This window comes from Mobula hypostoma, chromosome 28 (assembly GCF_963921235.1).
Source record: "Mobula hypostoma chromosome 28, sMobHyp1.1, whole genome shotgun sequence".
NCBI lineage: Eukaryota > Metazoa > Chordata > Chondrichthyes > Myliobatiformes > Myliobatidae > Mobula > Mobula hypostoma.
In genome coordinates, this window is record NC_086124.1 from 35545619 (window position 1) to 35617028 (window position 71410).

General features: G+C 51.6%; 2 protein-coding genes across 3 annotated transcripts in view; one reads left to right on the top strand and one right to left on the bottom strand.

Moving 5' to 3' along the window:
* The first annotated feature begins 11904 nt into the window (after positions 1-11904).
* LOC134338825 (sphingosine kinase 2-like) lies at positions 11905-35161 on the top strand. The gene is made up of 5 exons (XM_063034912.1): positions 11905-12672; positions 13037-13186; positions 29044-29138; positions 30323-30438; positions 33125-35161. The coding sequence occupies exons 1-5, from the start codon at positions 12126-12128 to the stop codon at positions 34443-34445; spliced, it is 2229 nt and encodes a 742-aa protein (XP_062890982.1). The 5' UTR covers positions 11905-12125; the 3' UTR covers positions 34446-35161.
* Positions 35162-42659: 7498 nt separating this feature from the next.
* The window catches only part of LOC134338890 (putative RNA-binding protein Luc7-like 1), a 33691-nt gene continuing 4940 nt past the window's right edge, over positions 42660-71410 (bottom strand). The window contains exons 2-9 of one of the 2 annotated variants that reach the window (XM_063035057.1): positions 57276-57370; positions 50036-50134; positions 49678-49788; positions 49275-49418; positions 47498-47674; positions 47218-47333; positions 43453-43680; positions 42660-42917 (exon numbers count right to left, since the gene is read on the bottom strand). In XM_063035057.1, the coding sequence (XP_062891127.1) occupies positions 42827-42917; positions 43453-43680; positions 47218-47333; positions 47498-47674; positions 49275-49418; positions 49678-49788; positions 50036-50134; positions 57276-57370 (1061 nt within the window). In that variant the 3' untranslated portion in view covers positions 42660-42826. Of the gene's footprint in view, positions 42918-43452; positions 43681-47217; positions 47334-47497; positions 47675-49274; positions 49419-49677; positions 49789-50035; positions 50190-57275; positions 57371-71410 lie in introns of both variants that reach the window. The other variant, XM_063035058.1, reaches the window with a different exon arrangement.

Here is a 71410-nt window from a genome sequence, read left to right on the forward strand (position 1 = left end):
CCCCAGTGTCCCCCCCCCAGTACAGTGTACCCCCCCCAGTGCCCCCCCCAGTACAGTGTACCCCCCCAGTGCCCATCCCCCACCGGTACAGTGTACCCTCAGTGCCCATCCCCCCCCATGGTACAGCGTACCCCAGTGCCCATCCCCCACCGGTACAGTGTACCCCGTGCCCATCCCCCACAATACAGTGTACCCCATTGACCATCCCCCCACAGTACAGTGTACCCCAGAGCCCATTCCTCAATGGTACAGTGTACCCCAGCCCCCCCCCCACAGTACAGTGTACCCCAGCCCCCCCCCCACTGGTACAGTGTACCCCAGTGCCCACCCACCCCAACTGTACAGCGTACCCCAGTGCCCATCCCCCCACCGGTACAGTGTACCCCAGTGTTCACCCCCCAAAGTACAGTGTACCCCCCCCGTGCCCATCCCCCACCGGTACAGTGTACCCCCAGTGCCCCCCCCCATGGTACAGCATACCCCAGTGCCCACCCCCCACCGGTACAGTGTACCCCCAGTGCCCATCCCCCACAATACAGTGTACCCCATTGACAATCCCCCAACAGTACAGTGTACCCCAGAGCCCATTCCCCAATGGTACAGTGTACCCCACCTCCCCCCCACAGTACAGTGTACCCCAGCCCCCCACTGGTACAGTGTACCCCAGTGCCCACCCCCAACTGTACAGTGTACCCCCGAGCCCATCCCCCCATGGTACAGCGTACCCCAGTGCCCACCCCCACCGGTACAGTGTACCCCCAGTGCCCACCCCCCACAATACAGTGTACCCCAGCCCCCCCCGGCACAGTGTACCCTAGTGCCCATCCCCCAACTGTACAGTGTACTCAGCCCCCCCCCCTGTACAGTACCCCCAATGCCCATCCCCCCCACCGGTACAGTGTACCCCAGTGCCAATTTCCCAACAGTACAGTGTGCCCCAGTGCCCATCCCCAATGGTACAGTGAACCCCCAGTGCCCATTCCCCAACAGTACAGTGTGCCCCAGTGCCCATCCCCAGTGGTACAGTGAACCCCAGTGCCCACCCCTCAATGGTACAGAGTCCGCCCCCCCCCCAGTGCCCATCCCCAACATCAGGTTGAGAACCCTGATGATCCAAGCCAGCCCTTGACCTTGATTACGACTATTCATAAGCCCTTCACTCCCAGGGAGAAACAGAGCATCTTGTCTGAGTTGCCCTCACTTAATGTCACCTGTGGGAATTCAGAATTCTGGTGCAAGCTCGAGGAAGTGGTTGAAATTCACCAGATGCACCCTAAAGATGTACACGTGTTGGTAAAAGCGAAGTGCCCAAGGAGTATGTGGGACAGGATGGCCCAGGGGGTGAGGGATGGTACATGGGCAACTACCGGGAGCGCCAGTAATGAGGAAAGATATCGCTCTTTTAAAGGCAGCGGCTGGGGGGAGGCGAGAGTAGCTGGGGAACGATAATGGCAGTGATTCAAAAAGCTGACGAGAGATCCATGGATTATGCAGAACACAAATACTGAGTGTATGAGGAGTATTCAGGGTTGGATAATCCAGAGAGGGACGACCCAGTCTTCCTAAAAATGCTGAAGGAAGGCCTGAGCTCAGCCCACCGGCAAGTTTTAGATTTAGGCATAACGGTAGGGTCCAACTACTCTGCGATAGTTTCATGGGCCAGTGAGATAGACCAAAGGCAAGAGAAATCGTAAAGTGGGTTTAGTGGATGCAGCTGCTGTGATGTCCCGGAGGGATTGTTTTGCTTGCCGGCAGCCAGGGCACATAGCAAAGCACTGCCGGACCAGGTATAAGACAGTGAAGGAGTTGATATGCTACAGCTGTGGCCTATCGGGACGTGTCTGGAGACAGAGTCCAAAAGGGAGGGGAAAACCCAGGTGAAGGTCACGGCAGACGCCCAGTCACTCACCCCATCAGCAGCCAGTCTGACTGTCGATGGATCAAAGAGCTAGTGACGGCGCCTCTTAGGGCAGGAAAGGATGTGGCAGCGGACTGCCCTGCCAGCGCTGGTGACCCGCGGGTGTACACGACGGCATTGTGAGGGGTTGGCAATGCAATATGTTCGTGGACACAGGGGCATCGGTATCGATAACAGGCTTACCCTTACCAGCAACCGGACGGGCCAGTTATATCAGGGTGTCGGAGGGAAAACAGTAAAAGCAGAAAGAAGCAAATCGCAAATACTAGAAATCGGGGGAGTGCAGCTTCCAGCGTATTTCTGGATATGTCCAAATAAAGAGGGCACGATCCTTGGAATAGACATCCTAAGGGAAGCAGGAGCTGTTTAGATTCAGGAAAAGGAGAAATAAAATGGACGTGTCAGGGGCAGTGAATGCGCACGACCAACAGAATACACGGCCTGGTTAGCATAGGCACAGCTGCCCCGATCATCAGAGACTGGAGCCCGGATGGGGCCTATGGGTTACCTTGTCAGCAGTTCCCAGCAGTGTGGGCTACACACAAGCAAGATTGTGGTCGAACAAAGATAAACCCAGTTAAAATAGAGGAGGGTCTGTATAAACCCCCTAAGCAGGACCCTATACAGACTGACACACTGACCGCTGTTCAGGGTGAAACGAAGGAACAAAAACACCAGGGATACTCAGAGAGACTGCGGACACTCCAGAACATAAAGTTTTCCCAGATCCTCCGAGGGCAGACATTACTGCGAATAAAACAGCAGGGGAACAAGAGGCAATTGAAATTGCCAGTGTGCAGGAGGAAACGACAGAAGCCAGCTTAGTAAAATTATATGAAGAGGTAGAGACAGAAGAGAAGGAGAAATGGAGGAGAAAAGGAGGAAAGGAGGGACAGACGGGTGCTGGACACACGGGGAGGAAAGAGTCGTGATGGCCCCACCCTGTATTAGACAGATAGGACTGAAGTTATATCATGATGCATGAGGGAAGGCAGAGCACGATCACAACCCTCCGGCAGGACTGGTGGGGGCCAGGGATGGGCGGGGATGTTGAGAAATTCTGCTGTTGTTGTATCATTTGTGCCCAGCATAACCCTGGTGAGGGCAGAAAGCTACAGCTGGCAAATCAGCCTCGGCCGAGGGGACCCTGGGAAAACATCCAGATAGACTTCACAGGGCCCCTGCCAAAAAGCAGGGGGAAAAGCTACTGTCTAGTAATCCTGGATCTCTTCACTCGGTGGGTAGAGGCTTTCCCAACAAGGGACCGCACCACCCACACCACTGCATGGATCCTAGTTCAGGAAATCCTCCCAAGGTGGGGGACCCCAGTTCAGGTGGATTCAGATCAGGGAGCACATTTCACGGGGAAAGTGATGAAGGAAATGTGCCAACTACTGGGGATTCGACAGCAGTTCCACGTACCCTACCACCCCCAGAGTTCAGGGATGGTAGAAAGGATGAACTGAACAATCAAGAATGCGTTAGCCAAAGCTATAGCTGAGACAGGAAAGGCATGGGTTGATGTATTACCAGAAATCCTGATGAGATTGCGCGCAACCCGGAACCGCAAGTTGGGCCTCAGCCCCTATGAATTATTGATGGGGCGAGCAATGCAACTCCCTTAAGGGGTAATTACGGGTTGCGGGGAGCCTGGGGCTTACAGGGATAGAATGACACAATATGTTAAAGACCTTTGTAACCAACTTAAAGTGTTAAAGGACCGAGCAAAACAACAGCACTGAATCGCTGATCAGAGAGAGCCAGAGGGAAAGGGGATAGTCCTTCCACAGCCCGGAGACCAAGTAATGGTGAGGGTACTGCCGGAAAGGCCGGGGTTTGCCCCCAGGTGGACAGGACCACAGACGGTACTCTTAACGAAAGATACGTGTGTCTGTGTACAGACTCGGCGAGACAGCCAGTGGAAACACTGGACTCAGGTTAAAGCATAAAACTCACCCTCTTGTTGCTCCCACAGACAGAGCGGGGAACCAAGTGTACCCAGTAACCATGTAATTACAGAGAACCTGAGAGAGGAACACCAGCCGGCCATGCCAGACCTGACCACAGCTGATGAAAACATTACTCGGAGAAAACGCAAAGGCAGAAAACACAGACAGTGTGGCAGAAGACACTGAGAGCGTGTTGGAAAACCATGAATAGCCTGCTAAAGTGTGATGATGATGGTACTCTGTAGAGAAGGCTGGTCGCTGAGGGTAGATGATTAATTTTATAGCATAGTATAGAAAATTATTGGGAAATAGATGGGGAGGGATTCTTGAGTTAAAGCAGAGACGGCGAGTTCCACCACTTTGATGGCATTTCAGACTGCACACGGCATCTGAAAGCAGTCACCCCAGGTCTGAGGAGCTGGGCCCTTTCAGCAGCTGGGCCAGTGATCAACGGAACAGTTCGGAAGGGGGCGCCACCGGGGAGAGGTCCTTGCAGACATTTACCTAGAGGCCACCCCAACCCCTTCCTGGACATCGATGAGAGGGCCTGTGGGCGCTCCTGGAAGGAGAGTTTCAGCGACCAGAGGATGAAGGGCTGAAGACAAAGGAATGTGATTAAGCAGCAGTCAGCCTGCAGGGAAACAGCCGACAGGCACACGGAAGGAGCCGCATTCCTAAAGACTTGGAACAGCTGATCTGCTTAACATTTGGTAGGTAGCGATTAGGGAATGCTAGGATAGATATCGAGGCATACAAAATTGGGGGAGAATTTCGAGGCAGGGCGTTTTTGCTGCCCTATTTGAGCAGATCCTCCTAGGTTGGCCTTTCCTGGTACAAATTTAATTTTTGTGCAGGAGGGCCAAGAGGAGGGACTGTTAGAGTGAGTTTGGGCAGATGATTAATTTACACTTAAATGACTTTGGCCTCCGGTCTTCTGTTTGTCAAAGTACTGTGGATTGAGTTCATAATAATGCATTTCCTTAGAGCTGTGAATACCAGGTGTAGTTTGACCAGATGCTGTAGTTTCAAAGACAGTTTTATCTACAATTTATAAATATGAATTGTCATCTATGTGAGCATGTAAAGTACCAAATAAATGTATTGTGGATTTAACTTGCATTCCTAAAGGCTGCCAGTACTAACCCAGACATGTTGGCATCAGGTGGAAAGGATGAAGTCAGAAGGTGTGATGTTTTGTATGTAGCTTCAAAAGGAAGCATTGTCTGTAACTTTGTAAGTAGCGATTGCCTTTTGTGTTTAGCATATAAATATCGAGCCCACGTTGGGCTAGCAGACCTTTCTACCGAAAGTGTCTCTGTCTGTATGATGCCTGTTGTACATTGTTGTGTCAAATAAAGAAGCTGTTTTGTATCTACCAGTAACTCCGTCTCTCTGGTGATTTCATCCACGCCACAACAGTTACCAGGAAAGTGGATGAAGGGAAGGCAGTGGATGTTGTCTACGTGGACTTCAGTAAGACCTTTGACAAGGTCCCACATGGGAGGTTAGTTTGGAAGATTCAGTCGCTAGGTATACATGGAGAGGTGGTAAATTGGATTAGACATTGGCTCAATGGAAGAAGCCAGAGAGTGGTAGTGGAAAATGGCAGATGGAGTTTAATACAGACAAGTGTGAGGTATTGCACTTTGGAAGGACAAACCAAGGTAAAGCATACAGGGTTAATGGTAAGGCACTGAGGAGTGCAGTGGAACAGAGGGATCTGGGAATACAGATACAAAATTCCCTAAAAGTGGCGTCACTGGTAGATAGGGTCGTAAAGAGAGCTTTTGGTACGTTGGCCTTTATAAATCAAAGTTTTGAGTATAAGAGTTGGAATGTTATGGTGAGGTTGTATAAGGCATTGGTGAGGCCGAATTTTATATGTACTTACTGTAATTTATAGTTTTTAATACCAAGTATTGCAATGGAATTCAGCCACAAAACAACAATTTCGAACATATGCTGGTGATATTAAATCCGATTCTGACTTTTCAACCTAATCTAAGATCAATCTAATCCTTTCCTCTTACATAGCCCTCCTTTCTTCAATCTTCCATGTGTCTCTCTAAAACTTTCTTAATGATCCCTAAAGTGTCAGCCTCTGCTACCATCGCCAGCAGCACATTCCACACACCCACCATGGTTGTATATTTAAAAAATCTACCTATTCTGTCCTCCAAACACCATAAAATTTTGCCCCCTTGTATTAGCCATTCCACTCTGGGAAAAAGTCTCTGGCTGTCCACTCTGTCTCTGCCTCTTATCATCTTGTACACACCTCTGTCAAGTCACCTCTCATCCCCCTTCACCCCAGAGAAAAAACCCCAGCTCACTCAAATATTCCTCATAAAACACAATCTCTAATCCGGGCAGTATCTTAGTAAATCTCCTCTGCACTCTCTCTAAAGCTCCCACATCCTCCCTGTGAGGAAGTGACCAGAACTGAGCACAATACTCCAAGTGTTTTCTAGCCAGAGTTTTGTCGAGCTGCAACATCATCTCTTGGACTCAGCCCCTGACTAATGAAGGCCAACACACCAAATGCCTTCTTAGCCACCCCATCATCTCGCACTGCGATTTTCAGGGTTCTACGCATGAGGAGCCCAAGATCCCTCTGTTCCTTCACGCTGCTAAGAGTCCTGCCATGTATTCTGCCTTCAGATTTGACCTTCCAAGGTGAATCACTTCACACTTTTCTGGGTTGAAATCCATCTGCCATTTCTCAGCACAGCTCTGCATCCTGTCAATGTCCTGTTGTAATCCATGACAACCTTCTACACTAACCACAGCTCCACCAAATCTCTGTGAACCTCACAGCTGATCACACCACACAATCTCAGTAAGCTTGCGGATAACGTGAAATGAGGTGTCATTGGTGGTGAAGAAAAATATTATGGATGACTGGGGAGCTGTATAATTCAGGGAGGGGCAAATGGATCTCAGCCCACTGACCCCTGAGGTCCTACGTCTAACACCTCTCCTGTACTGACCTCTGAGGTCCTACAGCTAACACCTCTCCTGTACTGACCTCTGAGGTCCTAGGTCTAACACCTCTCCTGTACTGACCCCTGAGTTTCTACGTCTAACACCTCTCCTTTACTGACCCCTGAGGTCCTAGGTCTAACAGCTGTCCTGCACCAATCCTTGAGGTCCTAAGTCTAACACCTCTCCTGTACTGACCCCTGAGGTCCTATGTGTCACACCTCTCCTGTACTGACCCCTGAGGTCCTAGGTCTAACACCTCTCCTGTACTGACCCCTGAGGTCCTAGGTCTAACACCTCTCCTGTACTGACCCCTGAGGTCCTAGGTCTAACACCTCTCCTGTACTGACCCCTGAGGTCCTAGGTCTAACAGCTGTCCTGCACTAATCCTTGAGGTCCTAAGTCTAACACCTCTCCTGTACTGACCCCTGAGGTCCTATGTCTCACACCTCTCCTGTACTGACCCCTGAGGTCCTAGGTCTAACACCTCTCCTGTACTGACCGGTGAACACAGCAATCTGCAACCCCCCCCAAACCCCTTGACGTACAAGTGGCATCAGTACAGCAGTGCCTCTATTTCCTGCAGAGACGTGGCACGGCATCTAAACTTTGACAACGTTTTACAGATGTGTGGGGGAAAGTGTGATGACTGGCTGCGTTGGGCCTGGTATGGAAACACCAATGTCTTTGAGTGGAAAATCCTACAAAAGGTAGTGGATTTGGCCCAGTACATCACAGGTAAAACCCTCCCAACCATTGAGCATATCTACAGGGAATATTGCCGTAGGAAAGCAGCATCCATCATCAGAGATCCCCACCCCCCAGGCCAGGCTCTCTTCTCACTGCCGCCATCAGGTAGAAGGTGCAGGAGCCTCAGGACTCGCACCACCAGGTTCAAGAACAGTTACCACCCCTCAACCATCAGGCTCCTGAACAAAAGGGGACAACTACACTCATGAAAGGTTTCAGTTATCGTGTAATTTCATGCTCGCTATTTATCTATACCTGTATTTGCACAGTTTGTTCACAGTTTCTGTTCTATTGATTGGCTAAGTAAGCCCACAGGAAAAGATTATTGGGGCTGTATGTGGTGACAGGTAGATACGCTGAAAATAAATTTGACTTTGAACCTTGAAAAAACAATTGAGAATGAATAATTAATAGAGATAAGACCTTCTGCATCTTCTGTTGGCAGACAAGATAACGTTCGGAGAGTGGGAATCGGGTGTACTCTGCCCCGTGCACTGCAGCTCCCTGTATCAGCATCTGTATTCATTCACTCGGTTCTGACCCGAAGTCTCGAAAACTTCTGCTCTGTTTCATCCGTCAACTTTATCAGCTCTCCCACATATCCGTGTAGTCTTGTTTGTGGAAAATGATCTGATCATATTGTTCCTCAGATGTGCTGGTAGTTCCAGTTCTGCGTGAGAGTCTGCACTCCCTTGGCACCCGCGACCACCGTGACACACTCTGCCGTCCCTCCACACCCACCGTGACAGAGTCTGTGTCGCTCGTCACCCACCGTGACAGAGTCTGTGTCTCCCCACACCCACCGTGACAGAGTCTGTGTCTCCCCACACCCACCGTGCCAGAGTCTGTGTCTCTCGTCACCCACCGTGACAGAGTCTGTGGCTCTCCACACCCACCGTGACAGAGTCTGTGTCTCCCCACACCCACCGTGACAGAGTCTGTGTCGCTCGTCACCCACCGTGACAGAGTCTGTGTCCCTCGTCACCCACCGTGACAGAGTCTGTGTCTCCCCACACCCACCGTGACAGAGTCTGTGTCGCTCGTCACCCACCGTGACAGAGTCTGTGTCTCTCCACACCCACCGTGACAGAGTCTGTGTCCCTCGTCACCCACCGTGACACACTCTGCCGTCCCTCCACACCCACCGTGACAGAGTCTGTGTCTCCCCACACCCACCGTGACAGAGTCTGTGTCTCTCGTCACCCACCGTGACAGAGTCTGTGTCTCCCCACACCCACCGTGACAGAGTCTGTGTCCCTCGTCACCCACCGTGACAGAGTCTGTGTCTCTCCACACCCACCGTGACAGAGTCTGTGTCGCTCGTCACCCACCGTGACAGAGTCTGTGTCTCCCCACACCCACCGTGACAGAGTCTGTGTCTCTCGTCACCCACCGTGACAGAGTCTGTGTCTCTCGTCTCTTCACACCCACCGTGACGGAGTCTGTGTCTCTGCACACCCACCGTGACAGAGTCTGTGTCTCCCCACACCCACCGTGACAGAGTCTGTGTCTCTCGTCACCCACCGTGACGGAGTCTGTGTCTCTCGTCTCTCCACACCCACCGTGACAGAGTCTGTGTCCCTCCACACCCACCGTGACAGAGTCTGTGTCTCTCCACACCCACCGTGACGGAGTCTGTGTCTCTCGTCTCTCCACACCCACCGTGACAGAGTCTGTGTCTCTCCACACCCACCGTGACAGAGTCTTTGTCTCTCGTCACCCACCGTGACAGAGTCTGTGTCTCCCCACACCCACCGTGACAGAGTTTGTGTCTCTCCACACCCACCGTGACAGAGTCTGTGTCTCTCGTCTCTCCACACCCACCGTGACGGAGTCTTTGTCTCTCGTCACCCACCGTGACAGAGTCTGTGTCTCTCCACACCCACCGTGATGGAGTCTGTGTCTCTCGTCACCCACCGTGACAGAGTCTGTGTCTCTCCACACCCACCGTGATGGAGTCTGTGTCTCTCGTCACCCACCGTGACAGAGTCTGTGTCTCCCCACACCCACCGTGACAGAGTCTGTGTTTCTTGTCACCCACCGTGACGGAGTCTGTGTTTCTCGTCACCCACCGTGACAGAGTTTGTGTCTCTCCACACCCACCGTGACAGAGTCTGTGTCTCTCGTCTCTCCACACCCACCGTGACGGAGTCTTTGTCTCTCGTCACCCACCGTGACAGAGTCTGTGTCTCTCCACACCCACCGTGATGTAGTCTGTGTCTCTCGTCACCCACCGTGACAGAGTCTGTGTCTCTCGTCACCCACTGTGACAGAGTCTGTGTCTCTCCACACCCACCGTGATGGAGTCTGTGTCTCTCGTCACCCACCGTGACAGAGTCTGTGGCTCTCCACACCCACCGTGACAGAGTCTGTGTCTCTCGTCACCCACCGTGACGGAGTCTCTCTAATTTTTACCCAAGACCCAGGACTGCACCATCCCCTGCCTGCTTCCAGCAACAGGAATAGAGAGAGAATCAGGTTTAATACTGCCAGCATATGTCATAGAATTTACTCTTTGATCCAGCAAGGCAATGCAATACATAACATCAGAAAAAACATTAATTGCTGTAAGTAAATCTGTGCAATACATATTAAATTATGAAACTAAATCAGTGGAAAAATAAAGAAATGATGAGGTAGTGTTCGTGGGTTGAATGCCCATTTCGGTATCAGATGGCTTTTTCGGGAAGCTGAAGGTTGAGCCCAGTCGGGAATCAGCTGTTCTGGATTGTGTTTTGTGCAATGCACCGGAACTGACTGGACAGCTTCAGGTACTACTGCTACTACATCGACTCAGGCCTAGGGGGCCGGCGTCGGGCACGATGACGGACTCTCCACTTCTCCCTCTCCCTCATCAGTGTGTTCCATTCATCTACATTAGCCGCGCCACTGTCTTCTAGGAGCGTGTTGACCATAGTCTTGGGAGGGCGCCCACGGATCATCCTCCCGTGCTTGGGCTTCCATATGATGACTAGGCTGGCAGGTAGCTCGGGGTGGCGTAGACAGTGCCCCGCTAGTTGCAGTCTTCTCACCTCGATTTTAGTGGAGAGCATCGGTAGGTTGTTATAGAGCTCAACGTTCGTCATGTTCTGTTGCCAACTGACGACAAGAGCCATCCGGAGCATTCGTGTATAGCAACCGCCTAGAGACTTTCGCATCGTCTTGGTGAGTGTCCACGTCTCACATCCGTACGTGAGAATGGACTCTATGACTGCTATGAAAATCCTCTTTTTAAGCCCTCTGGTCAGGTTCGATTCCAGATTTCTTCCATGTCGTTCATAGCCCTCCACGCCAGCGCCTTCCGTATCTTTATGTCCTTCTCCGAACTCATCATTGTTACAGTTGTACAAGGTGTTGGTGAGGCCGCACTTGGAGTATTGTGTTCAGTTCTGGTTGCCCCGCTGTAGGAAAGAAGCCATTGAGCTGGAAAGGGTGCAGAGGAGATTTATGAGGATATTACTGGGCCTCAGTGACCGATGGAGAGAGGTTATGGAGACAGGGGCAACTTTTTCACCCAGTGTCTGGCCAGAGTTAGAATTGAGGTGGGTTCATTGAAGACTTTTACTGTTTTACAGATACTGTCCCTTGTGTAACTGAAATTAATAAATGTACAGAATTGATGCTGGAAGATTTTAAAATAATTTCTGTGTATTTAAACTAAATGTATTTTAGTTACAAACGTGGTGCCTGACCCTTTAAGTATGGCAGCCTGTCGCCCTCGACAAAGATGGCGGCCCCAAAGATCTCAGAGCTGCCCGAATCAAAGATGGCGGCGCCACGTGTGTCCCCGCCCACCTGTGCGTGGCTTTTTCCCGTTCGGCCATATCCATGCCAACGGGCGGTTCAGTGTAAGGTTTACATCCAGTGGTGCTGCTCACTGTAGTGGGGCCAGCAGCCGGGGCGCTGTGGGAATGGAGGAGCAAACAGAAGGAAATTAACTCAGTATAAAGCAGGTGGAAGTGTTCAGTCCCGTCCCGGCTCCTCCCTTTTCCAGGACTGTGATTGGCCAGGGGCGGGACTTTGGAAGAGTGAGAGGGCGCTGATTGGTCGAAGCCACAAGGACTGAGGGGAAGAACTGAGGGAAGGGTGGACGGGCGTTCACTGGCAGGAGTGGAAGCGCCGAACGCTGATTGCGTAACTTGGCTGCCAGTCAGAAAATGGACAGCGAGCTCGAACCATACACTGTCATTGATTGGTCAATGGCGGCAGTCCATCAAAAGGAGAAGGAGGGACGAAGGGCCGGACCAATGCAATTGGTCCGTCGGAAATAGTTAGGGGCGGGGCGGGGCCGAGCCGCCGGCGCCGCACTTCCGCCTTTGCCGAGTTTGGGGTCATAGTGACGGGGGATCGGAGACGGGGATGGGGTCGGGGACCGGGACTGAGATCGAGAGCCTGCAAGCCGGCTGTTCACCTTGGGATGGGCCCTTGAGGGGGGCAGCTGCCCCTTAATCCCCCTCCCAGCACTCGATTTCTCCCCAAGACCCAAACCAGCGACCCTTTGCCTCGCTACCGTGGCTGCTCGGCCCATGGAGGCAGGACCCCGGGATCTCATCCACCGGGAGACCGGGACGAACGCCCGGGGAGGCGGCGTTGACAACCGGTACACGGGCTCCCTGACCTGGCCTCTGCCCCACGGGGAGTCCAGTACCGGGAGCCGGATCTGGGGCGAGGCCCGATACTCCCAGTCCCCGACCCGGGCCCTGCTCCATGGGGAAGTGGGCAGCGGAGCCAGCAGCAGCTCGGAGGCCCGGTACGCCCTGACCCTGACCCGGGAGGCTCTCCATGTCCAGCGGCTCGGTCCCCGGGCCGAGCAGGAGCGGCGGCTGGTGCTGCCGCTCCGCCACGTCCTGGGCTGCCGCCGGAGGGACGGGGACAGTGAGGCGGCCCACTTCACCCTCTCCTGCTACCTGCCCCGGAGAGGGCTGGTGGGCGCCGGCCGGGGTTGCCGCCGGGTGGTGAAGACGTTCCGGGTGGACGGCGGCGCCGGGGCAGCGGAGAATCGGGCCCGGGCCGAACGCTGGGTAGCTGCCATCAGGTGCCTGTTGCTGGGGATCGACGTGCCGGCCGAGGAGGGTGAGGAGGGTCGAGGGGGATCGCTGGAGGGGTAGGGAGGGAGGGGTGGGACCGCTGGAGGGGTAGGGAGGGAGGGGTGGGACCGCTGGAGCGGTAGGGAAGGAGGGGTGGGACCGCTGGAGCGGTAGGGAGGGGGACAGGATCGGCTGGAGGGGGCGGGAAGGGGTAGGGGGACTACGGCTGTAGGTGTGAGGAGGAGAGGGAGGAGGCGACGGGATGGGTGCAGGAGGGAGATATGTGGGTGATGCCATGGGGGATGGGAGATAGAAGTGGTGGTGAGGGGAGAGTGCAGATGTCTGGGTTTGTAGGATGGAGGAGGTTACCTCTGCTATTCCTGACCTCTCACCTCATTTCCCCACCACAGAGATCACCCTGAGCCTCCTGCCTCGCCCTCGGCGCCTCCTCCTCCTGGTGAACCCTCGCAGTGGGCAGTCCCTCGGCATGCAGTACTGTCACCAGTACATTCTGCCCATGATCTCCGAGGCAGACGTCAGCTACAACCTCATCCGCACAGGTACAGCCCCTGGGTGCTGCTCTGGTATTCGGGGGCAAATGACAAGTTGACGGCTATGAGCAGTCGGTTCACTATTCATGCGCTGATCTGTAATTCTTGAGAGTGGCATCATTGGTTGCAAGAAGAACTTTTTGGCATAATCAAAGTACTGAGTACAGGAGATGGGATGTTATGTTGAAGGTGTATGAGACGTTGGAGAGGTCTAATTTGGAGTATTGTGTGCAGTGTTTGGTCACCTACCTACAGGAAAGGTGTAAATAAGATTGAAAGAGTGCAGAGAAAATTTACAAGGGTGTTGCCAGGTCTAGAAGAAAGATCAGTAAGGTTTGAATAGGTTCAGACCTCAGTCAATTCAATTCGAGATCAGGGTATATGGTACACGTATGTCAGCATATAGTGACTGCCCTGGGCTTCACTTTCTTATGGACTTTCACAGTAAATGTAAAGAAACTGAAAATAACTAACCAAATAATAATAAATAAATCGTCAATAATATTGAGGACATGAGACGAAAAGTCCATAGGTTGTGGGAATAGTTCGGAGTTGAGGTGAGTGAAGTTACCCCCGTCTTGATTCGAGGGCCTGAAGGTTGAGGGGTAATAACCGTTCCTGAGCCTGGTGGTGCGAGTCCTGAGGCTCCTGCACCTCCTTCCTGATGGCAGCAATGAGAAGAGAGCGTGGTCTGGGTTGTGGGGATCCCTGACGATGGATGCTGCTTTCCTGTGATAACGCTCTGTGTAGATGTACTCAATGGTCAGGAGGGCTTGACTGGGCTGTATCCATTACTTTTGTAGTATTTTCCATTCAGGGCATTGAACATAATTAAACATATCCAGTTCCTACAAGAGGGCACGGTCAGAGCAAAAAAGTGTCCAGTCCAGAGCAAACTGGGCTGGTGTTCCTACATGAGGTAGTGATTAGGGTCAGGCCGGTTTGGTCCAATGAGAGACTGGTTGAAGGAACTCACTGTCCCTGAACCCGGTGACATGGGACCTCCTGCCCGACGGGAGCTGGGAGACGACACGACTCGTCCTGGCTGCTGGGTGTTGTCTTTCTGAGGCAGCGCCTCCTGTCGATACTCCTGATGGTGGGAAGGGATGTCCACCACTCTGCAGCCTGCGTCCCCGTGCCGGACCGTGACGCAGCCAGTCAGCATACTCCCAGCAGGGCATCTGTAGAGGTTTGTGAGGTGAGAGGTTTAATAGGGATCTGAGGGGGCATCTTTCTCACTCAGAGGGGGTCTATCTACGGAACACGCTGCCAGAGGAAGTGGTTGAGGCAGGGACAGTGATAACATTTAAAAGGCACCCGGACAGAGGCCGAACCTGGGCAGGTAGGAACAGTTGGGCCGGAGGGCCTGTTTCTGTTCCGCGGTTGACATTCCTGGAGTAAGAGTCTGGGAGGCAGTCCTTCAGCCCGTCTGGTCAGTGCTGACCACGGAGGTCCCGTCTGGTCAGTGTTGACCACGGAGGTTCCATCTGCCCGTTTTTGCCCCATATCCCTCTCAACCAGGGGTTCCCGGCCTGTTTTTAATGCCATGGACCTAGACAATGAAGCAGGAGGTCTGTGGACCCCCAGGTTGGAATTACCTGTTCTAAACTTTTCCTGTCCCTCAATCTGTCCATGTGCCTTTCAAATGTCATTAATGTACCTCCCTCAACCACTTCCCCTGGACCACCCGCCGGGTGAAGACGTTTTACCTCAGATCTCTCTTAAATCTCCCCCCAGCTCTGGGGGAAAGATCAGGTTGGGAAGTGAGTACACCCACCCCAGACAATGAAGGGTCTTTGCCTGTAACGTAGGCATTTACTCATGGCCTGCTGAGTTCCTCCAGCCTCTCGTGTTTGTCACTGTGAGACGATTGTTCACTGGCTATGCTCCATCTTCAATACTGCAATTCATCACCAGAGTCCTGACCTTTGTGTCTGTCTGCTGCTGGATCCTCGACATCGGTACAGATGAGCAGAAACAGCGCCACACTGACTCCCTGCCAGGCTGTGTCCTCAGCTCCTACTCTCCCACTGTAGACTCATGACTGGCCAGATCTGGCTCAAACTCTACAGGCTTGCAGATGACACAGCCGTGGTAGGCCATATCTCAGTAACCATAAGGTATCGGAGCAGAATTAGGTCATTCGGCCCATCGAGTCTGTTCTGTTTCACCATGGCTGATCCACTTCCCCCCCCCCCGCCAAGTGCCCATCTCCCGCCTACTCCCTGTATCCTGACTAATCAAAAATCTATCAACCTCTGCTTCAAATTTACCCAATAACTTGGCCCCCACAGACACATGGCAATGAATTCCACGGATTCACCACTCTGGCTAAAGAAATTCCTCCTCATCTCATTCTCAGGGATGCCCCTTGATTCTGAGGTTGTTCTCTACTCTGACTCCCCCACCATTGGAAGCATCCACTCCATCGAAGCCTCTCAACATCCGTGCTCGGGATCTTTTCAACGATTTCAGGTTCTCTAGCCCCCAACTTATTTTCACTATGGATGTCCAGTCCCTCTATACCTCCATCTCCCACCAAGAAGGCCTCAACGCCCTCTGTTTCTTTCCAGACACCAGACCCAACCAGTTTTCTGCCTAGTGGAACTTGTCCTCGTTCTTAATAATTTGTCCTTTGGCTTCAAACAAAAGGTGTAGCCATGGGCACTCACGTGGGTCCCAGCTATGCCTGCCTGTTTGTCAGCTATGTGGAACAGTCTATGTTCCCAGCCTACACTGGTGACCGTCCCACACTTTTCCTACGCTACATCGACATCTGCATTGGCGCTGCTTCCTGCACCAATGCCAAACTCATCAACTTCATCCACTTTGCCTCCAACATCCGCCCTGCCCTCAAATTTACCTGGTCCATTTCCAACATCTCCCTCCCGTTCCTCGATCTCTCTGTCTCAGTCTCTGGAGACAGCTTATCTACTGATGTCTATTATCAACCCACAGACTCTCACAGCTACCTCCTCCCACCCTGTTACTTGTAAAACATCATCCCCTTCTCTCAATTCCTCCGTCTCCGCCGCATCTGCTCTCAGGATGTGGCTTTTCATTCTAGAACGAAGAGGCTTCCCTTCCTCCACAATCAACGCTACCCTCAATTTCATCTCTTCCTTTTCACGCATGTCTGCTCGCACCCCATCCTCCCACTACCCTTGCAGGGGTTGGGTTCCTCTTGTCTACACCTATCGCTCCACCAACCTGTAAGTAATTCTCTGGAACTTTCACCACCTTCTACGGGGTCCCACCACCAAACACATCTTTCTCTTCCCTCACCCCCCACCAACTTTCTGCTTTCCACAGGATCGTTCTCTCTGCGACTCTCCTGTCCATTCGTCTCTCTGCTGATCTCCCTCCTGCACTTACCCTTACAAGCAGAACAAGTGCTACACCTGCCCCGACACCACCTCCCTGACTACCATTCAGGGCCCTGAACTCTCCTTCCCGGGGAGGTGAGGCCTCACCTGTGAGTCTGTACTGCGTTCGGTGCTCTCGGTGTCGCCTCCTGTATTTCGGTGAGATCCGACATCGATTGGGAGAGGGCTTCGCCGAGCATCTACACTCCGTCCGCCAGATAGAGTGAGATCTCCCAGTGGCCACCCTTTTAGTTCCACTTCCCTTTCCCATTCCTGTGTCGATCCATGGCCTCCTCTACTGATACATTTAGACTGGAGGAGCAGCACCCTTGTATTCTGTCTGCTTCGCCTTCAACCTGATCGCATGAACATTGATTTCTCAAACTTCCAGTAATGACCCCCATTCCCCACCCCCTTTCCCTCTCACCTTATCTCCTTGCCTGCCCATCCCCTCCCTCTGGTGCTCTCTTTCCCACTTTCTTCCCCCCACTTTCTTCCATGGCCTTCTGTCCTCTCCTATCAGACTCCCCCCTTCTCCAGCCCTGTATCTCCTTCACCAACCAACTTCTCAGCTCTTCACTTCATCCTTCCCCCTCCTGATTTCACCTATCATCTGGTGTTTCTCTCTCGCCTTTCCCCACATTTCAAATCTACTCTTAATTTTTTTTCTCCAGTCCTGCCAAAGGGTTTCAGCCCGAACGTTGACTGTACTTTTTGTCCATAGGTGCTGCCTGGCTTGCTGAGTTCCTCCAGCATTTTTTGTGTGTTGCTCAGATTTCCAGCATCTGAACACTTTCACCATTCAATATGTTTCAATGAGATCCCCACCCCACCCCACCCATTCTTCTGAATTCCAGCGAATACAGACCCGGAGCCATCAAATACTCTTCATATGACAAGCTGTTCAATCCTGGAATCATTTTCATGAACTTCCTTTCAACTTTTTCCAGTTTCAGCACATCCTTTGTAAGATAAGGGGCCCAAAACTGCTCACAATACTCCAAGTGAGGCCTCACCATTTAATTCTTGCTTTTATGTTCTTGTCCTCTTCAAATGAATGCTAACATTGCATTTGCCTTCCTCACCACCGACTCAACCTGCAAAATAACCTTTAGGGAATTGTACACAGGGACTCCCAAGTTCCTTGTGTCTGTTTTTTGTATTTTCTCACCTTTTAGAAAATGGTCAACCCTTTCATTTCTTCTGCTAAAGTCTATGACCATTAACTTCCCAACACTGCATTCAATCTGCCATTTCTTTGCCTGATCTCCTAATGGGTCTAAGTCCTCCTGTAGTCTGTGCACTTCCTCAAAACTACCTGCCTCTCCACCTGTCTTCTTGTCTGTAAACTTTACAGCAGGTCCTTGTGCAAGATGCCCTAAAGGTTAACCTCCAGGTTGAGTCGGTTGTGAAGAAGGCGAATGCAATGTTGGCATTCATTTCTAGGGGTATAGAATATAAGAGCAGGGGTGCGATGTTGAGGCTCGATAAGGCACTTGTGAGACCACACTTGGAGTATTGTGTGAAGTTTTGGGCTCCTTATTTTAGAAAGGATATACTGACATTGGAGAGGGTTCAGAGAAGATTCACGAGAACGATTCCAGGAATGAAAGGGTTACCGTATGAGGAATGTCTGGCAGCTCTTGGGCTGTATTCCCTGGAGTTCAGGAGAATGAGGGGGGATCTCATAGATACATTCCAAATGTTAAAAGGCCTGAACAGATTAGGTATGGCAAAGTTATTTCCCATGGTAGGGGATTCGAAGACTTCAGGATTGAAGGACGTCCATTTAGAACAGAGATGCAGAGAAATAACTTTAGTCAGAGGGTGGTAAATCTGTGGAATTTGTTGCCCTGAGCGGTTGTGGAGGCCAAGTCATTGGGTGCATTTAAAACAGAGATAGATAGGTTCTTGATTAGCCAGGGCATCAAAAGGTATTGGGTGAAAGCAGGGGAGTGGGGATGACTGGAAGAATTGGATCAGCCATGATTGAATGGCAGAGCAGACTCGATGGGCCGAATGGCCTACTTCTGATCCGATATCTTATGGTCTCATTTCACCATCCAAATGATTGATTTGGTCAGAGTACAGAAAGGAGATGGAGAGCATGGTGACACGGTGTCGTAACAGCAAACTTTCCCCTAATGTCAACAAAATCAGAGGTCATGACTTCAGCAAGGGGAGCAGTACACACTCCTGTCTACACCACCAATACTGAAATCAACAGGGGTGTCAGACCTTCAGATTCCTCAGTGTGGACATCTCCAACTGTCCGTCCAGGTCCAATTACATTGACTTCCCGCCCAGGAAAGCCCACCATCACCTCTACTTTCCTCAGCATGTCCCCGTTGACCCTCACCAATTTTCACCGATGCACCACAGAAAGCATCTGATCCGGATGCATCTCGGCTCGGTACGGCAACTGCTCCGCCCGGGACCGCAGGAAACCGCAGAGAGTTGTGGACACAACTCAGCACATCACGGAAACCAGCCTCCCCTCCATGGACTCTGTCTACACTTCCCACTGTCTCAGTAAAACAGACAGTGTGATCAAATACCCCCACCCACACCGGACATTCTCTCCCCCCCCCCCACCCCCACCCCCATCGGGCAGAAGATACAAAAGCCTGAGAGCACGTCCCACCAGGCTCGAGGACAGCTTCTACCCCGCTGTTATCAGACTATTGAACGGTCCTCCAGTACGAGGACAGCTTCTACCCCGCTGTTATCAGACTATTGAACGGTCCCCCAGTACGATAAGATGGCAGGCGGTGACTAGTGGGGTACCGCAAGGCTCAGTGCTGGGACCCCAGTTGTTTACAATATATATTAATGACTTGGATGAGGGAATTAAATGCAGCATCTCCAAGTTTGCGGATGACACGAAGCTGGGTGGCAGTGTTAGCAGTGAGGAGGATGCTAAGAGGATGCAGGGTGACTTGGATAGGTTGGGTGAGTGGGCAAATTCATGGCAGATGCAATTTAATGTGGATAAATGTGAAGTTATCCACTTTGGTGGCAAAAATAGGAAAACAGATTATTATCTGAATGGTGGCCGATTAGGAAAAGGGGAGGTGCAACGAGACCTGGGTGTCATTATACACCAGTCATTGAAAGTGGGCATGCAGTTACAGCAGGCGGTGAAAAAGGCGAATGGTATGCTGGCATTCATAGCGAGGGGATTCAAGTACAGGAGCAGGGAGGTACTACTGCAGTTGTACAAGGCCTTGGTGAGACCACACCTGGAGTATTGTGTGCAGTTTTGGTCCCCTAATCTGAGGAAAGACATCTTTGCCATAGAGGGAGTACAAAGAGGGTTCACTAGATTGATTCCTGGGATGGCAGGACTTTCATATGAAGAAAGACTGGATGAACTGGGCTTGTACTCATTGGAATTTAGAAGATTGAGGGGGGATCTGATTGAAACGTATAAGATCCTAAAGGGATTGGACAGGCTAGATGCAGGAAGATTGTTCCCGATGTTGGGGAAGTCCAGAACGAGGGGTCACAGTTTGAGGATAAAGGGGAAGCCTTTTAGGACCGAGATTAGGAAAAACTTCTTCACACGGAGAGTGGTGAATCTGTGGAATTCTCTGCCACAGGAAACAGTTGAGGCCAGTTCATTGGCTATATTTAAGAGGGAGTTAAATATGGCCATTGTGGCTACGGGGGTCAGGGGGTATGGAGGGAAGGCTGGGTTCTGAGTTGGATGATCAGCCATGATCATAATAAATGGCGGTGCAGGCTCGAAGGGCCGAATGGCCTACTCCTGCACCTATGTTTCTATGTTTCTATGACTCTTGACCTCACAATCTACCTCGTCGTGACCCTTGCAGCTTATTGTCTGCCTGCACTGCCCTTTCTCTGTAACTGTAACACTTTATTCTGCACTCTGTTATTGTTTTCCCTTGTTCTACCTCGATGCAATGATCTGTATGCAAGACAAGATTTCTGCCGTATCTCAGTACATGTGCCAATAGTAAACCAATTCCATAAGCCTTGTGATTTTACAAACTTGTATAAAAGGTGTGGCGAGATTTAGCTCAGACTCATCTTTGCCTCCACCTTGGTGGGTCATGGTAACGATTCAGAGTCCAGGAAGGAGATGGAAATTTGGGTGACAACAACCGTTTCCATGATGATCATAAAGATCACCCATTGCTCTCCTACACCAGGGGATGTAGATCCAGTGTGAGCAGCCTCTCCCTCGGCAACAAGCAAAGATCCTGGTCTGCGTGGTGAGGGTCTCTGATGATGGACGATGTTTTCCTGCCGCAGCGTTTCATATAGATCTGCACAAATGGGATGTGGGAGGGTTTTACCGCTGATGGGCTGAATCCACTACCTTTTGTTGGATTTTCTGCTCAAAGGCTTTGGTGTTCCCATACCAGGCCGTAACACACACTCTCCACCACACTTGGATAGTTTGCCAAGGTTTTCACTGACATGATGAGCCCCACAGACTCCTGAGGAATTCGAGGTGCTGTTGTGCTTCCTTCACAATAATATTTATATGCTGGGTCCAGGACAAGTCCCTGAAATGGTGACACCCAGGAACCTAAAGTTACTGACCTCTCCACCCCTGCTCCTGTAATGAATACTGGCTCATGGCCTCTGGTTTCCCTCTCCTGAGGTCTACAATCAGTTCCTAAAACTACACGATACTCCAAATCGGTCTCACCAACACCCTGTACAACTGCAAAATAACAGTCGGTGAACTGGATGCCCTGACTGACGAAGACCAACGTGCCAAACTTGTCGAATGGTGCAGTCACTTTCAGTGAGCTGTGGGCTTGTACTCCCAGTCCCTCTGTGTCACAACGCTCGTCAGTGCCCTGCCATTCACTGTCCAAAATGCATCACCTCCCACGTATCTAAATTGAAGTCCATTTGCTGGCCCTCAGTCCCCCTCCCAAACTGATGACGGCCTCTGTCTGCCCAAGTTTGCTGACGACACCACTGTGGGCTGTATCAAAGGGAGATTGAAAACTTGTCTGAGTGGTATCATAACTACAACTTCTCACTCAAAGCCAGCAAGACCAAGGAACTGATTGTAGTCTCCAGGAGAGGGAAACCAGAGGTCCCTGAGCCAGTAATCATCGGAGGTGGAGAGGGTCAGTAACTTTAAATTCCTGGGTGTCACTATCTCAGAGGACCTGTCCTGGACCCAGCACATTACTGGAATTGTGAAGAACGCATGGCTCCAACCATACTTCCTCAGGAGTTTGGCGTGACGTCTGAAACTTTTACAGATGTGTCGTGGAACATATACTGACTGGCTGCATCATGGTATTTGAGTGGAAAATCCCATAAAAAAAGCGAGTGGATTCAGCCCAGTACATCACGGGCAAAACCCTCCCAACTATTGAGCACATCTGCATGAGACACTGTCATGGGAAAGCAGCGTCCAACGTCAGAGATCCCCACCACCCAGGCATGCTGCTGTCATCAAGTAGAAGGTACTGGGGCCTCGACTCCCACCACCAGGTTCGGGAACAGTTACTACCCCTCGACCATCAGGCTCCTGAACAAAAGGGGATGGCTACACTCACTCACCCATCCATTGAGATGTTCCCACAACCAATGATCACACTTTAAGGTCTCATTATCTCATATTCTCACTATTTATTGCTAATTATTTATATTTGCATGTGTATATGTGTCTTCTGCTCTCTGGTTGATCTTTCACTGATCCTGTTATAGTTACTATTCTATAGATTTGCTGACTAAAAAAATGATTCTCAGAGTTGTAAATACTCTAATTTACTTTGAGCTTTGAATTTATTGTACCCTGCTCCAGTGTCAATGAAAATTTGCTGACTGTGCAAGGATCTTTCACTACCTTCCCATGACGGGCCAAAACCGAGCGTGTCAGGTTAATTGGTCAGTGTGAATTGTCTGTGATTAGCCTGGGGTTAAATGAGTGGGTTGCTGAGTACTGGAGCTTGTTCTGTCCTCACTCTGTCTGTGGTAAAACCGTGGTCTCAATGGTCACTGAGTCGAGTCTGCGGCCTGTTCTCACTCTGTCTGTGGTAAAACCGTGGTCTCAATGGTCACTGAGTCGAGTCTGCGGCCTGTTCTCACTCTGTCTGTGGTAAAACCGTGGTCTCAATGGTCACTGAGTCGAGTCTGCGGCCTGTTCTCACTCTGTCTGTGGTAAAACCGTGGTCTCAATGGTCACTGGGCCCTGCACTGCCGAGTCTGCGGCCTGTTCTCACTCTGTGGTAAAACCGTGGTCTCAGTGGTCACTGAGTCGAGACTGCGGCCTGTTCTCACTCTGTGGTAAAACCGTGGTCTCAGTGGTCACTGAGTCTAGTCTGCGGCCTGTTCTCACTCTGTGGTAAAACCGTGGTCTCAGTGGTCACTGAGTCGAGACTGCGGCCTGTTCTCACTCTGTCTGTGGTAAAACCGTGGTCTCAATGGTCACTGAGTCGAGTCTGCGGCCTGTTCTCACTCTGTCTGTGGTAAAACCGTGGTCTCAATGGTCACTGAGTCTAGTCTGCGGCCTGTTCTCACTCTGTCTGTGGTAAAACCGTGGTCTCAATGGTCACTGGGCCCTGCACTGCCGAGTCTGCGGCCTGTTCTCACTCTGTGGTAAAACCGTGGTCTCAGTGGTCACTGAGTCTAGTCTGCGGCCTGTTCTCACTCTGTGGTAAAACCGTGGTCTCAGTGGTCACTGAGTCTAGTCTGCGGCCTGTTCTCACTCTGTGGTAAAACCGTGGTCTCAGTGGTCACTGAGTCTAGTCTGCGGCCTGTTCTCACTCTGTGGTAAAACCGTGGTCTCAGTGGTCACTGAGTCGAGACTGCGGCCTGTTCTGGCTGCAGTGATATCTGGCTTTGTGTCTTCCTTTAAGACTTTGGTTCTGAAGCTATTTGCCTGCTTTTATTTGAAACATGGAAATCTACAGCACACTACAGGCCATTCGGCCCACAATGTTGTGCCGACCATAACCTGCTCTACAAACTGCTGAGGATTTCCCTACCGCATAGTCCTATTTTTCTAAGCTCCATGTACCTATCTAGGACCCTATTGTATCTGCCCCTACCACCATCGCTGACAGTGCATTCCACACACCCACCACTCTCTCTGTGGAAAAACTTATCCCTCACTTCCCCTCGGTACCTATTTCCAAGCACCTTGAATCTGTGGCCCCATCGTGTGAGTCATTTCAATCATGGGAAAAGGCCTCTGACTATCCACACAATCAATGCCTCTCACCATCTTATACATGTCTGTCAGGTCACCTCTCATCCTCTGTCGCTCCAAGGAGAAAAGGCCGTGTTCACTCAGTGTCTCCCTGTTGTTGCAGGGTTTATTTTTGTGTCTGTCTCTGCACCTTGGGTGTTTGGTCTTTGGTTTGGAAGGGTTCTCCGCCTGTAAGGACTTGTATAATGTACACTGCGTACTTGGATAACAAATACATTTTCAACTTTGAAGGCTCTCAGCCAAGGCCAGCAGTGGAAAGATGAGCAGCTTCATGTTGCTGGGAGCCGTCAGCTGAGAGGAGATTCACCAGGATGCTGCCTGGATTAGAGAGCATGTCTGATGAGGAACAGTTCAGCGAGCTTTTCTCTTTGGAGCGAGGGGGGATGAGCGGTGTACAGGATGACAGATTTAGATAGAGTAGTCAGTCAGAGGCTTCTTCCCAGGGTGGAAATGGTATCATTTTAAAGTGATTGGAGGAAGAAAAGGGGGGTGTTGATTAGGTGTTCTTACACAGGGGTGGCGTGGTGCTGGAGGCAGATACGACAGGGACTGTGGAGGGAAGAGTTGGAATCACCTCGGAGTAGATTATGTCTCGCCTTTCTGAGGAGGTTGAAGAGAGCTGGACTTTGCATGTCAATCCTCACTCTGCAGATGCCGAGCAGAGAGCGTCCCGACAAGCTGCGTCAGTGCTCGGTGTGCAAACCCGCGCGCGGCGGACAGGGCCGCTCCACAAATCTGCCCAGCTGACCCACCATCAAAGGGCCAGTAACACTCACAACACGCTGGAGGAACTCAGCAGGTCGGGCAGCATCCGTGCAAACGATGAGTCGACGTTTCGGCCCAGAACCCTTCGTCAGGACTGTAGAGGGAAGGGTTCCCACCCCTATAAAGAAGGTGGGGGAGGGTGGGAAGTAGAAAGCTGGTAGGTTCAGTTGAAAAACCAGTAATTTGAGAGACAAAGGGGTGGGGGAGGGGAAGCAGGGAGGTGATAGGCCGGAAAACGATGGGTAGTAGAAGGAGGCGGTACCTTGAGGGAGGTGATGGGCAACTGGGGGGGGGGCAAAGAGGGATAGGGGAGGGAATTACCGGAAGTTGGAGAATTCTATGTTCATACCAAGAAGCTGGAGACTACCTAGACGGTATATGAGGTGTTGCTCCTCCAACCTGAGTTTAGCCTCATCAGGGCAGTAGAGGAGGCCATGTATGGACATATCTGAATGGGAATGGGAAGCAGAGTTGAAGTGGGTGGCTACTGGGAGATCCTGTCTGTTGTGGCGGACGGAGCGGAGGTGCTTGACGAAGCGGTCCCCCAATCTGCGTCGGGTCTCACCGATGTAGAGGAGGCCGCACCGGGAGCACCGGATGCAATAGATGACCCCAACAGACTCGCAAGTGAAGTGTTGCCTCACCTGGAAGGACTGTTTGGGCCCTGAATGGTTGCAAGAGATGATGTGTAGGGACAGGTGTAGCACTTGCGCTTACAGGGATAAGTGCCGGGTGGGAAATCCGTGAGGAGGGATGTGTGGATAACGGAGTCGCAGAGGGACTGATCCCTGCGGAAAGCGGAGAGGGATGGAGAGGGAAAGATGTGTTTAGTGGTGGGGTCCTGTTGAAGGTGGCGGAAGTTGTGGAGGATAATGTACTGGATCCGGAGGCTGGTGGGGTGATAAGTGAGGACAAGGGGAACTCTGTCCCTGTTGTGGTGACGGGAGGATGGGGTGAGGACCGAAGTGCGGGAAATGGAGGAGATGCGGGTGAGAGCATCATTGATGACGGCAGAAGGGAAACCACGATCCTTAAAGAAAGAGGACATTTGAGATGTCCTGGAACGGAAAGTCTCATCCTGGGAGCAGATGCGGCGGAGACGGAGGAACTGGGAATTGGGAATAGGGAATAGCATTTTTGCATGTGGCGGGGTGGGAAGAGGTACAGTCGAGGTAGTTATGAGAGTCAGTGGGCTAAGTAACGTCAGGAAGGATCCCACCCACCCTGCTCACGGACTGTTTGTCCCACTCCCATCAGGGAGGAGGCTACGTTTCATCCACACCAGGACCTCCAGACTCCAAAACAGTTCCTTTCCCCAAGCAGTGAGGCTGATCAACACCTCCACCCAGTAACCCCCAACCACCACTACTTTAGCATTTCCTGTCGGTTACCTTATGTACAGACACTCCAGTGCCTGGTCTCCCCTTGGGGTCAAACAATCAATCTGTGTGTATAAGCTAACTTGTGCATTTGCCATTTATTGTGTTTTTTTTTATTATTGTTTGTTTTTGTGGTGCAGCAGAGCCGCAGTAGCAATCTTTTCATTCTCCTTTACTCCGTGTACTGGAAATGACGTTTCAGATAAACCATCCTGAGCTGGAAGGGTTGTCACAGCCTTGTGGGCCGAAGGGCCTGTATGGTGCTATGTGTCGGGCTGAGAGTAGGTGTGTGTGTGCCACAGGGTGGAGTGGCCTTGGGGCTTATCTCTCAGCAGGCATCTGGGTGCAGGACCTTGCACATCTCCCTTATCTCCTTTCCGCCAGATGCTCACGTCTCATTGACTGTGTGCTGCAGGAATGCAGAGACTCCTGACGAGGGTGGGAGGTCAGGGTGTTTCGAGCCCATTGGTTACGTGGGGAAGGTCACCCATTACAGGGAGGGAGGTCGACAAGGTGTATGGTGTGTTGGCCTTCGTTAGTCAGAGGATTGAGTTCAAGAGTTGTGAGGTAGTGTATATAAAACTCCGGTTAGACCGCACTTGGAATACTGAGTTCAGTTCTGGTCGCATCATTATGGGAAGGATGTGAACGGTTTAGGGAGGGTGCAGAGGAGATTCACGAGGATGCTGCCTGGATTAGAGAGCGTGTCTTATGAGGAACGGTTGAGCGAGCTGGGGCTTTTCTCGCTGGAGTTAAGGAGGGGGGGTGTTGGTAGAGCTGGTAAAAGAGTTGTGGGTAGATACAAGTCCAATACAAAATAACGCTGGAGATACTGTAATGAGAGATGCAGAGATGGCAGAGAAACTGAATGCGTATTTTGCATCAGTCTTCACAGTGGAAGACGTCTGCAGTATACTGGACATTGAAGAGTGTCAGGGAAGTGAAGTTTGTGCAGTGAAAATTACGACTGAGAAGGTGTTCAGGAAGCGTGATGGTCTGAGAGGTGTACAACATGTATCCAATTTTGGGAACAGTTTTTAAATTTCTTTAAGGTTCAGCCCTTCGAACCGCACTGCCTAGCAAAGCCCATTTTAATCCCAGCCTTATCACGGGACAATTTACAATGATCAATGACCAATGACCCCACCAACTGGACTGTGGGAGGAAACTAGAGCACCCGGAGGAAACCCACGCAGTCACAGGGAGAACGTACAAACTCCTGACAGACAGCGGCGGGAATCGAACCCGGGTCACTGGTACAATAAACCGTTGTGTTAACCACTACACTACCGTGTGATGGGAATCGAACCCGGGTCACTGGTACTGTAAACTGCTGTGCTAACGTCTACACTACCGTGTGATGGGAATCGAACCCGGGTCACTGGTACAATAAACCGTTGTGTTAACCACTACACTACCGTGTGATGGGAATCGAACCTGGGTCACTGGTACTGTAAACTGCTGTGCTAACGTCTACACTACCGTGTGATGGGAATCGAACCCGGGTCACTGGTACAATAAACCGTTGTGCTAATCTCTACACTACCGTGCGAGGGGAATTTACATTCAAGGACTCTTCATCTCATTTATTGATGATTTATTTATAATTATTATTATTATTTTTCTTTTATCTTGGCACAGTTGTCTTTTGCACACTGGTTGACTGCCCAAGTTGATGTGGTCTTTAATGAATTCTGTTACAAATTTATTGAACATGTCCACGAGAAATTGAATTTCATGGTTGGAGATCATGACAGGGATGAAGTTTGATAATGAATTTACTCTGTGCAAGATGATAGGAGGCATGGATGGAGTGGAGAGCCAGAGATTTTCTGGCAGAGCAGAGGTGGCGAGGATGAGGGGCTCTGGTTGTAAGGTAAATGGAGGAAGGCACGGGGAGGATGTCAGAGAGTAGCAGATGTGCGTGGAACACCCTGCCATGGGAGGTGGCAAAAGCAGATGCATTAGGTACATTCAAAAGACTATTGGGCAAGGGTGAGATTGATCTTGGAAGGGCCGAAGGGTCTGAACGTGCTGGAGCCTTCCATGTTCCAACCTGCACCGTCAGGCTGAAGAGTTGGAGGACAGGGTTTAGGGTGAAGACAGGTTGGGAAGTGTGAAGATTTGGGAGTCGGGGGGTGGGTGTGTGTGAATACTGTTCTGTTCAAGGGCAGACTGAGCACTGTGGAACAATGTGCAGGGCAGGGCAAGGCAAGGCCAGCTCCTCACACTGGAGGGCGGTGGTGGGGTAGGCCAGCTCCTCACACTGGAGGGCGGTGGTGGGGTAGGCCAGCTCCTCACACTGGAGGGCGGTGGTGGGGTAGGCCAGCTCCTCACACTGGAGGGCGGTGGTGGGGTAGGCCAGCTCCTCACACTGGAGGGCGGTGGTGGGGTAGGCCAGCTCCTCACACTGGAGGGCGGTGGTGGGGTAGGCCAGCTCCTCACACTGGAGGGCGGTGGTGGGGTAGGCCAGCTCCTCACACTGGAGGGCGGTGGTGGGGTAGGCCAGCTCCTCACACTGGAGGGCGGTGGTGGGGTAGGCCAGCTCCTCACACTGGAGGGCGGTGGTGGGGTAGGCCAGCTCCTCACACTGGAGGGCCATGGTGGGGTAGGCCAGCTCCTCACACTGGAGGGCGGTGGTGGGGTAGGCCAGCTCCTCACACTGGAGGGCGGTGGTGGGGTAGGCCAGCTCCTCACACTGGAGGGCGGTGGTGGGGTAGGCCAGCTCCTCACACTGGAGGGCCATGGTGGGGTAGGCCAGCTCCTCACACTGGAGGGCGGTGGTGGGGTAGGCCAGCTCCTCACACTGGAGGGCGGTGGTGGGGTAGGCCAGCTCCTCACACTGGAGGGCGGTGGTGGGGTAGGCCAGCTCCTCACACTGGAGGGCGGTGGTGGGGTAGGCCAGCTCCTCACACTGGAGGGCCGCGGTGGGGTAGGCCAGCTCCTCACGCTGGAGGGCCGTGGTGGGGTAGGCCAGCTCCTCACACTGGAGGGCGGTGGTGGGGTAGGCCAGCTCCTCACGCTGGAGGGCCGTGGTGGGGTAGGCCAGCTCCTCACACTGGAGGGCTGCGGTGGGGTAGGCCAGCTCCTCACGCTGGAGGGCTGCGGTGGGGTAGGCCAGCTCCTCACACTGTTTAACTCTCACTCCAGAGTATCAGAACCACGCCAAGGAACTGGTGCAGGAGATCAGTCTGACGGAATGGGATGGGATTGTCATCGTGTCCGGAGATGGACTGCTTCATGAGGTGAGCTCATAACCATCATGGCGTACTCTCCCGGGGTCAAACATGAAGTTAGTCTCCCTCCACACCGTCCCATCACACTCCCAGGGTCAGACACAGAGTGAATCTCCCTCCACACCATCCCATCACACACTCCCAGGGTCAGACACAGAGTGAATCTCCCTCCACACCATCCCATCACACACTCCCAGGGTCAGACACGGAGTGAAGCTCCCTCCACACCGTCACATCACACACTCCCTGGGTCAGACTCAGAGTGAAGCTCCCTCCACACCATCCCATCACACACTCCCAGGGTCAGACACAGAGTGAAGCTCCCTCCACACCATCCCATCACACACTCCCTGGGTCAGACTCAGAGTGAAGCTCCCTCCACACCGTCCCATCACACACTCCCGGGGTCAAACACAGAGTGAAGCTCCCTCCACACCGTCCCATCACACACTCCCGGGGTCAGACACAGAGTGAAGCTCCCCACACTGTCCCATCACACACTCCCGGGGTCAGACACAGAGTGATTCTCCCTCCACAACGTCCCATCACACACTCCCGGGGTCAGACACAGAGTGAATCTCCCTCCACACTGTCCCATCACACACTCCCGGGGTCAGACACAGAGTGAATCTCCCTCCACACCGTCCCATCACACACTCCCGGGGTCAGACAGAGAGTGAAACTCCCTCCACACCGTCCCATCACACACTCCCGGGGTCAGACACAGAGTGAATCTCCCTCCACACCGTCCCATCACACACTCCCGGGGTCAGACACAGAGTGAAGCTCCCTCCACACCGTCCCATCACACACTCCCGGGGTCAGACACAGAGTGAAGCTCCCTCCACACCGTCCCATCACACACTCCCGGGGTCAGACACAGAGTGAATCTCCCTACACACCGTCCCATCACACACTCCCGGGGTCAGACACAGAGTGAAGCTCCCTCCACACCATCCCATCACACACTCACGGGGTCAGACACAGAGTGAAGCTCCCTCCACACCATCCCATCACACACTCCCGGGGTCAGACACAGAGTGAATCTCCCTACACACCGTCCCATCACACACTCCCGGGGTCAGACACAGAGTGAATCTCTCTCCACACCGTCCCATCACACACTCCCGGGGTCAGACACAGAGTGAAGCTTGCTCTGCACCTTACAATTATATAATTTTTTCTTCCTTCAGGTGATCAATGGATTAATGGCTCGGCCAGATTGGGATCAGGCGATCAAAATGCCCCTCGGAGTCATCCCAGCTGGATCAGGGAATGCTTTGGCTGCATCTATCAACCACCACGCTGGGTAGGTGCCCTCAGAGCCGGACAGGCTGGTAAAGATGGCATTGGACATGCTTCCCTTCACCGGTCGGGTGTTGGGTACAAGAGTCGGGAAGCCATGGTGCAGCCGTATAAAACTCTGGTCTGTCCGCTGTCAGAGTATTGTGGTCTCCCACAGGAGTGGGGGCTTTGGAGAGGGACAGAAGAGGTTCACCAGGACGCTGCCTGGGTTAGAGGGCGTGAGCTATGAGGAGAGGGTGGACAAACCTGGGTTATTTTCTCTGGAGTGATGGATGCTGAGGGGAGACCTGGCAGAGGTTTGTAAGATTGAGGGGCACAGCTGGAGTAGACAGACGGGATCTGTTCCCCCAGGATGGAGATGTCTAATACCAGAGGGCTTGTGTTTAAGGTGAGAGGGGGCAAGTTCAAAGGAGATGTGAGGAGCAAGTTGTTTTCCAGACAGTAGTGGACGTCGGGAATGTGCTGCTGGGTTGCTGGTAGAGGGAGACAATAGAGCTGTTTAATCAGCTCTTGGACTGTACGGGGTACTCCGCAGAAGGACGCTGTGCACAGGGAACTGGGGGGTGGGGGGACGAACGCTGCGTGCGGGGAACTGGGGGGGTGGGAACGCTGCGTGCGGGGAACCGGGGGGGGGGCGGACGCTGTGCACAGGGAACTGGGGGGTGGGGGGACGAACGCTGCGTGCGGGGAACTGGGGGAGTGGGAACGCTGCGTGCGGGGAACCGGGGGGCGGGGCGGACGCTGTGCACAGGGAACTGGGGGGTGGGGGGACGAACGCTGCGTGCGGGGAACTGGGGGGGGAACGCTGTGCGTGGGGGACCGGGGGGTGGGGGGGGACGCTGCGTGCGGGGAATGGGGGGGGGCGGACGCTGTGCACAGGGAACTGGGGGGTGGGGGGACGAACGCTGCGTGCGGGGAACTGGGGGGGCGGAAGCTGTGCACAGGGAACTGGGGGGTGGGGGGACGAACGCTGCGTGCGGGGAACTGGGGGGGGCGGAAGCTGTGCACAGGGAACTGGGGGGTGGGGTGACGAACGCTGCGTGCGGGGAACCGGGGGGGGCGGACGCTGCGCGTGGGGGACCGGGGGTGGCGGACGTTGTGCACAGGGAACTGGGGGGTGGGGGGACGAACGCTGCGCGCGGGGAACTGGGGGGGGGAAACGTTGTGCGTGGGGGACCGGGGGGGGGCGGACGCTGCGCGTGGGGGACCGGGGGGGGTGGCGGACGCTGTGCACAGGGAACTGGGGGGTGGGGGGACGAACACTGCATGTGGGGAACTGGGGGGGGGAACGTTGTGCGTGGGGGACCGGGGGGGGGTGGCGGACGCTGTGCACAGGGAACTGGGGGGTGAGGGGACGAACGCTGCGTGCGGGGAACCGGGTGTGGGGGGGGTGGGCGGACGTTACTCCTCAAGACCCTGCTTCATGGTTGAAGCCATTGCCCTCGCTGAGTGTCATCGTCAGTGAAGATCTAGCCTGGACCCAGGATGTTGAAAAGATTTAAATGTAATTGCAGAGAAAGCTCTACTTAGAAGTCTGCGGAGGTCTGACATGTCATAACAAACCTTGGCAAATGTGTATCGGTGTGTGCTGACAGCCTGGTGTGGGAACGAAAAGCCACAAGGTAGAATTCTAAAGGAACCATGAGATAGGAGGTACAAGCTGTGATCAATGAGCTACGTCCAGCAAAAACAGGAAATGTAAAGCTGAATGAGGCCATTCCATCATGGCTGATTTATTATCCGTTTCAACCCCATTCTCCTGCCTTTGAGTGGAAAATGGTAGTGGATTCAGCCCGGTACAACACGGGTAAAACCCTCCCAACCATTGAGCACATCTACAGGGAACATTGCCGTAGGAAAGCAGCATCCGTCATCAGAGATCCCCACTCCCCAGGCCAGGCTCTCTTCTCACTGCCGCCATCAGGTAGACGGTACAGGAGCCTCAGGACTCGCACCACCAGGTTCAAGAACAGTTACCACCCCTCAACCATCAGGCTCCTGAACAAACGGGGATTACTACACTCATTAAAGGATTCTGTTAGCTTGTTCATTATTTATTGCTATTTATTTATATCGGCCTTTGCACTGTTTGCTGACAGATCCTGTTTACAGATTTGCTCAGTTACCCGCGACATGTGACATGTATGTACTCTGATAATAAATTTTACTTTGAACTGTGAACTTTGAACATATTGATGCAATTCCAGAGGAATTTGAGGAGATTCGATATGTTAACAAAGACTCGTGCCAATTTCTGCATTCTGACCGGCTGCATCAGCGTCTGGGACGGAGGGGCCACTGCACAGGGTCAGAAGAGCTGCAGAAAGTTGTAAACTCAGCCAGCTCCATCAGGCACCAGCCTCCCCAGCATGCAGGACGTCTTTGTCAAAGGCAGCGTCGGTCCCCATCAGCCGGGGCTGGGCAGACCCTCTCATTGCAACCATCGGTGGGGGGGGAGATACAGGAGTCTGAAGACCCACACTCAGCTTCTACCCCTCTGCCCTCCGATTTCGGAATGGACGATGAACTCACAAGACCTCATACTTTTTTCCCTCTCTTTGTACTGGTTAATGTAGTGTTTTGTGACTTTCTGGTTTTTGTGTATGGTGCTGTGCTGCCGTGGAACGGCAGATTTCACAGCTGCTGCCGGTGATGTTCCGCCTGATTCTGACTGCGATTCTCTCCGACAGGAATCGGATGGCAACGGGTGAAGAGCTGCTGCAGAACTGCATTCTCCTGCTGTGCCGCGGCTGTCCCACGCCCATGGACCTGGTCTCGGTCACCACCTCCTCCGGCCGCCGCCTCTTCTCCTTCCTCAGTGTTGCCTGGGGCTTTGTGGCGGACGTCGACCTCGAGAGCGAGCGCTACCGGCGGCTGGGGCCGGCCCGTTTCACCCTGGGCACCCTGGTCCGCCTGGCGTCCCTGCGCCGCTACCGGGCGCGCCTCTCCTACCTGCCCGCGCCTCCGGGCACACCCCCTTCCACCACTTCCACACCGCCCCCTCACCGGGGCCGCCGGCCCCTCTGCCGCAGCGCCACCACCGACGGAGGGAACCCCACGTCCCACCCTGCTCTCTGCCGCACGCTGTCTGAGGCGGGGGGCTGGCTCCCCCCTTCCCCCTACCCCTCTGCTGAGGGCTTCTCCTTTGAGGGAGTCTCCTTCCAGGAAGAGGAGGAGGAACAGGGAAGGGAGGAGGAGGAGGGGTTTAATTCCAATCAGGTCAGCTCTGAAGGGGTTAATTCCATTCCCAGGGGCAAGAGTCTGGTTGGCTCTGAAGAGATTAATTCCATTAACAAGAGCTTCAGTCTGGTCAATTTGGAAGGGGTTAATTCCAGTCCAGTCAGCTCTGAAGGGGTTAATTGTGTCAGTAAGGATGCCAGTCCAATCAGTTCCGAAAGGGTTAACTCTGGGCCTGTTGGTTCTGAAGGGGTTAACTCTGCCCACCGAGGCCCTGGGGGAGATGGCTCCCCCCACGAGGGAGCTGCAGTACTGAGGCCTCGTGAGGGAATGGAGGCGGGCAGCCCTCGCAAGGGAACTCCCTCAGGAGGGACCCCCCACCGGGACCTGCCAGCCGACCACCTGCTGGCACCACTCGACTGCCCGGTTCCCGGGGGCTGGCGGACATTGGAGGGGGACTTTGTCCTGGTGCTGGCGGTATATCAAAGCCACCTGGGGTCAGAGCTGGTGGCTGCGCCGTTCGCCCGCTTTGCAGACCGCGCCCTCCACCTCATCTACGTTCGGGCTGGCCTCTCCCGCGCTTCGCTCCTCCGCCTCTTCCTCGCCATGGGCACTGGCACCCACCTTTCCCTCGGCTGCCCCCACCTCACCTGTCTGCCTGTCTCGGCCTTCCGCCTGGAGCCCCTGGGGTCCCGGCCAGGCGCTCTGGCTGTGGACGGTGAGAGGGTGGAAGGGGGCCGTGTTCAGGCTCAGCTTCACCCTGGCCTGGCCCGGGTTATTGCTGGAGTCCCTCCACCCTGTCCTCCTCCCCACCGCCCCTCTGGCAAGCCCTGACTGCCTCCTTGTTCCCGGCCATCTTCTCTCTCCCCTCACCCTGGGGGAGACAGGAATTCTACGGTACGTTAACCCACAGTTTGCACGGCTGGGGGTGCATGTGCATGATGCACACCAATTCCCCTGCCCTGTGGTAACACTACTAACTCCCTCCACCTCGATGCTGGAGGGTCTGACTTGTGACTAACACTGAACCCCCTCCCACCAACTTCCCCGCGCTTCGGCGAAGACATATCCTCATGGGCGATCCGTGTGGGGATGGGCCGGGAGACACTTCCCACTCCTCCGTCCTCCCTCTTCGCCTGAACTTTTGTATAATTTATTAACTGGAATTAATTTTAACAGTGGTGCTTAACTGTGGGAGAAGCATTTCGATGTATGATGATTGGGAGTTATTGATGTTGGGGCTGATTGATTTTCGTGTTCACTGATCCATGGGACGGGGATATTGATTTTAGCCGCTCCTTGAGTTGTGTCGAGTTTCACTTTCACCCGAGGGATGGAACTGGAATTTTCATTTGCCATTTGAGATGAACGTCACACCTTCTCTCTCTCGATATATAAAATCTCTCACACCACCTCCCCCCCCCCCCAACCGGGTGGGGGAACTGAGGGGAAGGGGGAGGGGGTGATCTTGTTTGGCTGTTGTTTCTCTGAGGGAAGGCTGTAATTTCAATAAATCTGTATGGAACTGGACTCTGTGGGTGTTGTCTAGTTTGTCACTCCTCACCCATATGTCTCAGGCCGGGGAGGGGGGGTCTTCCGCCTTGTGAGAAAAGAGAATGGCCCCAGGGGGTGAGGATCTTTAGGCACTGCTTTTCTGTGCCAATGTTTCATGCACAATGGTTGGATGGGTTTTACCTAAGATGTACTGGACAGAATCTTACCTTTTGTAAGATTTCCCACCCACAGGCATTGGCGTCTCCACACCAGGCTGTAATGCAGTCAGCCAGCACACTTGATAGCAGTTTGGCAGGGCTTTTGGTAATGTGCTGAATCTCTGCAGACTTCTGTGGAAGTAGAGGCACTGTCGTGCTTTTTTCCTCAATAATACTTAAATGATGGGTGTAGGACGGGTCCTCTAAAATAGTGACAAGGAATTTGATATGATTGGCCCTCTCCACCTCTGATCCTCTGAGTACTGGCTCGTGGGCCTCTGGTTTCACTACAATCGCTTCCTTCATCATATTGACATTGAGTAAGAGTTTGTTGCTGTGACACCACTCAGCCAAGTTTTCAATCTCCTTCCCGTATGCTGATTCATCTCCCCCTTTGATACGGCCCACAACAGTGGTGTTGTCAGCAAACTTGTATCTGGTGTTGGGGCTGTACTTAACCTCACAGTCACAGGTGTAAAGCGAGTTGACACGTCCCTTTGGTGCTCCTGTGCTGATGGAGATTGTGGAGGAGATGCTTTTGCCAATCCAGACTGATTGGGGTCTACAAGTGATCCCATTGCACCAGGTCTTGGAGTTTACTGATTAGTTTTGAAGGGATGATGGTGTCAAACGTCAAGCTGTAATTGAAAGATTCTGATTCCTGATGTATGCATCTTTGCTTCTGGGCAGAGTTCGATGCAAGAGCAAAAAGACCCTGATGGGAGTTGTATACGGGCCTCCGAACAGTACCAGGATGTGAAATTAGTGGGAGATAGAAAACACGTCAAAAGAGCAATATTGCAGCAGTCATGGGGGATTCAATATGTAGGTATATTGGGAAAATAAGACTGGTGCTTGATTCCAAGATGGGGGATTTGTAGAATACCTACAAGATGGCTTTTTAGGGAAGCTCATGGTTGAGCCCACTCGGGGAAACTCAGGTTGGAGGAGCAGCACCTCATATACTGTCTAGGTAGTCTCCAGCCCCTTGGTATGAACATAGAATTCTCCAATTTCCGGTAATTTTCTCCCCGAGCTGCCTATCACCTCCCTCATGGTCCCGCCTCCTTCTACCCATTGTGTTTTCCCCTATTCCTTCTTCACCTCCCTGCTTCCCCCCCCCACCCCTTTATCTTTCCCCTTATTGGTTTTTCACCCGGCACCTACCAGCCTTCTCCTTCCCACCCTCCCACACCTTCTTTATAGGGCCTCTGCCCCTTCCCTCTACAGTCCTGACGAAGCATTCCGGCCCGAAACGTTGACTGATCGTTTCCACGGATGCTGCCTGACCTGCTGAGTTCCTCCAGCGTGTTGTGAGTGTTGCTTTGACCCCAGCATCTGCAGATTATTTTGTATTTAGGGAAGAAAAGCAGTCTGGGGCACTGCTACCTACTGAGCGTATACAGCACTTGCAAAATGAATTGCAATTACAGAGTGATGTAAATAGAGATCTGCAGACTGAACTAGATTGCTTAAGGCAGAGTACTCGAGGACATATTTGGTTGAAGACGGAAGCCTAGCGGGTGGCGGTAATGCACCTTAAAGCTGGTTTGCCAACCGCCATTAAACAAGGAGGAGGAGGAGATCTACTGCTACACGAGTCGCCCCGGGATAGTAATGGTTGCAAGGAAATGGCGGCAAACTGAATGTCTTCACTGGAAGACACTAGCAGTATGCGGGAGGTTGAGCGTGTCGGGGGGTTGGGGCAGAGGGTCTCAGGTGAGTGAAGTTGCCATTACTAGGGAGAAGGGGCTTGGGAAACTGAAAGTTCTAAAGCTGGATACACAAAGATACACAATCTGTACCAAATAGAATACACATCAGAGCTCTGAAAGAGGTGGCTTAATAGACTGTGGAAGCATTAGTAATGATCTTTCAATAATCATTAGATTCCAAAGGACTGGAAAATTGTAAATGTCACTCCAATCTTCAACAAGGGAGGAGACAGAAGAAAGGAAATTATAGGCCAGTCTGACGTCAATGGTTGGGAAGACGTTGGAGTCGATTGTTAAGGATGTGGTTCTCTGGGTACAAGTTAGAGGTATGTGATAAAATAGGCCAACAGATTTGTCAGACAAGATGACACAAAGATAGGTGGAGGGGCAGGTAGTGTTGAGAAAGCAGGGAAGCTGTACTGTAGAAAGACACAGATGGATTAGGAGAATGAGCAAAGTAGAGTCAGATGGAATACAGTGTTGGGAAGTGTACAGTTATGCATTTTGGACGAAGAAACAAAAGTGGTAAACTATTTTCTAAATGGAAAGAAAAGTCTAAATTCTGACATGCAAAGGGACTCGAGATTCCCTGAAGGTTAATTTGCAGGTTGAGTCAGTGGTGAGGAAGACAATGTTAACATTCATTTCAAGAGGTCTGGAATATAAAAGGGAGACTTTATGAGACCTCACTTGAATTACTGAGAGCAGTTTTGGGCCCCATATTTCCAGGAAGGGATGTGCTGATATTGAAGAGAACTCAAAGGAGGTTCACGAAAATGATTCCAGGATTGAAAAGCTTATCATATAATGAGCATTTGATGGTTCTGGCCCTGTACTCACTGGAATTCAGAATAATGGGGTTGGGGGGAGAGAATCTCATTAAAACTGAATGAGTTGAAGGGCCTTGATAGAGTGGGTGTGGGTAGGATGTTTCCCATGATGGGGGAGTCTAGGACCAGAGGGCACAGCCTCAGAAGGGTGTCCATTTAGAACAGAGGAGGAATTTATTTAGCCAGAGGGTGAATCTGTGGAATTTGTTGCCACATGGGGCTATGGAGGCCAAGTCTTTCTGTATATTTGAGACAGAGGCTGATAGATTCTTGGTTGGTCAGGGGTTGAAAGGTTACGGGGAGAAAGCAGAAGATTGGGGCAGAGAGGGAAATGGATCAGCATTGATGAAATGGTAGAGCAGACTCGATGGGCCAAATGGCCTCATTCCACTCATATCTTATGGTCCCTGCATTGAGGTTCTAAATTGGAGAAAGGCCAATGTTGATGGTATCAGAACAGATCTGACAGGTGTGGATTGGTACAGGTTGTTTTTTTTTGGCAAAAATGAGCTTGGCAAGTGGGAAGCTTTCAGAAGTACTGAGGCACTGATCGTGAGAGAGGGCTTTTCCCAGGGCTGAAATGGCTAGCACGAGAGGGCATAGTTTTAAGGTGCTTGGAAGTAGGGACAGAGGAGATGTCAGAGGTAAGTTTTTTACACAGAGTGGTGAGTGTGTGGAATGGGCTGCCGGTGATAGTAGTGGAGGTGGATACAATAGTCTTTTAAGAGACTCCTGGATAGGTACACGGAGCTTCAAAAAATAGAGGGCTATGGGTAACCCTAGGTAATTTCTAAGGTAAGGACATGTTCGGCACAGCTTTGTGGGCTGAAGGGCTTGTATTGTGCTGTAGGTTTTCTATGTTTCTAAGTGAAATATTGAGCATAGAGTTTGTATGTGCCTATCTGAATCAAAGATTTAGTGAAACTTAGTTTTTGAGAGAGATTGAGGCCCTCGATATGAAGGAAGTGCATGGCAGGTGTAGACAGCAAGGAACAAACGAGGTGCTTGAGTACAAGAAATGCAAAGGAACACGAGTATAGCTTTTCATTGTTTCTATTATGGTTATGTATGCCTGAAAGAAAATGAATCTCTGGGTTGTATTTGGTGACATGTATGTACCTGTACTTGTAAGAAATGCAAGAGAACAGCTCAGAAGAAATCTCTGGAGGGTGAAAAGGCACGAGGTTGCTGTAGCAGACATGGTGAAGGAGAATCCAAACAGCTTCTCAGCCCAAGCGCTCAGAGTGGTGACAGTGCAACGTGCTGTCAGCACAGGTGGTGGATGCGTCTTTGAGAAATTTGGATAGTGAGGGACAAAATTGACCTCTTGCAGATCAGCATGGAACCAAAAGATGGGAGAGATCTTAAATGGGTTTCTTTTTGCATCTGCATTTACTCAGGAGATGGACAGAGTCTATAGAACTGAGGCAAAGCAGTGGTGAGATCATGGACCCAATGCAGATTACAGGTGAGGAGGTGTTCGCTGTCTTGAGGCAAATCAGGGTGGATAAAACCCTGGGGCCGGACAAGGTGTTCCCTCAGGCCCTACAGGAGACAAGAGCAGAAACTGCAGGGGCCCTAACAGGTATTTAAACCATCCTCTAACAATAAGCCTTGAAATTATAGCTGATGAGTAGTGGCTAAATCATTGGAAGGTATTCCAAGGGATCAGATATATTAAATATTTGGGCAGTCAGGGCCTGATTAAGTTGAACCTACATGGCTTTGTGTGTGGTAGGCATGATTAACCAATCTTTTCAAGACTGGTTTCAAAATCTAATCAAGATTTTCAAGTTACTGGGAAAGTTGATGAAGGAAAGGCATTTGACAAGGTCCCGCATGGGAGGTAGGTCAAGAAGGTTCAGTTGCTTGGCATTCAGGATGAAGCAGTAAATTAGATTAGACATTGGCTTCATGGGACAAGCCAGAGAGTGGTGTCCTCTCTGACTGAGGACCTGTGACTACTGGGGTGCTGCCGGGATCAATGCTGGATGATAATGTGGTAAACTGGAGCAATAGAATTGCAGATGACACCAAGATTGTAGTAGACAGGTTCAGGGACAGTTATTACCCCACAAACATTAGGCTCTTGAACCAGAGGGGCTAATGCCACTGAATTTCAGTTGCTCTGTCGTGGGACTATTCCCACAACCTAGGGACTCACTTAAAGACTCTTCAACTGATGTTCTCGATATTTATTATATCCTCTTGTATTTGTAAAAGTTGTCTTTTGCACGCTGGTTGTTGTGAACATTCACTGATTCTATAATGGTTACTCTTGTGAGTATGCCCACAAGAAAAATGAATCTTGGGGTTGTATATGGTGACATATAAGTACTTTGCTAACAAATTTGCCTTGAACTTGAGAGGAAGGATATCAAAGCTCATGGAAGGACCTGAACCAGCTGGGAAGACGGAAGATGGAATTTTAATGCGGGAAAGTGTGAGGGCATAGCAGGGTAGGACTTGCACAGTGAATAGCAGCACACTGGGGAGTCCGGTATCTGGGAGTACACATCCATAGATGTTTGAGAGTAGTGTCACAGGTAGGTCAGGTTGTAAAGAAAGTTTCTGGAGCATCAGCAAATCAATGTACTGCGTGCAGGAGATGGGATGTTATGTTGAAGTTTTATAAGATGTTGGTGAGGCCCAAGTTGGAGTATTGTGAGCAGTTTTGGTCACCTACCTACAGGAAATATATCAGTGAGATTGAAAGAGTACAGAGAAAATTTATAAGGATGTTGCCAGGACTTCAGGACCTGACTTATAGGGAAAGGTTAGAACTTTTTTTCCTGAAGTGTAGATAGAGGATTACAAAATGATGAGGGGTGTGGATAAGGAAAATGCAAGCAGGCTTTTTCCACTTGGTGTGGGTAGGTCTACAACTAGAGGCCATGGGTTAAGGGTGAAATGTGAAATGTTTAAGGGGAACTTTGCTCAGGGTGGTGAGAGTGCCAGCACAGGTGGTGGATGCGTCTTTGAGAAATTTGGATAAATTTGGGAGGGATGTGGTGCAGATGCAGGTTGTTGGGAGCAGGCAAGCTAATGATTCAGCACGGACGAGTTGGGCCAAAGGGCCTGTACAGTGTCATAATGTTCTTTGGTTTGTTCAGTACTAGCTTTTTCCAGTAAGTTGTCTGCACACTCACTGACCCTGCTGCATATGTTCTGAGCCACATCGATATAGATGATGAACAGCAATGGTCCCAGAACGGAGCCCTGAGGAAAACCATTTGTCACAGCACGGGCCTCCAGTCTGATAAATACCTTCCAGCCCAACCCTTCTGCTTTCTACTGTCGAGTCAGAGTGCTCAGGCTGCTCTCATTTCCAAATGCCATCCAATCTTTCAGAGACATGGTGGGGGCGGTTCGCCAGACAGCAGTGATGTTCTTTCCATGGTGAACTGGGATGTGGGGACACTGATAACTGTTCAGTTCTTCTGTCAACCAGGCAGAATCTGATGACATTCAGGTACACAGGAGGAAGTGAGCGCCAAGTGAGGGTAGCCAGCGGCCTCCTACCCCAATGAGATAGGAACATGCTTGTCCTAACGTGCGAAGTCACCCGGGGCGGATGAGATCCAATGGCTAGGGAGGCGTTCTGCAACGCTTTGTGCAGAGGGAAGGTCATGACGAGAAGTAGTCAAGGTTATACACTGCACCCAGACACCAGTTTGTGACAATTCATACCACTAGATCTGGACCTCTGAGGTCGAGGGAATGCCATGGCTTTTCCTCTTTCAAAAACCCTCCTGCACAGGTGTGACACACAAAAAGTTCTATTAAAAAGGTTCAAAGGAACACCTAAACAAGCCTGATGCATTTCAGAAACAAGTCCTGTGGACTGATGAAGTTAAAATAAAACTTTTTGGCCGCAATGAGCAAAGGTATGTTTGGAGAAAAAAGGGTGCAGAATTTCATGAAAAGAACACCTCTCCAACTGTTAAGCACGGGGGTGGATCGATCATGCTTTGGGCTTGTGTTGCAGCCAGTGGCACGGGGAACATTTCACTGGTAGAGGGAAGAATGAATTCAATTAAATACCAGCAAATTCTGGAAGCAAACATCACACCATCTGTAAAAAAGTCAAAGATAAAGAGGATGGCTTCTACAACAGGATAATGATCCCAAACACACCTCAAAATTCACAATGGACTACCTTGAGACGCAAGCTGAAGGTTTTGCCATGGCCCTCACAGTCCCCCGACCTAAACGTCATCGAAAATGTGTGGATAGACCTCAAAAGAGCAGTGCATGCAAGATGGCCCAAGAATCTCACAGAACTAGAAGCCTTTTGCAAGCAAGAATGGGTGAAAATCCCCCAAACAAGAATTGAAATACTCTTGGCTGGCTACAGAAAGCATTTACAAGCTGTGATACTTGCCAAAGGGGGTGTTACTAAGTACTGACCATGCAGGGTGCCCAAACTTTTCCTTCGGGCCCTTTTCCTTCTTTGTTATTTTGAAACTGTAAAAGATGGAAATAAAAAAAAATTCTTGCTTAAAATATTAAGGAAATGTGTCATCTTTAACTTTATGCCTTTTGGAAATCAGGTCATCTTTTACTCACTTGGCTATTCACAGTAACACATTTTGACCAGGGGTGCCCAAACCGTTGCATGTCTGTCTCAGTTTGCTATTTAATGTACCTACACTCAAGAGGCCACTTTATGAGTTATTGGGAAAAGCTTGCATGATGCTCTCAGGCTCGTTGAGACACACAGCAGGGGGAAGACCCAAGTTTTCTTAAAAAAAAAGAAAAAACAAACAATATTTTATTACAAAAAAAATCCAACCATTTTGTACAAAGAACAGTTTGGTGGGGGGGGGGGTGGGGAGCTAGATCTGTGCGAGTACCAGCAGCAGATAGATGGAGGCTGGGGGGATGGAGAGCGAGGGGGACAGGAAATGGAGGTCGAGGAAGGACGAGTGGAAAGAAGTGTTCCTAGGAGGCCAGTTCTAGAAGGCAGGATGGATTCCAAAGGGGTGGACCCCCTCTCTCGAGAACCGGTCTCGACGTTCCTCGAGAAGGTGTTGCCGGTGGAGGTTTCTGTGGAGAGATGGAGGGACAGTGTTTAGACGGCGTGTGGAAACAGCATCCTCCCTGCTAGACTCAGTTGCCAGTTTTCAGCCCCGTAACCTTCCTCGTCCCTCCCCTCCATGTACCTATCCAAAGTCTCCTTAGTGTCGCAATTGGTACCCATCAAGACCGTACTTCCTGAGCTCCTTACACGTACTCACTACCCCTTGTGCAGAGAAGTTACCTCTCAGATCCCTCTTAAATCTCTGTCCCTTTCTCAGGAGGAGATCTGTTACCTGATCAGTTTCTCTGTCCCTCTCTCTCAGGGAGATCTCTACACTGACCGGTGTCTCTCAGTCCCTCTCTCTTAGGGAGATCTATACACTGACTGGTGACTCTCTGACCCTCTCTCTCAGGGAGATCTCTACACTGACCGGTGTCTCTCAGTCCCTCTTTCTCAGGGAGATCTCTACACTAACCGGTGACTCTCAGTCCCTCTCTCTGTAATATCTCTGCACTAACCAGTGACACTGTCCCTCTCTCTGAGGGAGATCTGTACACTCACCTTTCGTACATGTCGTAGGGGTCGTAGAGCGTCTGTGGGTCTCGTCCTCGGAAGAAGGGGGGCTGCGGTTCCAGGTAGCGGGACCAGGGTCGGTCGTACTGGGGTGGTGGAGGGAGGGGCATTGATCCTGGAGGCCGCTGGTAGAAGGGGCGGTCTCTGTATTCCCGGAAACGAGATGGTGCCGGCCACTTCCCCTCGTGGGAGAGGCTAGACGTCCTCTTCATGTCCCTGGGTGGGGTGAGAGAGAGTGAGAAGGGGGTGGGGTGGGAGATGCCCAATGGCCGTATCATGGCCTGGTATGTAACCACCAATGCCTCTGAATGGAAAACCCTACAAAAGGCAGTGGATTCAGCCCAGTATCAGAGGTAAAATGCTCCCAACTATTGAGGACATATACCTGAAGTGCTGTCGTAGAGAAAAGCATCCATCATCAGGAATTCCCTTCCTCCCAGAAGAGGCCAGGCTCTCTTTTGCCTGCCTCACCATCATCTGCTCTCCCATTCAATCAGGACTGGTTTTTCACAACCCCCCGCCCCCCAAACCGATCAGGAGCATATCACTCTCTGCCTTAAATTTATCCAATGTCTTGTCTGTGGCAGCGAATTCCACAGGCCTGCCACCCTCTGGAGCCAGTCCCACCGAAGGGTCTCACCCCGAAACGGCGACTGTACTCTTTCCAGCATCTGCAGATTTTCTCTTGTGAGAGAAATTCCTCATCTCTGTTCTTGCACTCAATGTCAGCAAGTCCAAGGAACTGATGGAGCACTTCAGAAAGGGGAAGTCGAGGGAACAGCCATGAGTCCTCATCGAGGTATCAGCAGTGATGTACTGTGGAGAGAACTCTGACTGGTTGCATCACCGTCTGGTATGGGGGGGCACTGCACTGGGTCGCAAGAGGCTGCAGAGGGGTGTCCACACAGCAGGTTCCCCCTCTGCACGCAGGTGATGAGCCCAAAGGAGTGGCAGAGACTGGCAGCTTGGCACCAGCAGCGTTGCAGGAGTTGCCAGTCAGTATTGAACTCAGCCCAGGACTGCTGTAGGGACTCCAGCTCCACATTTTCCCCCATGAGTGGGTACAGCCACAAAGCAGCAGAGGTCTGAGATCAGAGTTTTCCTTCTGGATGAGCAGGAGCAGGACTCGGTCGTCAGGGGCTATTTGAGATGCACGCCATTGTGAGCGTTTAATAGTTAGTGGGCTCTTAACCCCATTACCTTCTCCAGCTATGACCACCTTTAAGGAACAACTCCATCACTGCCAACTTGGTCACAAAGCCATCAGTTGCATGATGGAGGTCGTTAATGCCTGCAGGAGAAAAGTTGTGGTCCTGACTCCAATAGCTCACACACAACACACATTGTAAATCATTCATGACAGCTCGATGTATTCAGTCAAGTAACACTGCACATTAACACCGACACATACCCACACAGATGTGACTCTGCACTGCTGAATCATCTATTACTGTCAGAGGTGCTGAGCTACAGTGGATGGCATTCTTCTGCATGTCATTCCTAACAGATCTGTTCACCATGTCCAACAGCATCGGGGCAGAACAAGGGAACACCAACAGAGTGCAGAATGAAGTGTTACAGTTACAGAGAAAGGGCAGTGCAGGCAGACAATAAGCTGCAAGGGTCACGACGGGGTAGATTGTGAGGTCAAGAGTCCATCTTATCGTACTGGGGGACCGTGCAATAGTCTGATAACAGCGGGGTAGAAGCTGTCCTCGTACTGGGGGACTGTTCAATAGTCTGATAACAACGGGGTAGAAGCTGTCCTCGTACTGGGGGACCGTTCAATAGTCTGATAACAGCGGGGTAGAAGCTGTCCTCGTACTGGGGGACCGTTCAATAGTCTGATAACAGCGGGGTAGAAGCTGTCCTCGTACTGGGGGACCGTTCAATAGTCTGATAACAGCGGGGTAGAAGCTGTCCTCGAGCCTGGTGGGACGAGCTCTCAGGCTTTTGTATCTTCTGCCCGATGTGGGGGGGGGGGAGGGGGGAGGGAAGAGAGAATGAATGGTGTGGGTGGGGGTCTTTGATTATGCTGTCTGCCCAATGGGAGAAGAGAGAATGGAAGTTGGCTTTGGTTCTAACATATTATGCCCACACTATAATCAGCTCAACAGCACAGAAACAGGCACTTTGGCCCATCAAATCCATTCCAACTGCTTTTCTGCTCCATCCCATCGACCCAGACCTGGACCATAGCCCTCTCTATCTCTCCCATCCATGTACTTATCCAAACTTCATAAATACTGAACTCAAACTTGCACCAACCACTTCCACTGGAAGCTCATTCCACACTCTCACCACCCTCAGAGTGAAGCTCTCCCTCAGGTTCCCCTTAAACATTTGACCTCTCACCCATAACCCATGACCTCTAGCCTCATCCAACCCTAGTCGGTAAAGCCTGCTTGCATTTACCCTATCTAAACTCCTCATAATTTAGTATACCTCTATCAAATCTCCCCTCATTCTCCGATGCTCAAGGGAATAAAACCCTAGCCTATTCAACCTCTCCCTCTACTGAGGTCCCCGTGTCCCAGCAACGTCCTTCTTCACTTTCTGTCCTTTTTCAGTCTTCTTTACATCCTTTCTGTCGGTAATCGACCAACACAATTTGTGGTGTTTTGTCTCCACCTACTGGCGGGAAGTTTACCAGCTTTTTATTTTTCGTTGGCTAAGTATGTGACACACGAGCCGTGACTGTACAAACAGAAACGTAGAAACCCTACATCCCAATACAGGCCCTTCGGCCCTCAAAGCTGTGCCAAACATGTCCTTACCTTAGAACTACCTGGGCTTTACCCATAGCTCTCTATTTTCCTAAGCTCCATGTAGCCATCCAGGAGTCTCTTAAAAGACCCTCTCTTTTCCACCGCCGCCAGCAGCCCATTCCACGCACAGCAGCGACTTTTCTTGTCTATCCACATAACCACAGATGCTCAACCTGAAACCACTTCTCAGTAGTCTCTCCAAAGTGTCTTGTTTTTCTTAAAGTGTGTTGCTCAGAAATAGACACTTTTTATTGGTTCCAGTATAAAGGTGCCAGGTTTTGCAAAGGCTCAATCTTTGTTTAAACTTTAAAATAAGTTATTGTAAAGCAGCAAATTTTCACTCATTCTCGGACTCTTAAAAGAAGTTGGGGAATCAGAAAAATCACCAGATCCCACACAGGGCTCTAACTCAACATCCCCCCCCCACCCCCAGTCTAATGAAGGTCAACATAAAACACTCCAGCGTAGTACAGACCCACAATGTTGTGCTGACCTTTTAACCTACTCCAAGATCATCTAAAATTAGCCTCATCAATTTGCACAGTAACTCTGAGGGTTCTGAGCATGTGAACCCCAAGATCCCCCGTCCCTCCACACTGCTAAGAATCCTGCCATTTACCCTGTGCTCTGCCTTCAAGTTCAGTCTTCCAAAGGGAATCACTTCACAATTTCCCGCCTTGAACTCCACCTGCCACTTTTCAGCCCAGCTCTGCATCCTGTCAGTGTCCCGTTGTAACCCAGGACAACCTTCTACACCATCCACAACTCCATCAACCTTCATGTCATCTGCAAACCGTTCCTCATCCAAACCATAGGTAAGATTCCTCCCCAGTTGCAACACCTCACTGCAGTCTGCCATGTTTCCCCTCTTCTCGGAATTACACTCTGTTTGCCGTTCCTCTGTCCTGTCAATCCGCTGAGAAGCAGCGGTAAGTCGTGTCGGGAATCAGCTGGCCGCGTGAACCCCGGAGGGTGACGGACACACCTGGGTCTGGGGGCGTGCTTCAGCCTCCGGTCAGACAAACGCCGTTCCGGCCTGCGCTCCTCCCGCTGTCGAGATGTCTCTGTCTCCGGTGTTCCCAGCTTCTGGCTGAGCGTCTTCTGCAGAAAAAGGGAGGCGGAAAGGAGAATGTGAGAGGAGGGGAGAGGGCTGGGGGCAGGGATGCAGTGGGTAGAGGTGGATGGGGGGAGGGTTAGGGGAGAGAGGAGTTCGGGATGGTGGGGCTGGGGGTGGGGGGGAGAGAGGGGATGCACTGACAGCTCACCTTGATCTGCTGTAGTTTGCTTCGGATCTCCATGAAGCCCATGTGTAGGCGGCCGCGGAAGTGATCGGCCAGCCGCTTGTCCTTCTCCTGCAGCCCCAGATAGGCACCGCACACATCACACACTCGCAACTTCTGCTGCTGCAGGCTGCACGTCGGGATGTTGTTGCGATATTCCTCCTGCAGTGGGGCGGAGAGCGGAAGAGGGAGAGGGTGAGAATGGGCAGAGGAAGAGGGAGAGGTGAGAACAGGCAGAGGTTCCAGCTCTGGGACAGTGGAACCTCCCACGGTGCGGCTGTGGATTCAGAAACTGATACAGGCTGTGGGGAGAGAGGGATTAGTTTGGGGTCTGACACAGGGCTGTGGGGAGAGAGTGGGGCTGTGGGATTAGTTTGGAGAATGTCACAGGGCTGTGGGGAGAGTGGGGCTGTGGGATTAGTTTGGGGTCTGACACAGGGCTGTGGGAGAGAGTGGGACAGTGGGATTAGTCTGGGGACTGACACAGGGCTGTGGGGAGAGAGTGGGGCTGTGGGACTAGTTTGGGGACTGACACAGGCTTGTGGGAGAGAGTGGGACAGTGGGATTAGTCTGGGGACTGACACAGGGCTGTGGGGAGAGAGTGGGGCTGTGGGACTAGTTTGGGGTCTGACACAAGGCTGTGGGGAGAGAGTGGGGCTGTGGGATTAGTTTGGAGAATGTCACAGGGCTGTGGGGAGAGAGTGGGGCTGTGGGATTAGTTTGGGGTCTGACACAGGGCTGTGGGATTAGTTTGGGAACTGACACAGGCTGTGGGGAGAGAGGGATTAGTTTGGGGACTAACACAGGGCTGTGGGAGAGAGTGGGACAGTGGGATTAGTTTGGGGACTGACACAGGCTTTGGGGAGAGAGTGGGACAGTGGGATTAGTTTGGGGACTGACACAGGCTGTGGGGAGAGAGTGGGATTGGTTTGGGGACTGACGCAGGGTTGTGGAGAGAGTGAGACACTGGGATTAGTTTGGGGACTGACAGGCTGTGGAGAGAGTGGGATTAGTTTGGGGTCTGACACAGGGCTGTGGAGAGAGTGGGATTAGTTTGGGGTCTGACACAGGGCTGTGGGGAGAGAGTGGGATTAGTTTCGGAACTGACACAGGCTGTGGGGAGAGAGTGGGATCAGTTTGGGGTCTGACACAGGGCTGTGGGGAGAGAGTGGGATTGGTTTGGGGTCTGACACAGGGCTGTTGGACACTAGCACACCTCACATTAGGGTTAGGGTCCGGGTTCCACAGTGGACAGTTTAGGGCCCTTTATCCCAGAAAAGATGTGCAGGCATTGGAGAAAATCCAGAGGAGGTTCATGAGGACGATTGTGGGAATATGAGGAGTTTTTGATTACTCTAGGCCTGTAGTTTCTGTAGTTCAGAAGAATAAGGGAGATCTCATTGAAACCTATCACAGAGTGGACGTGGAGGTGATGTTTCCTCTTGTGGGAAGCCCAGGACTTGAGGGCACGACCTCAGAATAGAGGGACATCCACTTAGAACAGAGATGAGGAGGAATTTCCTTAGCCAGAGAGTGGTGAATCTGAGGAATTCATCGCCTCAGATGGCTGAAGAGGTCAAGTTATTGAGTATATTTATAGTGAGGTTGATATGTTCTTGATTGGTCAGGAGTCAAAGGTTATAGGGAGAAGGCCGGGGAATAGGGTTGTGAGGGATCATAAAATAGTAAATCAGCCATGGAGGAGCAGACTCAAATGGGGGAGGGGGGGGAATGGGGACAGTGGACAGGGGCCCTCACTCACCTCAGACTCCTTCTTGAGTTGCGTTAGCCTCTCCACCTCCTCCAGCACCCGCTGTGATTGGTCGAGGATGCCGCTGGAACCCAGGAGCTCGGCGCGGGCCAGCAACTTGCCAATGTCCTCATTCAACATCTGAACCTTCTCCACCTGCCAGCCGAGGGAGAGAGGGGTTAAGGAGGAAAGAGGGAGATAGTGAGGGCGGCTAAGACTGAGGAGGCGAGGGGACAGAGTGTGGCTGGGGGAAAGGAGGGAGGCGGAGAGAGGAGAGAGAGAAAGGGAGAGTGCGGGAGGGGAGGTGAGGCACAGCAAGGTGGAGGGAGATGAGGGAGGGTAGGAGGAAGGACTGAGGGGAGGCAAGGTAGGTGGAGGGAGCTGAGATTAGGTGATGGAGGGTACTTCTTTTTACCTTGGCAATGATCTCAGTACTGAAAGATTTCTGGACCAGCACCAATTTCTCTTTGTCCTGCTCAGCCTTGCGGTCGCATTCGCTAAGAAACTCCTCCAGCGCTGACATGGCCTGTGGGGTGGAGGGCAGAGGAAGAGTTGGAGATAGGGAAGTTGGGGGCAGCTCAATGAAACATCCCCCCCATCCTTCTGCCTATTCTGTCGCCCCCCCACCCCCCGCTCTGTCCATTCCCCACCTCCTCTCCTGCTCTGTCATGTCCTCAACTTCCCCTCCCTCTGCCCATCCATCCCCCCCTTCCTTTGAACCTCTCCCCTCGAACAATTTCCTTCGACCCTATCAGACACCAGTGCCCCCTCACCTCCTTTTCAAAGAGGTAGTCCTTGGTCTTGGATGCGATGAGATAGTCGGCACGCAGAGCCACATCGTGGAGCTTCTTACACCCCCCCACGTCCATTTTCTGTGGGCACAGAAAGGGGGAGGTGTTCAGGAGACAACTGCATACAGAAGGGGGACTGCAGGCAGCCCAGAGAAAGAGGAATTGTACTCTCTGTACACCACTGAGACCCTGCCTCCCGCTCCCTTTAAACCCAATGGGACCCCGTCTCCCTCTCACTTAAACCCAACGGGGCCCCGTCTCCCTCTCCCTTTAAACTCAACGGGACCCCGTCTCCCTCTCCCTTTAAACCCAATGGGACCCCGTCTCCTGCTCCCTTTAAACCCAACGGGACCCCGTCTCCCTCTCCCTTTAAACCCAACGGGACCCCGTCTCCCTCTCACTTAAACCCAACGGGGCCCCGTCTCCCTCTCCCTTTAAACTCAACGGGACCCCGTCTCCCTCTCCCTTTAAACCCAATGGGACCCCGTCTCCTGCTCCCTTTAAACCCAACGGGACCCCGTCTCCCTCTCCCTTAAACCCAACGGGACCCCGTTTCTCGCTCCCTTTAAACCCAACGGGACCCCGTCTCCTGCTCCCTTTAAACCCAACGGGACCCCGTCTCCTGCTCCCTTTAAACCCAACGGGACCCCGTCTCCCTATCCCTTAAACCCAACGGGACCCCATTTCTTGCTCCCTTTAAACCCAACGGGACCCCGTCTCCTGCTCCCTTTAAACCCAACGGGACCCCGTCTCCCTCTCCCTTTAAACCCAACGGGACCCCGTCTCCCTCTCCCTTTAAACCCAATGGAACACCGTCTCCTGCTCCCTTTAAACCCAACGGGACCCTGTCTCCCTCTCCCTTAAACCCAACGGGACCCCGTTTCTCGCTCCCTTTAAACCCAACGGGACCCCGTCTCCTGCTCCCTTTAAACCCAATGGGACCCCGTCTCCTGCTCCCTTTAAACCCAACGGGACCCCGTCTCCCTCTCCCTTAAACCCAACGGGACCCCGTCTCCCTCTCCCTTTAAACCCAACGGGACCCCGTCTCCCTCTCCCTTTAAACCCAATGGGACCCCATCTCCTGCTCCCTTTAAACCCAACGGGACCCCGTCTCCCGCTCCCTTTAAACCCAACGGGACTCCGTCTCCTGCTTCCTTTAAACCCAACGGGACCCCGTCTCTCGCTCCCTTTAAACCCAATGGGACCCCGTCTCCCTCTCCCTTTAAACCCAATGGGACCCCGTTTCCCTCTCCCTTTAAACCCAACGGGACCCCGTCTCCCTCTCCCTTTAATCCCAACGGGACCCCGTCTCCCTCTCCCTTAAACCCAACGGGACCCCGTTTCTCGCTCCCTTTAAACCCAACGGGACCCCGTCTCCTGCTCCCTTTAAACCCAATGGGACCCCGTCTCCTGCTCCCTTTAAACCCAACGAGACCCCGTCTCCTGCTCCCTTTAAACCCAATGGGACCCCGTCTCCTGCTCCCTTTAAACCCAACGGGACCCCGTTTCCCTCTCCCTTTAAACCCAACGGGACCCCGTCTCCCTCTCCCTTTAAACCCAATGGAACACCGTCTCCTGCTCCCTTTAAACCCAACGGGACCCCGTCTCCCTCTCCCTTAAACCCAACGGGACCCCGTTTCTCGCTCCCTTTAAACCCAACGGGACCCCGTCTCCTGCTCCCTTTAAACCCAATGGGACCCCGTCTCCTGCTCCCTTTAAACCCAACGGGACCCCGTCTCCCTCTCCCTTAAACCCAACGGGACCCCGTCTCCCTCTCCCTTTAAACCCAACGGGACCCCGTCTCCCTCTCCCTTTAAACCCAATGGGACCCCATCTCCTGCTCCCTTTAAACCCAACGGGACCCCGTCTCCCGCTCCCTTTAAACCCAACGGGACTCCGTCTCCTGCTTCCTTTAAACCCAACGGGACCCCGTCTCTCGCTCCCTTTAAACCCAATGGGACCCCGTCTCCTGCTCCCTTTAAACCCAACGAGACCCCGTCTCCTGCTCCCTTTAAACCCAACGGGACCCCGTTTCCCTCTCCCTTTAAACCCAACGGGACCCCGTCTCCCTCTCCCTTTAAACCCAATGGAACCTCGTCTCCTGCTCCCTTTAAACCCAACGGGACCCCGTCTCCCTCTCCCTTAAACCCAACGGGACCCCGTTTCTCGCTCCCTTTAAACCCAACGGGACCCCGTCTCCTGCTCCCTTTAAACCCAATGGGACCCCGTCTCCTGCTCCCTTTAAACCCAACGGGACCCCATCTCCCTCTCCCTTAAACCCAACGGGACCCCGTTTCTCGCTCCCTTTAAACCCAACGGGACCCCGTCTCCCTCTCCCTTTAAACCCAACGGGACCCCGTCTCCCTCTCCCTTTAAACCCAACGGGACCCCGTCTCCCTCTCCCTTTAATCCCAACGGGACCCAGTCTCCTGCTCCGTTTAAACCCAACGGGACCCCGCCTCCCTCTCCCTTAAACCCAACGGGACCCCGTTTCTCGCTCCCTTTAAACCCAATGGGACCCCGTCTCCTGCTCCCTTTAAACCCAACGAGACCCCGTCTCCCTCTCCCTTAAACCCAACGGGACCCCATTTCTCGCTCCCTTTAAACCCAACGGGACCCCGTTTCCCTCTCCCTTTAAACCCAACGGGACCCCGTCTCCCTCTCCCTTTAATCCCAACGGGACCCCGTCTCCTGCTCCCTTTAAACCCAACGGGACCCCGTCTCCTGCTCCCTTTAAACCCAACGGGACCCCGTCTCCCGCTCCCTTTAGTCCCAACGGGACCCCATCTCCCGCTCCCTTTAATCCCAACGGGACCCCGTCTCCCGCTCCCTTTAAACCCAACAGGACCCCATCTCCTGCTCCCTTTAAACCCAATGGGACCCCGTCTCCTGCTCCCTTTAAACCCAACGGGACCCCGTCTCCCTCTCCCTTAAACCCAACGGGACCCCGTTTCGCGCTCCCTTTAAACCCAACGGGACCCCGTCTCCCTCTCCCTTTAAACCCAATGGGATCCCGTCTCCTGCTCCCTTTAAACCCAACGGGACCCCGTCTCCCGCTCCCTTTAAACCCAACGGGACCCTATCTCCTGCTCCCTTTAAACCCAACGGGACCCCGTCTCCTGCTCCCTTTAAACCCAACGGGACCCTGTCTCCCTCTCCCTTTAAACCCAACGGGACCCCGTCTCCTGCTCCCTTTAAACCCAACGGGACCCCGTCTCCCTCTCCCTTTAAACCCAATGGGACCCCGTCTTCCTCTCCCTTTAAACCCAATGGGACCCCGTCTCCTGCTCTCTTTAAACCCAACGGGACCCTGTCTCCCGCTCCCTTTAAACCCAATGGGACCCCGTCTCCCTCTCCCTTTAAACCCGACGGGACCCCGTCTCCTGCTCCCTTTAAACCCAACGGGACCCCGTCTCCCTCTCCCCTTAAACCCAATGGGACCCCGTCTTCCTCTCCCTTTAAACCCAATGGGACCCCGTCTCCCTCTCCCTTTAAACCCAACGGGACCCCGTCTCCTGCTCCCTTTAAACCCAACGGGACCCCGTCTCCCACTCCCTTTAAACCCAACGGGACCCCGTCTCCCTCTCCCTTTAAACCCAACGGGACCCCGTCTCCTGCTCCCTTTAAACCCAACGGGACCCCGTCTCCCTCTCCCTTTAAACCCAATGGGACCCCGTCTTCCTCTCCCTTTAAACCCAATGGGACCCCGTCTCCTGCTCTCTTTAAACCCAACGGGACCCTGTCTCCCGCTCCCTTTAAACCCAACGGGACCCCGTCTCCCTCTCCCTTTAAACCCAACGGGACCCCGTCTCCTGCTCCCTTTAAACCCAACGGGACCCCGTCTCCCACTCCCTTTAAACCCAACGGGACCCCGTCTCCTGCTCCCTTTAAACCCAACGGGACCCCGTCTCCCACTCCCTTTAAACCCAACGGGACCCCGTCTCCTGCTCCCTTTAAACCCAACGGGACCCCGTCTCCCTCTCCCTTTAAACCCAACGGGACCCCGACTCCCACTCCATATAATCATATAACAATTACAGCATGGAAACAGGCCATCTCGGCCCTTCCAGTCCGTGCCAAACTCTTACTCTCACCTAGTCCCACCGACCTGCACTCAGCCCATAATCCTCCATTCCTTTCCTGTCCATATATCTATCCAATTTAACTTTAAACGACAACATCGAACCTGCCTCAACCACTTCTGCTGGAAGCTCGTTCCACACAGCTACCACTCTCTGAGTAAAGAAGTTCCCCCTCATGTTACCCCTAAACTTTTGCCCTTTAACTCTCAACTCATGTCCTCTTGTTTGAATCTCCCCCACTCTCAATGGAAAAAGCCTATCCATGTCAACTCTATCTATCCCCCTCATAATTTTAAATACCTCTATCAAGTCCCCCCTCAACCTTCTACGTTCCAAGTAATAAAGACCCAACTTGTTCAACCTTTCTCTGTAACTTAGGTGATGAAACCCAGGTAACATTCTAGTAAATCTTCTCTGTACTCTCTCTATTTTGTTGACATCTTTCCTATAATTCGGTGACCAAAACTGTACACAATACTTCAAATTTGTCCTCACCAATGCCTTGTATAATTTTAACATTACATCCCAACTCCTATACTCAATGCTCTGATTTATAAAGGCCAGCATACCAAAAGCTTTCTTCACCACCCTGTCCACATGAGATTCCACCTTCAGGGAACTATGCACCATTATTCCTAGATCCCTTTGTTCTGCTGCATTCCTCAATGCCCTACCATTTACCATGTATGTCCTATTTTGATTAGTCCTACCAAAATGTAGCACCTCACATTTTTCAGCATTAAACTCCATCTGCCATTTTTCAGCCCACTCTTCTAACTGGCCTAAATCTCTCTGCAACCTTTGAAAACCTACCTCATCATCCACAACACCACCTATCTTAGTATCATCTGCATACTTACTCATCCAATTTACCATCCCATCATCCAGATCATTAATGTATATGACAAATAACATTGGACCCAGTACAGATCCCTGAGGCACACCACTAGTCACCAGCCTCCAATCTGACAAACAGTTATCCATCACTACTCTCTGGTGTCTCCCATCCAGCCACTGCTGAATCCATTTTACTACTTCAATATTAACACTGAATGATTGAACCTTCCTAACTAACCTTCCGTGTGGAACCATGTCAAAAGCCTTACTGAAGTCCACACAGACAACATCCACCGCTTTACCCTCGTCAATTTTCCTAGTAACCTCATTAAAAAAGTCAATAAGATTTGTCAAACATGACCTACCACGCACAAATCCATGTTGACTGTTCCTAATCAGACCCTGTCTATCCAGATAATTATATATACCATCTCTAAGAATACTTTCCATCAATTTACCCACCACTGACGTCAAACTCACAGGCCGATAATTGTTAGGTTTACTCTTAGAACCCTTTTTAAACAATGGAACCACATGAGCAATACGCCAATCCTCTGGCACCATCCCCGTTTCTAATGACATTTGAAATATTTCTGTCAGAGCCCCAGCTATTTCCACACTAACTTCCCTCAAGGTCCTAGGGAATATCCTGTCAGGACCCAGAGACTTATCCACTTTTATATTCCTTACAAGTGCCATTACTTCCTCTTCTTTAATCATCATAGTTTCCATAACTTCCCTACCTGTTTCCCTTATCTTACACAATTCAATATCCTTCCCCTTAGTGAATACCGAAGAAAAAAAACCCAACGGGACCCTATCACCCTCTCCCTTTAAACCCAATTGGACCCTGTCTCCCATTCCTTTTCAAAACACTGGGTCCCTATCTTCCACTCCCATAAAACCCACGGGTGGTAGTAGGTGGAGGATATTCGGAGATCAGTGACCAGTGATGTTCCACAGGGATTTGTTCTGGGACCTCTACTCTTTCTGAATTTTATCAATGACTTGGATGAGGACGTGGAAGGGTGGGTGGGTTAGTATGTTTGCAGATGACATGAAGGTCACTGGAGTTGTGGATAATGTAGAAGGTTGTCGTGGGTTACAACGGGACATTGACAGGATGCAGAGCTGGGCTGACAAGTGGCAGATACAGTTCAACCTGGAAAAGTGTGAAGTGATTCACTTTGGAATGTCGTACTTAAAGGCAGAGTACAAGGTTAATGATAGTGTGCAGGAACAGAGGGATGGTCGGTGGTCACAGACCCCACAAAGTTGCCACACAATTTGATAGGGTGGTTGAAAAGGCAAAACCTTCCGATCAATTTTCCTCATAAGACATGCTGTCTAATCCAGGCAACATCCTGGTGAATCTCCTCTGCACACTCTCTAAAGCTTCCATTTCCTTTCTATAATGGGGAGACCAGAAATGAATACAATATTCCAATTGTGGTCTAACCAGGGTTTTATAGAGCTGCAACATTGCCTCACTGCTGTTGACTACATGAAGGTCGCAGGGCCTGTACTGTTCTATGAAGGCCAATTTGGGTGCACAATCTCAGAAAGGTTTATCACCCCGAGTGGGAGCAGCTAAAAATGGTGCCAGAGGTTTCTGCAGACTTTGGCGACTTCTTCCAGTTCATCCGAGACAGTTTATTTCTCCCTTCTCGTTTCTCTTTTTCCCTTCTCAAGGTAGCTGGGGTTCTGTCCGAGTCCATGATCTACAGTTGTAGCTTGAACTATGGTTCTTCACGGATGACGGGTTCTCGCTCTCGGAACTCGCCTTCGGGATGCGGCCCTGTGGACTCCTCGCCAACTGAAGTGTCGTGGGAGATTGAAACATGAGCCAGAGAGCTGTTGGTCTCTGTTCTCACTGTGGAGGCAGCGATATCTCTCTCCCCCTCACTAGTGAGACGTCGAAGTGTTGGGATGGACTCTATATAATGGTCTCTGGGGGCTTTGCTAATGCTTGTGTGGTGGGTGGTGGGGGTTGATGTTTTGACCGGAGCAAGTGGGGGGGGGGTTGATTCTGCTGCTGCCTGTAAGTTGGGGTGGGGGGGGGGAGACATTGGGGTCCTAACACTTTCTGTCATTCATTCTTTGGGGCTCTTTTTCTGTTTTCCTGGGTGTCTGCAAAGAGTAAGAATTTCAGGTTGTATACTGTGTACATTCTCTGATATTAAACTGAACCAATCTTCACAGCCCCCCACTGTTAGACTGGGTCTCCTCTGGAGGCCCAGGTTCTCATGATACACCGTCCTGTCTCCATGTCCAAGCGGCAGGACGGACTGGAATGTACTCACCGACCCCGCGAGAATATCGTGTGGACAGCATCCCAGGAGATGCGCCTTGCAAACTCGGTCATCTGTGAACTTCACCTTCTGCCGGTTGACGTCACCTGGGGGGTGGGGGGGAGGGGTGAGAGATCCAACAAGAGTCAGAATCAGGTATATTTTCACTCACATACAGAACATTATAGGCACTCTTAATCCAATCTAACCCTTCCTTCCCACATAGCCGTTCATGTTCTATCATCCATGTGCCTATCCCCTCCAAGAGAACTACAACCTTGTCATAGGGCTTGGAGGCTTGGAGAACTATGTGGTAAAGAGTAGAGGAAAGACTAAGAATGGCCCATCAGTCTTCAGGTTCGGGGGTGCAGGCCAGGGCTAACAACCCTGACTGGTAAAAACTAAATCCTTACAGAAACAGCAATGAAGAATCCTTCTACATCTCAGTGCAATGGTATTCCTGAGTCTCCACCCAGAATACGCGTGACTGACAATAGTAAAAACGAGAGAAAGTTACTGACACGATGAAGGAAGCCCCGAACACCGCCAGAGGTGGAGAACCTTCACTGCTGCCCTAAACGCTGGTGGTGTAACAGGCCGTAAGTAACTAAGGGCCTGACTGAAACTTAGCGATGTTGAAAGGCCTCGATATAGTAGATGTGAAGAGAATGTTTCCTATAGTGGGAAAGTCTAAGACCAGAGGGGCACAGACTCAGAACAGAGGGAGATGAGGAAGACTTTTAGCCAGAGAGTGGTGAATCTGTGGAATTTGTTGCCACAGGCGGCTGTGGAGGCCAAGCCATTGGGTATTTTTAAGACAAAGGTTTATAGATTCTTGATTAGTCAGGGCAGGAAGTGATACAGAGAGAAAACAGGAGATTGGGGGAGATGGAAACTGGATCAGCCATGATGAAATAGTGGAGCATACTTGATGGGCCAAATGGTTTAATTCTGCTCCCGTATCTTACGGTCTTTCTAAGAGTCTCTTCAATGTCCCTAACGTATCTGCTTCTACCACTACCCTGGCAGCATATGGCCGCGCAGCCGGGCAATCCCCCGGTTTAGCCCCAGTCTAGTCACAGAACAAATTATAATGAACCATTATCCTACCAACCGGTACATCTTTGGTCTGTGGGAGGAAATCGGAGCACCCGGAGGAAACCCACACCGTGACGGGGAGAACATATAAATTCCTTACAAGCAGTTCTGGTCAGCTCATTACAGGGAAGACGTAGGAGCTTCAGAAAGAAACTGGAAAACCTACAGCACAATACAGGCCCTTCAGCCCACAAAGCTGTGCCCAACATGTCCTTACCTGAGAAATTACCTAGGGCTACCCATAGCCCTCTATTTTTCTGAGCTCCGTGTACCTGTCCAGGTGTCTCTTAAAAGACCCTACCGTATTCACCAGTCGCCGGCAGCCCATTCCACGCACTCTCCACTCTCTGGGGAAAAAACTTACCCCTGACATCTCCTCTGTACCCACTTCCAAGCACCTTAAAACTGTGCCCTCTCGTGCTAGCCATTTCTGCCCTGGGAAAAAGCCTTTGACTATCTACACGATCAATGCATCTCATCATCTTATACACCTCTATCAAGTTACCTCTCATACTCTGTCGCTCCAAGGAAAAAAGGCTGAGTTCACTCAACCTATTCTCATAAGGCATGCTCCCCAATCCAGGCAACATCCTTGTAAATCTCCTCTGCACCCTTTCTATGGTTTCACGTCCTTCCTGTAGTGAGGCGACCAGAACTGAACACAGTACTCCAAGTGGGTTCTGACCAGGGTCCTATATAGCTGTACTATTAACTCTCAGTTCCTAAACTCAGTCCCACGATTGATGAAGGCCAATGCACCATATGCTTTCTTAATCACAGAGTCAACCTGCAGGGCAGCCTTGAGGGTCCTATTCACTCGGACCCCAAGATCCCTCTGATCCTCCACACCGCCAAATGCCAAATGTCCGTCGACCCAGAATCAGAGAGGAATGAATTAATCAAAGTTGCAGATTTATTAGGTAAGGTCCGTAGAGGAGCCGAACGGTCCAAAGCTAGAGACAAACAGGTATTAAGATCTCTGCCCCAGATCAATGAAAACTCATTCAAATTCGGGAACTGATTGAATAATGATTTATAAAATTCCGGACAGTCCATATTAGGAGCATAAACATTAACCAAAACTACCTTTTTATTAAATAGTAGACCACTAACCAATAGAAATCTACCATTCGGATCAGAAATAATATCATGTTGTATAAAAGTAACTGAGAAGTCTATAAAAATAGAGATGCCTCGAATCTTAGCATTGGAGTTAGAATGAAACTGTTGTCCCTTCCAGAATTTAAAAAAACGTAGTCTGCCCCCCCTCCGCACATGGGTCTCTTGTAAAAATAAAATTTGTGCTTTAAGTCTCCGGAACACTTTAAAAACTTTTTTCCTTTTAATAGGATGATTAAGACCATTAGTATTCCAGGAGACAAAATTAATAATAGACTCCATAATCCCTAAAGTCAACCCGCAACAAGGAGGATTGACGATAGGCTCGACCCACGAACCCGGAAAGGGGACAGAACATACAAGAGATACCGGGAAGAAGAACGCAACCAATACTTCAATAATGTACATAGCCCAAGAAGAAGGAAACTAAAACGTGAAGCCCCTCCCACCACCCCCCCCCACCCCATGACCCCAAGGCTAAATCTAACGCAGACCAGCCCGAAAGAAGCAAGCACTAAAACTACCCCCATGACTTCCGGTATACACTCCCTAAAAAAAAGTGTAAATATAAAAAAGATCAGCTAATTATAAAACAGTAAAAGAATTTAAAAAAAAGATAACTCAATTAAAACAAACACATAATATAACAGAGTAAAAGCCAGAAAATGTTAAAAAAAACCGCAACAAACCCCAGACCCATGAGTAAACAAAACAAAAAAAATGAGATTATTAATATAAACTAGTTATGAAAACCTACAAAACAAAATAGATTTAAAAACTACAAAATTTAAGGCCACAAAGGAAATACCTAAAATGACGGTGAGGAAATAACCACCCAGGATCCCCTGGGAAAAAGAAAGAAATGACGCAGTTAAAAAGAAAGTTTAGCAACCATATTAGATAATCAAAAATGAACTTTTCTGCCCATATAGGGCAAAAAAAAAATTAAGACCGACAAATTCACAACCTCCGATCAACGGAGATAGTTAAAAATTACGATTAAGATGTTGAAGGTTAAAATTGATCCAGATAACTCTGGGCATCCGATGGAGATTCAAAAAAACGGAGGGCTCCATCCAACGTACGAATCCTTAAACGTGCAGGGTAAAGCAGCGCTGGTTTTAAATCCATCTTGTAGAGTTCCGACATCACAGGTCTGTAACGAACCCGTTGATCCCGAATTGGTTTACTGAAATCCTCCACAAATCGGAACTTAAGATCCAGAAAATCAATGTAACCTTTAGATCGAACGAAACGAAACAGTTTCTCCTTGTCTTGAAAGTAATGAAAACGTAAAATGACATGTCTAGGTTTATCTGACCTAGGCGAGTATGATGGAACTCTGTCAACACGATCCAATAACGGTGGTTGGTCAGGAAATACAGTAGGAAATGCATCTTTTAAAAGTTGAGAAAAATACTTCATAGGGTTATCAGATTCGACAGCTTCATGCACCCCAATCATTCGAAGATTCTGCCGTCGCATTCTGGATTCTAAGCCAGAGTTTTTAAAGGTCAGAAAGTCGAGTTTCTTCTTCATTACATTAATTGTTTCTTCAATTTTCTCCGTCTTGAAACAACATACATCAAAGTTGCTGGTGAACGCATCAGGCCAAGCAGCATCTATAGGAAGAGGCGCAGTCGACGTTTCAGGCCGAGACCCTTCGTCAGGACTAACTGAAGGAAGAGTGAGTAAGGGATTTGAAAGCTGGAGGGGGAGGGGGAGATGCAAAATGATAGGAGAAGACAGGAGGGGGAGGGATAGAGCCAAGAGCTGGACAGGTGATAGGCAAAAGGGGATACGAGAGAATCATGGGACAGGAGGTCCGGGAAGAAAGATGGGGGGGGGGTGACCCAGAGGATGGGCAAGAGGTATATTCAGAGGGACAGAGGGAGAAAAAGGAGAGTGAGAGAAAGAATGTGTGCATAAAAATGAGTAACAGCTGGGGTACGAGGGGGAGGTGGGGCCTAGCGGAAGTTAGAGAAGTCAATGTTCATGCCATCAGGTTGGAGGCTACCCAGACGGAATATAAGGTGTTGTTCCTCCAACCTGAGTGTGGCTTCATCTTTACAGTAGAGGAGGCCGTGGATAGACATGTCAAATGGGAATGGGATGTGGAATTAAAATGTGTGGCCACTGGGAGATCCTGCTTTCTCTGGCGGACAGAGCGTAGATGTTCAGCAAAGCGGTCTCCCAGTCTGCGTCGGGTCTCACCAATATATAAAAGGCCACATCGGGAGCACCGGACGCAGTATATCACCCCAGTCGACTCACAGGTGAAGTGATGCCTCACCTGGAAGGACTGTTTGGGGCCCTGAATGGTGGTAACGGAGGAAGTGTAAGGGCATGTGTAGCACTTGTTCCGCTTACACGGATAAGTGCCAGGAGGGAGATCAGTGGGGAGGGATGGGGGGGACGAATGGGCAAGGGAGTTGTGTAGGGAGCGATCCCTGTGGAATGCAGGGGGGGGGGGAGGGAAAGATGTGCTTAGTAGTGGGATCCTGTTGGAGATGGCGGAAGTTACGGAGAATAATATGTTGGACCCGGAGGCTGGTGGGGTGGTAGGTGAGGACCAGGGGAACCCTATTCCTAGTGGGGTGGTGGGAGGATGGAGTGAGAGCAGATGTACGTGAAATGGAGGAGATGCGTTTAAGAGCAGAGTTGATAGTGGAGGAAGGGAAGCCCCTTTCTTTAAAAAATGAAGACATCTCCCTCGTCCTAGAATGAAAAGCCTCATCCTGAGAGCAGATGCGGCGGAGACGGAGGAATTGCGAGAAGGGGATGGCGTTTTTGCAAGAGACAGGGTGAGAAGAGGAATAGTCCAGATAGCTGTGAGAGTCAGTAGGCTTATAGTAGACATCAGTGGATAAGCTGTCTCCAGAGACAGAGACAGAAAGATCTAGAAAGGGGAGGGAGGTGTCGGAAATAGACCAGGTAAACTTGAGGGCAGGGTGAAAGTTGGAGGCAAAGTTAATAAAGTCAACGAGTTCTGCATGCGTGCAGGAAGCAGCGCCAATGCAGTCGTCGATATAGCGAAGGAAAAGTGGGGGACAGATACCAGAATAGGCACGGAACATAGATTGTTCCACAAACCCAACAAAAAGGCAGGCATAGCTAGGACCCATACGGGTGCCCATAGCTACACCTTTAGTTTGGAGTAAATGGGAGGAGCAAAAGGAGAAATTATTAAGAGTAAGGACTAATTCCGCTAGACGGAGCAGAGTGGTGGTAGAGGGGAACTGATTAGGTCTGGAATCCAAAAAGAAGCGTAGAGCTTTGAGACCTTCCTGATGGGGGATGGAAGTATATAAGGACTGGACATCCATGGTGAAAATAAAGCGGTGGGGGCCAGGGAACTTAAAATCATCGAAAAGTTTAAGAGCGTGAGAAGTGTCACGAACATAGGTCGGAAGGGATTGAACAAGGGGTGATAAAACAGTGTCGAGGTATGCAGAAACGAGTTCGGTGGGGCAGGAGAAAGCTGAGACAATAGGTCGGCCAGGACAGGCAGGTTTGTGGATCTTGGGTAGGAGGTAGAAACGGGAAGTGCGGGGTGTGGGAACTATAAGGTTGGTAGCAGTGGATGGGAGATCCCCTGAGCGGATAAAGTCGTTGATAGTGTGGGAGACAATGGCCTGGTGCTCCTTGGTGGGGTCACGATCGAGGGGTAAATAAGAGGAGGTATCCGCGAGTTGTCGCTGTGCCTCCGCAAGGTAGAGGTCAGTACGCCAGACTACAACAGCACCCCCTTTATCAGCGGGTTTAATAATAAGGTTGGGATTAGTGCGGAGGGAGTGGAGAGCAGAGCGTTCCGAAGGAGTGAGGTTGGAATGGGGACAAGGTGCGGTGAAGTCGAGACGGTTATGTCCCGTCGGCAGTTGGCAATAAAGAGATCCAGAGCAGGCAGAAGACCAGAGCGGGGTGTCCATGAAGAAGAGGAGGGTTGAAGACGGGAGAAGGGGTCATCGGTGGGGGTGGAAGAGTCCTTGCCGAAGAAGTAGGCTCGGAGACGGAGAAAGAAAAGTTCCGCATCGTGGCGAACACGGAACTCGCTGAGGTGTGGGCGAAGGGGGACAAAGGTGAGGCCCTTACTGAGAACAGAGCGTTCTGCCTCCGACAGTTGAAGGTCGGAGGGGATGGTAAAGACCCGGCACGGATGAGAGCTGGGATCAGAGGGGGGAGGGGGGAGGCTGGGGGTGTCAGTGGAGAGGGGAGGGTCGGGGTGAGAGGAAGATGGAGCCTCTGAGGGCCCAGGAGCTGACGGTGGGATCTGAGGAAGACGGGGTTGCAGAGTGGTGGTGGGGGAAGGGGAGACGGGAGTCACAACAGCAGCACATAAAGACCTGGCCTGGAGTTCAAGGCTGGAGTCGCAGTTGGTGGTTGCACAATCGCTGTGAAGGTGTCCATGGTCGTTGCTGGAGTCCGGGTTTTGAATATGTCCTGAGGTGTTGGAGCCGCCGAGATCAATGGCAGGGGCCGCAATTGAAAGTTCATGCCTGCTAGCGTCGGGGCCGGCAGGCTCTGGAGTCCGTAGATGTAAGATCTTGCATCTCCATCTTGAGCTCACTTTGTTGCGTGGATTTTTGAAGATCAGATATAGCCGACTGATGTTCCGTAATAGATATTTGTATCTTCTCGATTGAATCGGCAATCTTCTGGAAACTAGTTGAAATTTCCTCACGAATTAGCTCCGATATAGCTTTCAAAGTCACCGGTGGTTTAGTCGGAGGGAAATCGGTACCTTTCGGTCTACCTGGAGGTTTGCCGTCCTTCCTGTTTTTTCCATTCTTAAACATAGCAGACCTTAAAAACATCCGATTATCGAAGAGCCCAATTTGTTTCAAAGTATTGTAAAAGTTGATGTCTTAATGGTTAATTAAAATATAGCTGATCATAAGAAGAAAAACTCAGAGGTAATGGAGCGAGTCAAGAACGCGACTTCACTCCATGAGCGCTACCGGAAGTCCCCCTTACTTTCTCAATAAGCCTTGCATGGGGTACCTCATCAAATGCCTTGCTGAAATCCATATTCACTACATCTACTGCTCTACCTTCATCAATGTGTTTAGTCACATCCTCAAAAAATTGAATCAGGCTCGTAAGGCATGACCTTCCTTTCACAAAGCCATGCTGACTATTCTTAATTATATTATGCCTCTCCAAATGTTCATAAATCCTGCCTCTCAGGATGTTCTCCATCAACTTACCAACCACTGAAGTAAGACTCACTGGTCTATAATTTCCTGGGCTATCTCTACACCCTTTCTTGAATAATGCCATCTGCAACCCTCCAATCTTCCGGAACGTCTCCCGTCCCCATTGATGATGCAAAGATCTTCGCCAGAGGCTCAGCAATCTCCTCCCTCGCCTCCCACAGTAGCCTGGGATACAGCTCATCTGGTCCCAGTGACTTATCCAACTTAATGCTTTCCAAAAGCTCCAGCACATCCTCTTTCTTAATGTCTATATGCTCAAGCTTTTCAGTCTGCTGCAAGTCATCACTACAATCGTTGATCCCTTTCCATAGTGAATACTGAAGCAAAGTACTCATTAAGTACCTCTGCTATCTCCTCTGGTTCCATACACACTTTTCCACTGTCACACTTGATTGGTGCTATTCTCTCACGTCTTATCCTCTTGCTCTTCACATACTTGTAGAATGCCTTGGGGTTTTCCTTAATCCTGTCCGCCAAGGCCTTCTCATGGCCCCTTCTGGCTCTCCTAATTTCTTTCTTAAGCTCCTTCCTGCTAACCTTATAATCTTCTAGCTCTCTGTCATTACCTAGCTTTTTGAACCGTTTGTGAACTCTTCTTTTCTTTTTGTCTAGATTTACTACAGCCTTTGTAAACCACGGTTCCTGTACCCTACCATCCTTTCCCTGTCTCATTGGAACGTACCAAAGCAGAACTCTACACAAATATCCCCTGAACATTTGCCACAATTCTTCTGTACATTTCCCTGAGAACATCTGTTTCCAATTTATACTTCCTGTCTGAAAGCCTCATATTTCCCCTTACTCCAATTTAATGCTTTCCTAACTTGTCTGTTCCTATCCCTCTCCAATGCTACGGTAGAGGAGACAGAGATGTGATCACTATCTCCAAAATGCTCTCCCATTAAGAGATCTGACACCCGAACAGGTTCATTTCCCAATACCAAATCAAGTACAGCCTCTCCTCTTGAAGGCTTATCTACATTTTGTGTCAAAAAACCTTCTTGAACACACCTAACAAACTCCACTCCATCTAAACCCCTCGGTCTAGGGACATGCCAATCGATATTTGGGAAATTAAAATCTCCCACAACAACCTTGTTATTATTACACCTTTCTAGAATCTGACTCCTTATCTGCTCCTCGATGTTCCTGTTACTATTGGGTGGTCTATAAAAAACACCCAGTAGAGTTATTGACCCCTTCCTTTTCCTAACTTCCACCCACAGAGACTCCATAGACAATCCCTCCATGTCTTCCTCCTTTTCTGCAGCCGTGACACTATCTCTGATCAACAGTGCCATGCCCCCACCTCTTCTGTCTCCCTCCCTGTCCTTTCTGAAACATCTAAAGCCTGGCATTCAAAGTAACCATTCCTGCCCCTGAGCCATCCAAGTCTCTGTAATGGCCACAACATCATAGCTCCAAGTACTGATCCATGATCTAAGCTCATCCGCTTTGTTCATAATACTCCTTGCATTAAAATAGACACATCTCAAACCATCGGTCTGAGTGCATCCCTTCTCTATCACCTGCCTATCCTCCCTCTCACACTGTCTCCAAGCTTTCTCTATAGGTGAGCCAACCACCTCTTCCTCTGTCTCATCAGTTTGGTTCCCAACCCCCAGCAATCCTAGTTTAAACTCTCCCCAACAGCTTTAGCAAACCTCCCCGCCAGGATATTGGTCCCCCGGCATTCAAGTGCAACCCGTCACTCCTGCCCCAAAGGAGGTCCCAATGATCCAGAAATCTGAATCCCTGCCCCCTGCTCCAATCCCTCAGCCACACATTTATCATCCACCTCACTCTATTCCTATACTCACTGTCACGTGGCACAGGCGTTAATCCCGAGATGACTACCTTTGAGATCCTGCTTCTCAACTACTTACTAACTCCCTGTAGTCCGCTTTCAGGACCTCCTCCCTTTTCCCATCTATGTCTTTGGTACCAATATGTACTACAATCTCTGGCTGTTCTCCTTCCCACTTCAGGATACCTTGGACGTGATCAGAAACATCTCAGACCCTGGCACCAAGGTGGCAAGCTACCATCTGCATTTCTTTCTTGCGTCCACAGAATCGCCTGTCTGACTCCCTAACTATAGAGTCCCCTATCACTACTGCCATCCTCTTCCTTTCCCGACCCTTCTGAGCCACAGGGCCATACTCTGCCAGAGTTGCAGGCCCTGTTGCTTCCCCCAGGTAGGCCATTCCCCCCAACAGTACTCAAACAGGAGTACTTTTTGTCAAGAGGTACAGTCACAGGGGTACTCTCTAGCCTCTGACTCCTGCCCTTCCCTCTCCTGACAGTTACCCACTTATCTGTTTCACCAGGCCCCGGTGTGACTACCTGCCTATAGCTCATCACTCTCCTTGACCAAACGAAGGTCATCGAGCTGCATCTCCCGTTCCCTAACACGGCCCCTAAGGAGCTGCAGTTCGATGCACCTGGTGCAGATGTGGCCGTGGGAGGCTGGGAGTCTCCCGGACCTCCCACATCTGACACCGAGCACAGAAAACTGGCCTCACACACATACTTCTTGTCTGTATTCTAGTCAGGCAACCTACCTGGCCTTGACCCATTATCTCTGAAGCCCCGTTGAGCCAAAGCCTTCCTACTCTGTCTCCCTCTACTCCAACGCCCGTTCTTTTTAAACTCTTCTCGCTGTTCTCAGGCTGACATCCACGCGCTTGAGCAGTTGTACCCTGATCAAACCGCTTACAGGATGCAGAGGAGATGTACCAGGAAGCTGCCTGGATTAGAGGCATAGATCGAGTGGACAGCCAGGGAATCTTTCCCAGGACGGGAATGGCTAATACGAGGGGGCATAATATTATGGTGATTAGAGGAAAGTATGGTGGGGGGGATGTCAGAGGTAGGACTTTTTAAAATTAAAAACACACAGAGTGGTGGCTGCATGGAACTTGCGGCTAGGGGTGGGGGTAGAGACATTTGAGACTCTTAGATAGGCACACGGATGATAGAAAAATGTTGGGCTATTTGGGAGGGAAGAGTTCGATTGACCTTGGAAGTCGGCACCACATTGTGGGCCGAACAGCCTATACTGTTCTAAGTTTGATGGCTAATGTAAGAAAAATGTAACTTGTGCAACCCACAGAAAATGCTGGAGGAACTCAGCAGGTCAGACAGCATCTGTGGAGACGCTTTTACTCTTTTCCACAGATGCTGCCTGACCTGCTGAGTTCTTCCAGCATTTTGTGGGCATTGCTTAGACTTTCAAGCAACTGCAAATGTTCAAGCAACACACAGAATGCTGGAGGAGCTCAGCAGAACAGGCAGCATCTGTGGAAAAGAGTACACTCGATATTCCAGGTAGAGACCCTTCAGCAAGACTCATATCTTCTCTTGTTTGTTCTACATGGAACTTGTTTTTATTTAAGATTCCGTTAGGTTACATTTGCCTGCTCTGCAAAAGCTTATTTTTCTTGACGTTTATACCTTGGGGTGAAAGCCTGTCACAATAACCCCAGACCAGGATATGACTGGTTGAAATTCCTCTCCTCACCCCTTCCAAGTCCTCTCTCCTCTTTCCCAGAGAAGGTGCAATCTACAAACATCAGCTCTAAAGCACTGGACTCTCATCTCCCCACCCAGCTAGCTGAGGCACCACACCACCCTCCATTTGCTCTCCAAACCATCCCCTCCTTCTTCAACCCCAGGACCAGGGATCTCTATCTCTTCTCCACCACCTCCAGGACGCCAACTGTCCTCTCCTGCTTCTACCGCAAGATCAGAGACATCTCCTCCCCACCACCACATGTCCCTAGCAACCCTCCCAGAGAGCTCTCTCCCCACAGGTGAATACCACGCACGGAACTGGCCCTTTCGGCTCAACAAGCCGGCCTCCTATTTAATCCTAACGTTATCACTTGACAATTTATACTAACCGGAACTTCCTTGCAATGTGGATGAAACCAGAGCACCCAGAGGAAACCCACAAGCTCATGGGGAAGAGTGTATAGACTTTTTTTTTCACAGAGGCACTGGAACTGAATTGCAAAACCCTGAGCTTCAGTAACAACCCTCACACTGCTCCCCCGAACAGTCCCAGCAGAACCCCGACACTGCTCCCGCGGCCTATCCTAGCAGAACCATGGCACTGCTCCCCCGAACTATCCCAGCACAACCCCGACAACGTTCCCCCGAACTGTCCTAGCAGAACCCTGACACTGCTCCCCCAAACTGTCCCAGTAGAACCCCGACACTGCTCCCGCGGCCTATCCTAGCAGAACCCTGGCACTGCTCCCGCGGACTGTCCCAGCACAACCCCGACAACGTTCCCGCTGACTGTCCCAGCACAACCCCGACAACGTTCCCGCGGACTGTCCCAGCACAACCCCGACAACGTTCCCGCGGACTGTCCCAGCACAACCCCGACAACGTTCCCACGGACTGTCCCAGCACAACCCCGACAACGTTCCCGCGGACTGTCCCAGCACAACCCCGACAACGTTCCCGCGGACTGTCCCAGCACAACCCCGACAACGTTCCCGCGGACTGTCCCAGCACAACCCCGACAACGTTCCCGCGGACTGTCCCAGCACAACCCCGACAACGTTCCCGCGGACTGTCCCAGCACAACCCCGACAACGTTCCCGCGGACTGTCCCAGCACAACCCCGACAACGTTCCCGCGGACTGTCCCAGCACAACCCCGACAACGTTCCCGCGGACTGTCCCAGCACAACCCCGACAACGTTCCCGCGGACTGTCCCAGCACAACCCCGACAACGTTCCCGCGGACTGTCCCAGCACAACCCCAACACTATTCCTGCGGCCTATCCCAGCACAACCCCAACACTACACCCTCGAACTGTCCCAGCACAACCCCGACAATGTTCCTTTGGACTGCCCCAGCAGAACCCCCACACTGCTCCCGCAGACTGTCCCAGCACAACCCCGACAATGTTCCTTTGGACTGCCCCAGCAGAACCCCCACACTGCTCCCGCAGACTGTCCCAGCACAACCCCGACAATGTTCCTTTGGACTGCCCCAGCAGAACCCCCACACTGCTCCCGCAGACTGTCCCAGCACAACCCCGACAATGTTCCTTTGGACTGCCCCAGCAGAACCCCCACACTGCTCCCGCAGACTGTCCCAGCACAACCCCGACAATGTTCCTTTGGACTGCCCCAGCAGAACCCCCACACTGCTCCCGCAGACTGTCCCAGCACAACCCCGACAATGTTCCTTTGGACTGCCCCAGCAGAACCCCCACACTGCTCCCGCAGACTGTCCCAGCAGAACCCCCACACTGCTCCCGCAGACTGTCCCAGCAGAACCCCCACACTGCTCCCGCAGACTGTCCCAGCAGAACCCCCACACTGCTCCCGCAGACTGTCCCAGCACAACCCCGACAACGTTCCCGCGGACTGTCCCAGCAGAACCCCCACACTGCTCCCGCAGACTGTCCCAGCAGAACCCCCACACTGCTCCCGCAGACTGTCCCAGCACAACCCCGACAACGTTCCCGCGGACTGTCCCAGCAGAACCCCCACACTGCTCCCGCAGACTGCCCCAGCAGAACCCCCACACTGCTCCCGCAGACTGTCCCAGCAGAACCCCCACACTGCTCCCGCGGACTGTCCCAGCACAACCCCGACAATGTTCCTTTGGACTGCCCCAGCAGGACCCCCACACTGCTCCCGCAGACTGTCCCAGCACAACCCCGACAATGTTCCTTTGGACTGCCCCAGCAGAACCCCCACACTGCTCCCGCAGACTGTCCCAGCACAACCCCGACAATGTTCCTTTGGACTGCCCCAGCAGAACCCCCACACTGCTCCCGCAGACTGTCCCAGCAGAACCCCCACACTGCTCCCGCAGACTGTCCCAGCACAACCCCGACAACGTTCCCGCGGACTGTCCCAGCAGAACCCCCACACTGCTCCCGCAGACTGCCCCAGCAGAACCCCCACACTGCTCCCGCAGACTGTCCCAGCAGAACCCCCACACTGCTCCCGCGGACTGTCCCAGCACAACCCCGACAATGTTCCTTTGGACTGCCCCAGCAGGACCCCCACACTGCTCCCGCAGACTGTCCCAGCACAACCCCGACAATGTTCCTTTGGACTGCCCCAGCAGAACCCCCACACTGCTCCCGCAGACTGTCCCAGCACAACCCCGACAATGTTCCTTTGGACTGCCCCAGCAGAACCCCCACACTGCTCCCGCAGACTGTCCCAGCACAACCCCGACAATGTTCCTTTGGACTGCCCCAGCAGAACCCCCACACTGCTCCCGCGGACTGTCCCAGCACAACCCCGACAATGTTCCTTTGGACTGCCCCAGCAGAACCCCCACACTGCTCCCGCAGACTGTCCCAGCACAACCCCCACACTGCTCCCGCAGACTGTCCCAGCAGAACCCCCACACTGCTCCCGCAGACTGTCCCAGCAGAACCCCCACACTGCTCCCGCAGACTGTCCCAGCAGAACCCCCACACTGCTCCCGCAGACTGTCCCAGCAGAACCCCCACACTGCTCCCGCAGACTGTCCCAGCAGAACCCCCACACTGCTCCCGCTGACTGTCCCAGCAGAACCCCCACACTGCTCCCGCAGACTGTCCCAGCAGAACCCCCACACTGCTCCCGCTGACTGTCCCAGCACAACCCTCGCACTGCTCCCGCAGACTGTCCCAGCAGAACCCCCACACTGCTCCCGCAGACTGTCCCAGCACAACCCCGACAACGTTCC

What these genes read in the sequence shown, in the direction of transcription:
- LOC134338825 (XM_063034912.1), top strand. Translation starts at nt 12,126, where the DNA reads ATGGAGGCAGGACCCCGGGATCTCATCCACCGGGAGACCGGGACGAAC. An exon ending in CTACAACCTCATCCGCACAG is followed by an intron (nt 13,187 to 29,043) that starts GTACAGCCCCTG and finishes CTCTCACTCCAG; the next exon opens with AGTATCAGAACCACGCCAAG. An exon ending in TCTATCAACCACCACGCTGG is followed by an intron (nt 30,439 to 33,124) that starts GTAGGTGCCCTC and finishes TCTCTCCGACAG; the next exon opens with GAATCGGATGGCAACGGGTG.